The sequence below is a fragment of the Phoca vitulina genome, unplaced genomic scaffold, assembly GCF_004348235.1.
Source record: "Phoca vitulina isolate PV1807 unplaced genomic scaffold, GSC_HSeal_1.0 scaffold6, whole genome shotgun sequence".
In the NCBI taxonomy this organism is placed as follows: Eukaryota; Metazoa; Chordata; class Mammalia; order Carnivora; family Phocidae; genus Phoca; species Phoca vitulina.
Genome location: NW_022589709.1, coordinates 36864170 through 36921637, shown reverse-complemented (window position 1 = coordinate 36921637; position 57468 = coordinate 36864170). Strand labels below are relative to the sequence as shown.

The window sequence follows — 57468 nt, the reverse complement described above, 5'->3', positions numbered from 1 at the left end:
AAGAAAGAAAGAAAGAAAGAAAGAAAGAAAGAAAGAAAGAAAGAAAGGAAAAGAAAGAAAGAAAGAAAGAAAGAAAAGAAAGAAAGCAAGCAAGCAAGCAAAACCTGAAAGACTGCACCAAAAATCTGCTAGAACTGATACATGAATTTAGCAAAGTCACAGGATATAAAATCAATGTATAAAAATCTGCTGCATTCCTATACACCAATAATGAAGCAGCAGAAAGAGAAATCAAGGAATCAATGCCATTTGCAATTACACCAAAACTAAAAGGTAGCCTATAGAATGGGAAAAGATAATGGCAAATGACATATCTGATAAAGAGTTAGTGGGGTGCCTGGGTGGCTCAGTTGGTTAAGCGACTGCCTTCGGCTCAGGTTATGATCCTGGAGTCCCGGGATCAAGTCCCACATCAGGCTCCCTGCTCGGCGGGGAGTCTGCTTCTTCCTCTACCCTCCCCCCTCTCATGCTCTCTCTCTCATTCTCTCTCTCTCTAATAAATAAATAAAATCTTAAAAAAAAAAAAGAGTTAGTATCCAAAATCTATAAGGAACTTATCAAACTCGACCCAAAAAACAAACAATCCAGTTAAGAAATGGGCAGAAGACATGAATAGACATTTTTCCAAAGATGACATCCAGATGGCCAATAGAACATGAAAAAATGCTCAACATCACTCATTATCAGGGAAATACAAATCAAAACCAAGATGAGATACCACCTCACATGGGTCAGAATGGTTAAAATGAAGAATACAAGAAACAACAGGTGTTGGTGAGGATGCTGAGAAAGGGGAAACATCTTGCACTGTTGGTAGTAATGCAAACTGGTGCAGACACTCTGGAAAACAGTATGGAGGTTCTTCAAAAAGTTAAAAATAGAACTACACTATGACCCAACAATTCCACTACTAGGTATTTACCCAAAGGATACAAAAAATACAGATTTGAAGGGGTATATGCACCCCAATGTTTATAGCAGCATTATCAACAAGAGCCAAACTATGGAAAGAGCCCAAGTGTCCCTCGACTGATGAATGGATAAAGAAGATGTGGTATATATATATATATACAATGCAGTATTACTCGCCATCAAAAAGAATTAAATCTTGCCATTTGCAACAACGTGACTGGAACTAGAGGATATTATGCTAAGTGAAATAAGTCAGTCAGAGAAAGACAAATACCATATATTCCACTAATACGTGGAATTTAAGAAACAAAACAGATGAACACAGGGGAAGGGAAGGAAAAATAAGATAAAAACAGAGAGAGAGGCAAACCATAAGAGACTCTTAACTATGGAGAACAAACTGAGGGTTGCTGGAGGGGAGGTGGTGGGGGGATGGGCAAAATAGGTGATGGGCATAAGGGAGGACACTTGTTGTGATGAGCACTGGATGTTATATGTAAGTGATGAATCACTATATTCTACTCCTGAAACCAAGACTACACTATCTATTAAATAACATAAATTAAAATACAAACTTGAGGAAAAAAGATATAAGAAAGTATTAAACAGATTATCACAAAGCTGAAAAATACAATAAACTGAAAAATTCAATACAGGAGTTCAACATCAAACTAGATAAAGTAGAAGAAAGAATCAGTGAACTCAAGGATGGGGTATTCACATTCATCCAATTAGAGGAGCAAAAGGGAAAAAATGAAAAAGAGTAAGAAAGCTTAAGGGACTTGACACCATGAAGTAGACCAAATACACAAACTAACTTTACACCTCAAGAAATGAGAAAAAGAATAAACTAAGTCCAAAGTTAGTAGGAGAAAGAAATAACAAAGATCAGACAGGAAATAAATGAAAGAGGGACTAAAAAGAAAATAGAAAAAATCAGTGAAACCAAGAGCTAATTTCTCGAAAAGATATACAAAATAGACAGATCTTTAGCTAGATTTACCAAGAAAAAAGAGGGCTCAAACAAATAAAATTAGAAAGAGAAGACATTACAACTCAACCACACAAATACAAAAGATCCTAAGAGACTACTATATATAATTATATGCTAACAAATTGAAAAACCTAGAAGAGATGAATAAACTCCTAGAAACATACAGCTGACCAAGAATGAATCACAAAGGAACAGAAAATCTGAACAGACCAATTACTAGTAAGGGGACTGATTCAGTCATCAAAAACAACAACAAATAAAAGTCCAGAACCAGATACCTTCACTGGCAAATTCTAAGTAGGGCACTGGATGTCATACGCAACTGATGAATCACTAAATTCTACTTCTGAAATTAATAATACACCATATGTTAATTAACTTGAATTTAAATAATTTTTTTTTTAAAAAAAGATAAATGGCTTTGTTTCATTGTTCTACAAGGAAAAAATAAATCAGACTTTATGACACACACTGCAAAGTCCCATCTTTCCCATGCCTATGCTCCGTAGTACAATAAAATAATGAAAGCCTGGGTATCACTGTTTATGATCCAAACTGCATGCATTAATCCAGCATCTTTAGTTTCCACTAGGAGTTACTCTAAATTTCCTAATAAAATGTTTTTGCTTTTCCATTTATCTGGGTGATTTCTTTATAACTGCTACTATCACACAAAAGTTCATTCATAGTTAAAATGGTCTATGGCTTATACTTTGTGTTTGGGAATGATTATTTTGTCATTGTTTCACTGTCCCTTGACCCACTTTTTTTCTACCTTCAGAAAATCCAGTGGTGAGGCACACCTGGCAGGCTCAGTCAGAAGAGCATGTGACTCTTGATGTCTGGTTCATGAGTTCAAACCCCACAGTGGGTGTAGAGATTACTTAAAACAAATAAATAAAATTTTAAAAATATGTATCCAGTGCCTACATCTTTATTAACAAACCCAAGAATGAAAATATATCAAAATCGACCAAAACAGAACTTGTAGCCCTGAAGTAGTATATAAACATGAGAAAACAAACTAGTAATGCAGATAAGTATGATAGCCAAAAAACTGAAGAAGGCTCTTCAAGCTAAGCTTTAATGCCAGAGAAAGTAAATCTAACATTCACTTTGGTTTTTGTATTCCTGGAATGCATTCCTACTCTGAGGAAGAATAAAAACAGTAATAAATCTAAAGCAAAGCAAAAAGTTCTGAAGAAGACGAATTATATCTTTTTTCTTCATAATACAGAGCAAATACCACTCAACAGCATAACATATAACAGAAAAAGATCTCATTAATTAAAATATCTCACTAGTATTTAAAGACTGCTCTGGTGGTTTAGGTGGAACAGATATACAGTGCCTTTTTAAAAAGCCTACAACTGCCCCAAGTTTTTCTGCCAGTGTTTTTCATCTTCTTTGTTAGTCTGATATACTTACTCTTTTTCTAAAATGTAATTTGCAATTGATTTTGCAAGTATTTATCATAATATATTCAATTTGTGGACCTCTGTCCCTAAAAAGAAAATTCTAAATTTATTTTATATAAAATATGAAATGATTTGGTTGTTTCATTTATATACTTAGCTTCGGGGCGCCTGGGTGGCTCAGTTGGTTAAGCGACTGCCTTCGGCTCAGGTCATGATCCTGGAGTCCCTGGATCGAGTCCCGCATCAGGGAGCCTGCTTCTCCCTCTGACCCTCCCCCTTCTCATGTGCTCTCTCTCTCATTCTCTCTGTCTCAAATAAATAAATAAAATCTTTAAAAAATATATATATATATATACTTAGCTTCAATAAAATTCCTTGTATTTTCATAAACTTCAGACAGCAGGACACACACAGAAGAGTGTGAAAAAGAGAACAGGATTTTGTAATAGAATCCTGCCTGACCAACTCTCAGTAGTCTTTTGGCAAAAGGCCTCGTGCGAACTATTTCCAAGACCTCAGACTAAGGCAGCCAAAGGTTCCACACAAGAATAGGCCCAAAGTGGCTTATAACCTTTCACATTTGACCTTTTATCCAGGTGCCTCACACTTTGTGAACTTAAAATCCTATGAGAGAATGCTTAGTCGTCCTGTTTACAAACAGCCTATTTATTCTACAGAAACAGTTTGGCAGGACATATCCAGGTCAACTGACCTTGAGTTGTCACAGAAACCATGGGTCTCACGCTCCTTAATTAGGCCAAACAGCAACATTGTGACAGGCTGAAAACAGTGCTGAAATGTGTAGCAATCATCAATTATTTAACTCACTTTTATGTTGTACACTTCAAAGTAGTAACATACAAAATGTGAAAACAATCATACATAAACTACAAGTGGTATAAATCATGCCTACATGGAAGAGAGAAAAAGCATACATTTTCAACCTGAATGTTAAGTTATTCTCAACTATTACACTGCAAAATTTGTAAGTACACAACAAAAATCACACAATCTTTTAGTTATTTATGTGTTTTCAAAACTCCAGTCTGTCTTAGTCAGGCTTTACCTTTATATTAGGCATTTGCCTAAAGAAATTATTTGGTTAGGGGCACCTGGGTGGCTCAATCGGTTAAGCGTCTGACTCTTGGTTTGGGCTCAGGTCATGATCTCAGGGTCATGAGATCAAGCTCTGCAATGGGCTCCATGCTCAGCGCAGTCTGTTTGAGGTTCTCTCCCTCTCCTTTTACCCCTCCCCCAGCCACAGCTCGTGCTCTCTTTAAATAAATAAAATCTTAAAAAAAAAAAAATTACTTGTTTAAATTAATTTTCTCCACAGGCAGTCCAAGATGGTAGCAAAGAAAGATCCTGAACTCACCTCCTCCCACAGACAGACCAAATTTACAGCTACATTTGGAACAATTCCCTCTGAAAAGGACTTGAAAAGTAGTTTAACAGCTCCTTCACAACAAATGGTAAAAGGGCCACATCGAGTTGGCTAAAAAGGTAAAGACACAGTCTCACCAAACCCCTCCTCCACCAAGCAGGTGACCCACAGTCAGGAGAGATCTCACAAATCCTGAGCTTCTCCCTGAGGAGTAAGGGGTTCATCACTCTCCATATAAGGCACCCCAACCTTGAGACCTACAAGAGAGGGATAAGCCTCCAAAATGTCTGCCTTTGAAAACCAACAGGGCTCACATCCAGGAGACCCAAAGAGCTGTAGGGAACTGAGATTCTGCTCTAAAAGGGCTTATGGACAGACCTACTCCCCATGGGGACCAGTAAAAAGCAGCAATTTGAAAAGTGTCTAGACTCTATGTGAAGGAGATTCATTTGCTAATCTTAAAGTGTCTGTCAGAGGAGGAGAGGCCCATTGGGACTATCTCCAAGGACAAAGGTGCTGCAAGTTAGAAGGAGAGCACAAAAATGGTAATTCTAACTTGCTAATGCCAGTGAGTACATCCCAGTCCAGTGCTTCCTGCTGCCCTGCAAAAGCCAGTGGGTGCATGCTGGCCCTACGTTCTCCCAATGCCTTGCTAAAGCCAGCAGGCATATGCAGTACACACAGGGGACACTCCATGATCACCTGGCTCTGGTGGCCAGGATGGGTTACATTTCTGGGCTCCATGGGACTGAAATAGAGACAGTTTTGGCATGCTACCACCCCCAGGACACTGCACAGACAGAATGAAACACACCCCAGTCCTCCTGTGAAAAAGGCCTATTTACCTTTCCTGGAGCTTCAGCCTGAGGGGCAGACTTCAGGTTTGCCACACATTTAGAGGCTACCAAGCAGCTTAGGGAACATACGCAGGGGGATGCCATCCTCACACTCTCCCTCAGCCTTGATATAGCTCCAAAGTACCTCCCGAAAAGGAGCTTACATATTCGTCTGAAGTCCCAATTTTTGCAGCTGTCACCCAGAGGTCACCTCCAGATCACCTTATCTGGAAGCCAGCAAGGTTTAACTTCCACAGGACAGTATATATTTGCATACTTTAAAAGCTGCTGCCTGAGGGTCTGGTTTCCAGTCAGCCTGAAAACAGGTGCTGACTGAGATCCCTCCCTTTGAACACTGACAGGTCTTGGCACACCTTGACCTATCAAGTAAAAATCAAGCTGCTTAGATAATCACAAAGGTCTAAAAGACAACCAGAGCTACAGCAAGGTTAAAAGATAAGGTTTATCTCCAACACGAGGCCACTCCTTCCAGACTAGGAGAGATAGCTGTTTTGCCTAATACACAGAAACAAATCCAGAGTGTTTCCCAGAGGAAACAGAGGATTATCTATCAAATGAAAGAACACGATAAAACCTCAGGGAAAAACCTTAATGAAACAGAGATAAGTAATATATATGATAAAGAATTCAAAGTAATCATCACAAAGATGCTCAACTAAAGGGAGAATAGATGAACAGGGTGAGAACATCCACAAAGAAATACAAAATATAAGAAAGTACCAGAAAGAAGTCATAGAGCTGCAGAATATAATAAATGAACCAAAAAATATAACAGCAGACTAGATCAGAGCAGAAATGATCATTGAGCTTGAAGACAGGCAGTGGAACTCACCCACACAAAGCAACAGAAAGGTAATTTTTAAAAGTGAAGGTAGTTTAAAGGACCAATAGGACAATATCACATGAAATAACATTAACTTTATAGGAGTCCCAGAAGGGAAGGAGAGAGAGAAAAAGACAGAAAATTTATTTGAAGAAATAATGGCTGAAAATTTCCCTATGCCAGGGGAAGGAAACCAATATTCAGATCCAGGAAGCCCAGAAAGTTCCAAATGACAGGAACCAAAAAATATCCACACTGAAACATCATAAAACTGTCAATAATTAAAGAGAGAGAATCTTAAAAGCAGCACAAGAAAACAACTTGTCACATACAAGGGAATCCTCATAAGACTATCAGCAGGTTTTTGAGAGAAATTTTGCAGGCCAGAGGGAGTGACATGATATATTCAAAGTACTAAAAGGAAAAAAATACTTGCAACCAAGAATACTTTACCCAGCAAGCCTTTCATTCAGAATAGAAAAAGAGATAAAGAGTATTCTAGATGAAAAAAAGCTAAAAACTTCATCACCACTAGACCAGCCTTACAAGAAATACTTCTTTAAGCCAGAAAGAAAGGGCATTAATCCAGTATTAAGACTATGAAAGTATAAACCTCACTGGTAAGTAAATATATAGTAAAGGTAGTAGATTACTTACTTATAAAGCTAGTATCAAGGTTAAAAAATGAAAATAATAAAAATAAGTGTAACTACAATTATCAGTTAAAGGTGGGTGGGGGACAAGTAACTGGGTGATGGGCATAAGGAGGGCACTTGATGTAATGAGCACTGGGTGTTATATGTAACTGATGAATCACTAAACTCTACCCCTGAAACCAATAATACCCTATTTGTTAACTAAACTGGATTTAAATTAAAATTTTTTTTAAAATAAAGATATAAAATGTGACATCGAAAACATAAAATGGGGGGGGGGTGGTAAATATAGACTTTTAAAATGCATTCAAACCTAAGCTGCTATCGGGGTGCCTGGGTGACTCAGTTGGTTAAATCCAACTCCATCTCAACTCAGGTCTTGATCTCAGGGTCATGCGTTCAAGCCCTGCACTCGGCTCCTTGCTAGGCATGCAGCCAACTTTAAAAACAAAAACAAAACAAAGCAAAACAAAATAAAACAAAACCCTAAGCTGCTATCAATTTAAAATGTGTTGTGTTGTTATATATATATAAGCTGTTATATGTGAGCCTCATGGTAACCAAAAATCAAAAGTATATATACAAAAGATAGTAAGAAAGGAATCTAAACAAAACACTAAAGTAAGTCATCAAACCACAAGGAAAGACTGCAAAAGAGTAAGAAAGGAACAATTAAAAATAACCAAAAAACAATTAACAAACTGGCAATAAGTACATACCTATAAATAATTATTTTAAATGTAAATGAACTAAATTCTCATATCAAAAGACAGAGTGGTTGAATGAATTAAAAAACAAGACCAATCTATACACTGCCTACAAAAGACTCACTTCAGATGTAAGGACACACACAGACTGAAAGTGAAGGGATGAAAAAAGAAGTTCCACACAAACAGAAATGAAAAAAAAAAGCTGGAGTAGCTATATCAGATAAAATAGACTTTAAAACAAAGACTATATAAAAGGAAAAATAAGGGCATTACATAATGATAAAGGGGTTAATCCCACAAGAGGATATAATATTTGTAAATATGCACCTAAAAAAGGAGCACTAAATATACAAAGCAAAAATTAACAGACCTAAAGGGACATAATGACAGCAATACAATAATAGTAGGGGACTTTAATACCCCACTTACATGAATAGATTGCTCATTAAAACAGAAAATTAGTAAGGAAACATCAACACATTAGATCAGATGGACTTAATATATATATAATATTCCATCCAAAAACAGCAGAATACACATTCTTCTCAAATGCACATAAATATTCTCCAGGATAGATCATATGATCTCATATAAACAATCTAACTTTATACCTATAGGAAATAGAAAAATCTCATACAAACAATCTAACTTTATACCTAAAAAACTAGAAAAAGAATGAATAAAGCCCAAAGTTGGAATAAAACAAACAACAAGTATCCGAAATGAAATAAATGAAATAGAGACTGAAAAGACAATAGAAAAGACCAGTGAAATTAAGAGTTGCTTCTTCAAAATGATAAACAAAATGACAAACCTTTAGCAGATTCACCAAGAAAAAAAAAGAGAAATGGCTCAATAAAATCAGACATGAAAGAGAAATTACAATGATACCACAGAAATACAAAAGATCATAAGAAAACTACTATGAACAGTTATACGCAAACAAACTGTACAACTGAAAAGAAATGTATAGGGGTGCCTGGGTGGCTCAGTCATTAAGCGTCTGCCTTCGGCTCAGGTCATGATCCCAGAGTCCTGGGATCGAGCCCCATGTCGGGCTCCCTGCTCCACAGGGAGTCTGCTTCTCCCTCTGCCTGCCGCTTCCTCTTGCTTGTGTTTTCTGTCTCGCTGTCCCTCTCTCTGTCAAATAAATAAATAAAATCTTTAAAAAAATAAAAATTAAAAAATTAAAAAAAAGAAATGTATAAATTTCAAGAAACATACAATCTTCCACGATTTATGATTTAGAAATAAAAATGTAAATAGACCAATCACTACTAAGCATACTGAATAAATAATCAAAACTTCCCAAAAAGTAAAAGTCCAGGACCAGACAGCTTCACTGATAAATTCTAGGAAACACGTAAAGAAGATTTAATACCTATCCTTTTCAAACTCTTCCAAAAAATTAAAGAGGAGGGAACATTTCCGAACTCATTTCACAAGGCCGGCATTACCCTGATAACAAAACCAGACAAGGACACCACAAAAATATTGCAGGCTAATATCCCTGATCAATACAGATGCAAAAATCTTAAACAAAATATTAACAAACCAAGTTGAAAAATACATTAAAAGAATGATACACCATGATCAACTGGAATTTTTTCCAAGGATGCAAGGATATATCAACATCTGCAAATCAATCAGCATGATACACCACCTTAACAAATTGAAGGATAAAAATCACATGATAATCTCGAGAGATGCAGAAAAAAAACATTTGACAAAATTCAACATCCATTTATGATTTAAAAAAAAAAATTCTCAACAAAGTGAGTATAGAGTAAATGTACCTCAACATAATAAAGGCCATATATTTAAAGTCCACAGCTAACATTATATACTTTTTCTCTAACATCAAGAAGAAGACAAGGATACCCCCTCTCTCCACTTTTATTCAAGATAATATTAGAAATCCTAGCCACAGCAATAAGGCAAGAAAAACAAATAAGAAGCATCCAAATTAAAAAGGAAGAGGTAAAACTGTCACTATTCACAGAAAACATGATTTTAAATATATAAAACCCTAATAAAGACTCCACCAAAAAACTGTTGGAACTAATCAGCAAATTCAGTAAAGCTACAGGGGACAAAATCAACATACAAATATCTGTTGCATACACTAATAACAAACTCTCAGAAAAAGAAATTAAGAAAACAATTACTTTACAATTACATTAAAAAGAATAATACCTGGGAATAAATTTAACCAAGGAAGTGAAAGCCCTATATACTGAAAACTCCAAAACACTGACGAAAGAAATTAAAGAAGACACAAATAAGTGGAAAGATATTCATGCTCATGGACTGAAAGAGTTAATACTGTTAAAATGTCCATATTACCCCAAAACAATCTACAGATTCAATGCAATTCCTATCAAAATCCCAATGGTAAATAATCAACAAACAATCCTAAAATTTGTAGTGAACCAACCAGAAAAGACCCTGAATCCCAATAGCAATCAATCAATGAACAATGCTAAAATTTATATGAAACCCCAAAACACCCCAAAAAACCAAAGCAATCTTGAGAAAGAACAAAGCTGCAGGTATCACAAGCCCTGATTCCAAACTATATTACAAAGTTATAGAAATCAGAACAGTATGGTAATGGCATAAAAACAGACACATAGGGATGCCTAGGTGGCTCAGTCGGTTAAGTGTCTGCCTTCGGCTCGGGTCATGATCCCAGGGCCCTGGGATGGAGTCCAACATCGGGTTCCTTGCTCAGCAGGGAGCCTGCTTCTCCCTCTGCCTGCCACTCCCCCGATTGTGCTCGCTCTCTCTCTGACAAATAAATAAAATAAAATCTTAAAAAAAAAAAAAAAAAACAGACACATAGATGAACAGAACAAAGAACCCAGAAATAAACCCACATATACATGGTCAATGGTCAATTAATCTTCAACAAAGGAACCAAGAATATACAAAGGGTAAAAGATAGACTCTTCAGTAAATGGTGCTGGGAAAATTGGACAGCCACATACAAAAATATAAAACTAGACTACTATCTTACATCACTCACAAAAATTAACTTGAAATGGATTAAAGACTTAAATGTAAGGCCTGAAACCATAAAAGTCCCAGCCTACCATTACTGAAAATCTTTGGCCATAGGCTGGCCTTTATGGGGATTTGCTGACCAGGTGTTCATTACCTTGAGTGACGAGAACAACTCAAGCTGTGATTTTGGTTGAAATGGTCCTAGGTTCTTTGGTAAAAGTAAATGCAAATCCTTTCTATAGAAAGGTAGCTTTACTCTAAGCCACCAGGACTCTCCAAATAATTTTGCAAGGGCAATGAGAAAGATAACCAAGAATACAAGGGAAACAAAGCACCAGGGGACAAAAGCCTACATAAATGAAAAACAACAGCAAGAGACCATTAAGACTTTAAATATTAGAATTACTAGATACAAATTATAAAACTATGCTTACTACATTTAAAAGTAAATGAATGGCATGCTTAAAAATATCCGCAGGTATAGGAAACTACAAGAAGTGAAAAAGCAGATTAGGAAAAGAACCAAATGGAATTTCTAGAAAGGAAAATGAGTGTTTAAAATTCAATATTTGCAAATCATATATCTGATGAGATTATCATCAAAAAAATAAGTAAATAATACACAGCATAAAAACAAATAACCTGGTTTAAAAATGGGCAAAGGATTTAAATAGACATTTTTCCAAATGGCTAACAGGTATATAAAAATACTCATCATCACTAACTGGAAAAAGCAAATCAAAACCATAAGGAAATATCATCTCATACCTGTCAAGATGGCTATTATCAAAAAGATGACAAATAAGTTTTGGCAAGGGTATGGAGAAAAGAGAATATATATTGAAAAATAAATTGATACAGGTATTATGGAAAAAGTATGGAGGTTCCTCAAGAATCAAAAACAGAACTACCACCTGTGGGGTGCCTGACTAGCTTAGATGGTAGAGCATATAACTCCTATTAGGGGTAAAGTTCACTTAAAAAAAAAAAAAAAACTAGCATTGATCCAACAATCCTACATCTGGGTATATACCCAAAGGAAATAAAATCATTATCTCAAAGAGATATCTGCACCCCCATCTTCACTGCAGCATTATTCACAAAAGCCAAGATATAGAAACAACCTAAGTGTCCATCACAGATAAATGGATTAAAAGTGTGGTATGTATATACCATGGAATATTATTTAGCCATCAAAAAGGAAGGAAACTCTGTCATTTGCAACAATATGGATAAACCTGAAGGACACTGTGCTAAGTAAAACAAGTCAGACAGAGAAAGACAAATAAGTCAGACAGAGAAAGACAAATACTATATAATCTCATTGTAACATGGAATCTAAAAAAGTCCAACTCATAGACTAGAGAGTGGTTGCCAGGGGTGGGGATAGGGGAAATGGGGAGATGTTGATCATGGGATATGAACTTTCAGTTATAAGATTAATAAATTCTGGAAATCTAATGTACACTATTAGAGTTAATGATACTGCATTGTATGTCCACAATAACCAACCTGTGGAAGGAGCCAAGATGTCCTTCAACAGATGAATGAATAAAGAAGATGTGGTTCATATATACAATGGAATATTACTCAGCCATCAGAGAGGATGAATACCTACCATTTACATTGACATGGATGGAACTGGAGGGTATTATGCTAACTGAAATAAGTCAATTTAAGAAAGATAATTATCATATGGTTTCACTCATATGTGGAGTATAAGAAATAGTGCAGAGGATCATAGGGGAAGGGAGGGAAACTGAATGGGAAGAAATCAGAGAGGGAGACAAACCATGAGAGACTCTTGATTCCAGGAAACAAACTGAGGGTTGCAGAAGGGGAGGTGGGTGAGGGGATGAGGTAACTGGGTGATGGGCATTAAGGGGAGCATGTGATGTGTTGAGTACTGGGTGTTATATGCAACTAATGAATCATTGAACACTACATCAAAAACTAATGATGTACTATATGTTGGCTAGTTGAATTGAAATAAATAAATATAAAAAATAATATACAATACATATAACACAATATATAATATATATAATACATATAACAGAATATATCACATATATTATAATACATATAATACCTATAATATATAATATATATTATATATATACTATATATACTATATATACTATATATAATACAATATATTATATGTAATATATAATATACAATACATATGCAATATACAAATAATACAATAATAACAATACTGTATTGTATACACGAGATCTGCTATGCTAAGAAAGTAGAGTATTTTTTAAAGATTTTATTTATTTGTCAGAAAGAGAGAGAGCACAAGCAGGGGAAGCTGCAAGCAGAGGGAAGAGCAGGCTCCCAGCTGAGCAAGCAGCCTGATGTGGGGCTTGATCCCAGGACCTTGGGATCATGACCTGAGCCAAAGGCAGATGCTTAACTGACTGAGCCACCCAGGATCCTGCTAAGAGAGTAGATCTTAAGTGTTCTCAACTACAAAAGAAAACTACCTAGGGTGATGGATATGTTAATTAACTTGGCTGTGGTAATCATTTCACAATGTAGGAGTATATTAAATCTTCATGTTGTATTCTTTAAAAAGTAAATTTTAAGCACTACATCAAAAACTAATGATGTACTATACAGTGGCTAACTGGACATAAAAAAAAAAAAAAAAAAAACCTCTGCCTTTGGCTCAGGTCATGATCCCGGGGTCCTGGGATGGAGCCCCACATCGGGCTCCCTGCTCAGCAGGGAGTCTGCTTCTCCCTCTCCTTCTGCCCCTCCCCCTGCTCGTGCTCTCTCTCTAAATAAATAAATAAATAAAATCTTTTTAAAAATAAAATAATAAAATAAAAAAGTAAATTTTTAAAAACTATGATTTTCCCAGGTTTCAGTATCAAAAAACAAAACAAAAGAAAAACTATGATTTGCCATTAAGAAATTATTGCAATGGAGGGGTTCCTGGGTGGCTCAGTCGGTTGAGCCCCCAACTCTTGATTTCAGCTCAGGTCATGATGTCAGGGTCATGAGATTAATCCCTGCATCAGGCTCCCTGCTCAGCAGTGAGTCTGCTTGAGATTCTCTCTTTCCCTCTCCCTCCGCCCCTCCCCCCTACTCTCACTCTCTCTTTCTCTCTCTAATAAATAAATCTTAAAAAAATTATTGTGATGTATAATACACTTCAGAAAAATTGTTTAGAAGCTAATGTGTATACACAGACATACAATCTGACCTTAGTGAAACAAATATTCATAACTGAAACAATGGCCATAAATGAGTAATCATTATATTCTTCTGCTATGGGTTAAATACTTGGGTCCCTTCAAAGTTCATATGTTTAAATCCTAATCTTAATTTGATGGTATTTAGAGGTAGAGCCTTTGGGAGGTAATTAAGTCTTGGGGGTGAAACTCATGAATGGGATTAGTGTCCTTACTAGAAAAGACATGACAGAAATGATCTCTCTCCCCACCATGTGAGGATATAGCAAGAAGGTAACCAACTGCAAATCAGGAACAAGATCCTCACCAGACAACTGAATCTGTCAGCACCTTCATCTAGGTCTTCCCAGACTTCAGAACTGTGAAATGTTTGTCATTGAAGTCACCCAGTTTATAGGATTCTGTTATAGCAGTCAGAACTGACCTGAACATCTTGAAAAAGCAGCAACTAATTATTTACAGGAAGTAAGATACAAATACATGAAATTGTGCTATGCTTTCTTACAGAGATATAGGTAAAAAAATCTATGCACAAAGCAATGCAAATGAAGAAATGTTTGCCAAATCCTTTGGGAAAATGACAAATTTCTAAGCAACGAGGGTATGACCAATTCATACATCACATAATACTATTATTATTTTAAGATTTATTTATTTAAGAGAGAGAGAGGGGTGCATGGGGTGGATCGAGCGAGGATCGAGCCCCGCATCCGGCTCCTTGCTCAGCAGGGAGCCTACTTCTCCCTCTCCCTTGCCACGCCCCCTAGCTTGTGCTCCCTCTCTCGCTCTCCCTCTGTCAAATAAATAAATCTTGAAAAAAAGAGAGAGAGTGAAATCTGGGGGAGGGGCAAAGGGAGAGGGAGAGAATCTCAGACTCCCTGCTGAGCGCAGAACATGACATGGAGCTCCATCTCACCACCCCAAGACCCAACCTGAGCTGAAACCAAGAGTCAGATGCTTAAATGACTGAGCCACCCAGGTGCCCCCACATAATACTACTATTAAGGCATTAGTAACATTTTGTTCTCTTTTGGTGGTGCATAAATGGTGCATGTTTCAATTGATGGTATTTTAGATTTATAAAAACGGTACTTGAAGAGATCAACAAAATTTCCAGAACTGATCAAAGACACCAATTCACATAATCAAGAAGCCAAAAATTCCCAAGCACTATAAATAAAAAGAAATCCACACTTAAAGACATCACATGATTACTTAAATCTAAAAGGAAAGAGTAAGACCTTAAAAGCAACCACAGTGGAAGGGAAAAAAAAGAAAGTTACCTTCAAAAGAAGGTCAGATGCCAGGTTTGTGAAGTAGAAAGTTCAAGAGTGTTGCAATGGCAACTCTCCCCGGATTGATTCATATATTCAACACAAACCCTACCAAAACTTCAGCAGCCTTTTGACAGAAATTGGTAAGATAATCCTAAAATTTATAGAGAATTGCAAATTACATAAAATTGCAAAATTTGTATAGAATTCATAGAGAGGGACGCCTGGATGTCTCAATTGGTCTGTCCCTCTGCCTGCTTCTCCCTCTCCCTCTGCCTGCCACCCTGCCTGCTTGTGCTCCCTCTCTCTCAAATAACTAAATAAAATCTCAGAAAAAAATAAAAATTTTAGCTCTAATATTTAGCTCTGATCTATTTTTTTTAAAGATTTTATTTATTCATTTAAGAGAGATACAGAGACAGAGACAGAGAGAGCACAGCAGGAGGAGGAGTAGAGGGAGAGGGAGAAGCAGACTCCCCACTGAGCTGGGATCCCGACATGGGGCTCAATCCCAGGACCTGGAGATCATGACCTGAGCCGAAGGCAGACACCCAACCATCTGAGCCACCCAGGCACCCTGCCCCGTGCTCTGATCTATTTTCTGTTAATTTTTGTATATAGTATGAGATAAAGGTCTAACTTCATCTTTTGGCATATGGATATCTAGTTTTCCTAGTACCACTCATTAAAAAGGCTATCCTTTCCCTCTGAATTTCCTTTACACCTTTGTTGAAAATCAGTTCACCATAAGTATAAACATTTATTTCTGTACTCTCACTTCTATTCTAGTGATCTACATGTCTATCCTTTGCCAGTACCATATCATGTTGATAAAAACTGAAGTAGTTTTATATTAAATTTTGAAACTGGAAAGTATAAGTTGTCCAGCTTTGCTTTTTTTTGTCAAAATTGCTTTGGTATTCTCTATGAATTCTTTTTTTTTTTTTTTAAAGATTTTATTTATTTATTTGTCAGAGAGAGAGAGGACACACAAGCAGGGGGAGCAGCAGGCTCCCTGCTGAGCAAGAAGCCCAATGTGTGGCTCAATCCTAGGACCCTGGGATCATGACTTGAGCCAAAGGCAGACACTCAACTGAGCCACACAGGCGCCCCATAGAGCTAAAACTTTTAAAGGAAAACACAGTTGATTACCTTCAAGACGCTAGGTTAGGCAAAAATTTCTTAGATATAACACCAAAAAAATCTGATAAACCAGACTTCACCAAAATTCAAGTCTTTTGTACTTCAAAAGACACCATTAAGAAAATTAAAAGACAAGCAACAGAGTGGGAGAAAATATTGCAAAATTTTATCTTATAAGGGACCTATATACAAAATAGTCAAAGAATCCTTTATATATGAGAAAACAAATAATCCAATCTCAAAAATGGGTAAAATTTTCAAAAATAAATTCCCATCAAAGAATATATATGAATGGCTAATAAGTATATAAAAAGATGTTCAATATCACTGGTTTAGGAAATGCAAATTAAAACTACAATAAGAAGCAATTTCACACCTACTAGGTGGCTATGATAATTTTTTTTTAATAGATGATAATAGGGATGTCTGGCTGGCTCAGTCAGTAGAGATGCTCTTGATCTTGGGGTAATGAGTTTGAGCCCCATGTTGAGTAGAGATTACTTAAAAAAAAAAAAGAAAAAGAAAATAGATGATAACAAATGTTGGCTAGGATGTGGAGAAACAGGCATCCTCACACTACTGGTAGGAATATAAAATGATGCAAACACTTTGGACAAAAGTCTAGAAGTCTCTTGTAAAAAGTTAAAAATAAATTTGCCAAATGACTGGGCAATTCTACTCTTAGGTATCTACCCAAAAGAAATGAAAACATATGCAAAGATTTACACATGAATTCTTTTAGCAGCATTATTCATATTCATAGTCAAAACCTGAAAAAAACTGAATGTCCAACAACTGATGAATGGAGAGACAAAATGTGGTATATCCATATAGTGGAATACTATTCATCAACAGAAAGAATAAATTACTAGTACATGCTTCAACATACGTGAACCTCAAAAATATTTTGCTAATTGAAAGAATGCCACCACAAGAAATCACATATTCTATGACTGATTTATATGAAATTTCCAGAAAAGGAAAATCTACGGAGACGGAAAAAATAGATTAATGTTGTCTGGGATAAGGGGGGCAGAATGAGGATTAACAGTTAATGGACATGAGGTTTCTTATTAGGGTGACAGAAATGTTCTAAAACTAATCAGTGGTGATGGCTACACAAAACTAAATTTACTAAAAAAAAAATCACCAAATTATATACTTGAAATGGATGAATTACATGATAAACAAAGTATGCCTCAAAGCTATATATACACATACATACATATATACACACATACATACATATATATGAAAGTCAAATCAGTAAATAACATCACAAAAACAACAGTGAAAACCAGAAAACAGTGAATGAGATCTTAAACATAATGACCAAAATTACTGCTAATCCTGAATTTTATACCCAGCAAAATATGGTTAAAGAATTAACAAAATAAAACAACTTTGTCAAAACAATAAAACAGAGCGTGTCATCAACAGATAGTCTCTAGAAGAAATGGTCAAGAATAAACTACTAGGAGCAGGAATGTATTCCAGATATAAGATCTAACATGGAAGAAGCAACAGCAAATACACTGCCAAATAGGTATTTGTACACAAATATAAAATATAAAAAATAGTAACATTAAAGTCTCAGGGATTAAAAAGTATACAAAACACAATAACAATGTGTCAGGAGGGGAAGAAATGGGGTTAAAAAGTTGTGAAATCTTTATATTATCCAAAAGGAGGTTAAACGTACTGATTAATTTTAGGCTACGATCATTATGTTTATTATTATTTCTAGAATCAATAAATGAACAGAAACAGACTGTAGAACTTCTAAATTAGAGGAAAAATTGAAAAATTTTAAATTATCAATTGTATTACTCAGGAACATCCAGAGAAACAGAACTAAAACCAACAGAATGGATGTATATGTTGATTCATGAAATTATGGAGGCTGACAAGTCCCAAGAGCTGCAGTCAGTAAACTGGAGACCCAGGAGAGAGCTGATGGTGTAGTTCCAATCCAAGCCCACAGGCCTGAGAACCAGAAAAGCCAAAAGTCTATTTCTTGTCTGAAAGCCAGCCGGCTTAAGACCCAGGAAAAGCTAAATGTTTCAGTTCTATGCAGATCTTCAACAGGTTAGACGAGGCTCACCCATATTGGGAGGGCAATCTGTTTTACTCAGTCTACCAATTCAAATGTTAATCTCATCCAGAAACACCCTCATGGACATACTCAGAATGTTTGACCAAAGAATGTTTGACCAAGTAGCTGGGTACCCTTCCAGCCCAGTGAAGTAGACACATAAAATTAATCATGATATCAATCCAAAGAAAGCAAGAAGGGAGAGTAAAATGGAAAACACATGTCAAATAGAAGATGTAAAGTAAAACAGCAAAGTCTACCACGTCAGTAAATACATTAAGTGTAAATAAATTTAAATTCCACTTGGAATCAGCTAGATGTCTAGGAGAAATAGATTAATTCAATCCACTCATTCACTAATATCTACTCTGTGTTATCTACTGTTTTAGGTACTTGGACATATTAATGAACAAAACAATCAGATTATAAAATAATAAATATTTTATATTCATTTTTGTCTATCTAGAATCTTTAAAAGACTGTGGTGATTTATAATTTAAAATATTTTTATACAACAGGTTAATTAAAAACTAAGGGAAGAGTTTAGCAACTAAATGAACAAACACAGGACATAATTACATGAGGAACCACAGATGAGAAAATTACTAAAAGTGAGTATTAATATTAACCATGAGCTTATGGGCAACCAAGACAAAAAGGGAAATGATATATTTTAATCATTTGGCAAAAGTTACATACGCTATGAAAGACAGAAACCTGTATTACATAAGCCCTAAATTACAATGAAAACATGGATCCTTATATATTAAGGAATATATAATTATATAGGTTGTCCCAAAAGATCCAGTAGCCTTGCTAAGTTTCATACAAAGACAAGCTGAGTAGGGTAAGAAAAAACTACTGGCTTCAGATTCAAACAGCATCTGAATAAAGTCTGAATCCTGTTCCATCACTTACTGCTTGTATAACCATGGGAAAGTCACTCTCTGAACAAGGGTTTCCTGATCTCTGAACATGGGTTTCCTGATCTCTAAAACAGAACTATGATTGAAGGAATTAGACATTTCATAAAGTATCTAGCATAAGTAAGTTCTTAACTTTAAAAGAATTTTTATTTATTATAATGACACATAATCAATAAACAAAAGGTCAATGTAAACTATGTTAACAATGATAGACTAGAGTCTCTACTTCTAGATTAAAGGACATGGTGCTTTATTTTTTTTTTATTACCATATAATTATTTTTAATGTCCAGCATTTGTAATACAAGGCCAGAGCTTTCTCCCCAACTCAAGTTTATAGATTTTTGATTGGCTTGTGAGGCCAATAGGGATATTTCTTCTTGTTTAATTAGGTTTCTGGGAAGATTTCATTCAGGTCCTCAATGATCATCTGATCAAATGGAATTATGTTCTTCATCTTCTCCAGCTCGTTCTTCATATTCCTCAATCCTGGCCTTTGAGAGAGACAAAAACTCAACACAACTTTTCACATCATCTTTTTGTTCAGCATGTACCTGAACAGTATATTTATCCTCTGGCACAGAAACTTCCGGGCATTAAACTTTTTCTCAAAGTCATCTACCAAGCCAGGCTTCACCACACTGGCTTTGTAGTAAGTCCAGTCAATAACAAGTGGATTCTCAGGGAGAGCAGCCAATATGGAGGTTAGGGTCTCATTATGGGATTTCAGGGAGTTAGGAAGGCCCTTCTGGTTGTGGGGTATGATCTCCCCAAAAGCTACCCAATCAATGGCCTTTAGAGCAAGTTTTCGCCCAGCTATCTTGAGATCCTTCACCAACCCTGGTGGCCCAGCAGGACATGGTGCCTTAAAAATAGTCAATTCCACAGTACCAATGAACTAAAATATGAAAAATTTCCAAAACTGTTCTTGGAAATCTCTAAAGAACAATATCAAAGTAATATGAATTATTTAATTAAAGAGAAAGTTGACAATTTTAGACCTTGAGATAGAAGGTTTATGTAATAAAAGTTTACATAAGGCAAACCAGTAAAATTGGGCTCTTATTAAATGGGTTTGTCTTTGGGTTAAAAACCACTTTTTGTCTCTTTCCTAAGCATTAACAATAATCAGTATACATGAAAGTAGAGTCCATTTGTAGTTTTGCATGCTGTTCTTTTCCAATACTAGCACTTAAAGAACATTCAATTAATAATTCTTAATAAGCAAATGGCTATCAGCTACTATCTCTGGAATTGAAAGTTTTCACTTCAAGGAAGTTGCCTAATATGTTCTGTGGCAACAGTCTGATAGCTTGACCCCAGGCATTTTTGTGACTTATGACATAAATATTTTTTTAAAAGGCCAACTGTGATGTTTAATTTTATATGTCAACTTGGTTATATTTTATATAGTACCCAGTTATTTAACAAAACACTAATCCATGTGTTGTTATGAAAGTATTCTGTAGATGTTGCTACCATCTACCATCAGTTGACTTTAAAGAACAGACATTATCTTCAAAAATATGGGTGTGCCTCATCTCATAATTTGAAGGCTTTAAGAGCAAAACCTGATGGTTGTGGACAAGAAGATATTCTGCCTCCAGCCTGCAGCATTATCTCCTAGGTTTCCAGCCTGCCCTGCAGAATTTAGACTTGCCAGTCCGCACAAGTGGGTGAGCCACTTTCTTAAAATAGATCATAAATATACATGTGTATATGTATATGGTATATGTATCTTATTGGTTCTGTTTCTCTGGGGAACCCTGACTGATCCGCCAACAAAAGTGAATGTTTTTTGAGGCTTTAAAGTACTAAGAAGACATCAAAAGTAGAACACACCAAATGATACTATATATTGCTTTCAACCTTTAGTTTTAACTAAAACAAAATGCTTTTTCTTTGATATCAATCCTAGATTACAGATCCCAACCAACATATATCACATTTAACATTCATGTCCTTTGAGCCTTTTTGCATAATAACATAGAGATTTCTCAGAATCAAAACTATGTATCATTAGGGCGCCTGGGTGGCTCAGTTGGTTAAGCGACTGCCTTCAGCTCAGGTCATGATCCTGGAGTCCCGGGATCGAGTCCCGCATCGGGCTCCCTGCTCGGCGGGGAGTCTGCTTCTCCCTCTGACCTTCCCCCCTCTAATGTGCTCTCTCTCTCTCACTCTCTCAAATAAATGAATAAATAAAATCTTTAAAAAAAAAAAAAAACTATGTATCATTAAATCCAATTAAAAAGAGATTCTAAAACAGAATTCTTTAAAGATTATCCATAACATCAACAACACAGACAACTGAAATCATATAGAATGTACTTATGCCATATTAGTAATAAAAACTAAGATAGCATAATTGTGTACTCCATACCTATAAATCTGTAGTTCCACCTGTTAGCATATGCCTAAGGAAGAGAAATAGCTTATCAAATCCAGGCAAATGAAGGATTTAACCAAAAATACCCAATACTTTTTACTTATTTATTTATCTTTAGAGTTTATTTTTAAGTAATCTCTACACCCAACACGGGGCTTGAACTCACAATCCCGAGATCAAGAGTTGCATGCTCTATCAACTGAGCCAGCCAGGTGCACCTCTAATACTATTTAAAAACTCACTTCGTGGGGCGCCTGGGTGGCTCAGTCGTTAAGCGTCTGCCTTCGGCTCATGTCATGATCCCAGGGTCCTGGGATCGAGCCCCGCATCGGGCTCCCTGCTCTGCGGGAAGCCTGCTTCTCCCTCTCCCACTCCCCCTGCTTGTGTTCCCTCTCTCGCTGTGTCTCTCTCTGTCAAATAAATAAAATCTTTTTTAAAAATAAATAAATAAATAAATAAATAATAAAAACTCACTTCATATCACCAAAATAGAAAATATCATTTTTAGCATAAAAACTAGAATAGGTACACCAATGTAATGTTGATATTGAGAAATGCAGTATATTTATGTAACCTGAGACACGTGGACCATGTTACAAAAGTGCTCATTTTATTGTCATGTATATTTTGCGGGGTAAGGGAGGGAGAATAAATATCAAGTGTCAAAGTATAAACTGTGGAACACAAGCCTTTGGCTGATTTTATTTATCCTGGACATTTTAACCCCTTTATACACTTACTGAGAAAGACAAATACCAGAAATTCCTTCTTGAATATTTTCCTTCAGTTTTTCCATAATCTCCAGATACTCCCATTCCCTCTCACAATGATTATCCTAATGCTAAATTGTTCAAAGGAAGCAATTAAGGGAAGCAATCAGGTTGTACATCACAAAATGGAGACAATCTAGCAATTTCTTTTATTTAAACATAAAAAAATGATCAAAAAAATTCAGTACATTTCTGTGGCCTGAAAACCTATTTTTTGTCTCCTCCTTTCTACCCTTGTCTTCTTCTATTCCCAAGTCCTATTGCCCGGTCACAGCAACAAAAGCCCATTTTATCATATATTACCACCTCAATCCATGTGAAGAAATAATGCTGCTCCAAATGTACAGCTATGTCGAAGAAGTAAAAAGCATCAAGCCAGCCTGGAAAATGGCAGCATTTTATGACCCCAGTTTAGTTTATGGTCATTTCACAAAATCTACTGAAGTTATAAAAGACTTAAAGTTTTTTCTGTAATTAATAAATTGATCCTCTGTCTCTCCATTTCTAATTCCTTAATTCCAATTCTACCAGGATGGTTTATATTGCTAAAAACATCTATGGAGGATTAATATTTTGGTCATAATTGTTAAATGGATGTAATAATTGATTATATATATAATTCACTGCCTAATCAGAAATAAAATTTTAATCCCATAAAAGATGTTTAATAGCAATTTTATAGTTAAAATAATTAATGGTTAGGGGATTAAAAATTAAATTTCAAGGTGGCTAAAGCATAAATTCAAAAACTTTAGACAATTTTAAAGAGAACAAAACAGTAAAAAGCTTATAATCGTGTTTCTAAAATTATGTGTAATTACACATTGCTATTCTACATTTTCATATAAATTAATATAGTAGATCGATATCATTCAAAAAAATTTTTGTAAAACATTTTTAAAGACAATGTAAGGGCAATAAAACAATTTTTACAACTGAATAGCCATAAAACAATTTTTAGTTATAATATAAAGAAATCTTATTCATAAAAGAAAACAAAGAAAGTAAGTTAAAGCCACTGGAATGCTGAAATACTAAGTACTCTCCTTTTACATAGGGAAAAAGTATGGCAGTACAATTCTGTGACTGTTATGAAAGCTTCCACTAACTTTGATGATTTTGTCTTCATAAGAAACAAAGAATTGCTTTTACCTATGTAAAAAATTACATATGTAATTTTTATTATTAGTAAGAGGACCTCATAACACTGTTAAACAAATGGCTCTACATTCCCATGCCTGACAATTTTCAACGAAGGAACCTCACTTTTGCTAAGGCAATGACTGAATTCTGCACAGGATTCTCAAATTTTGAATATATCACATTAAGAAACACCCATTTTATTTTCAATTGCTTGAGTGGATGGGATTAAAGCAAATGCAGTTGTACTACAGGAATTTTCTGCCACTCAACTGCCAGTGAAGTAATGCATAAAGGATTATTATTAAGTCAAAAGAGAAGAGAATGCATTTGAAAGCAGAATTTACCCCCCTGATTAAGTTTTACGAATGGAAAGATCAAGATTCAGGTCACTATGGACCCTTTTCCCAACTCAAAAAGAGACCCTCTTTATTAATAACCATTAAAATGTTCCACATTTTAAAGTATGCAACATCATGGCCTCATTACAAATTAGGTATTTAGGAAAAACTACATTCCCTTCAAAGAAAAATGTTAAAAATATACAATTCCTTCATCACTCATTTTTAAATACTAAGGAAAGATATGCAACTGTTTTTGTAACCTAGGCTCAAGCAACTGCCCAAGAAGCCTACAGAACTGATATCAATAGGAGTTTTATGCCTAACGGAAAATCAGTCTACAGATTTATCTTAATCTGAAAAATAATGTCATCACTGTGAATTCCACCTTGAGATACAAAAGTAGGGATTACATTGTGTTGTTAAAATGTTAGCAACTGCATTTCATTTTTTGAAAAGACAGTATAGTTTTCTTAAAGAGTTGATTATATCTCTTATCACTGTTATAAGAATTTGATATATCACAAAGCATAAGAGTTACAGCATGTGCCAACTATCAACCAGAAAAAAGGAATCTGATTCATAATTCACTTTGAGAATGTCTAGTTAGTCAATCAAGTGATTTGTAATCATGAAGAATGCCAGAAATGTAGTGAATAATGAGCTAGTGTAAAATCCCTGGATTTTTTTAGTATTCTTATTTCATTAAGTGACTTTTATTGCCATTTTTGATCACTGTTTCTCAGCAGCACACATATTTACTTACAAGTTTCTGACTACTAAATAGGCTTAAAGGATATACAACTTGAATGACCAGAGTATTTAATGTCTTCCTACAAAATTAAAAGTCTTACTGTTTAGAGCTTGAGCAAAGAAATTTAATTCTGTTCAAACCCCCTGACACTCCCCTAATAATATAAATTATTTAGTGACTATGCTATTTCAACATAGCAAATTTTAATTCAGTATATTTTCTTAAGTTGTTTCTATATAGCCTAAAACAAAGAAACTCACTTAACAGAATATAGTTAATATCAGAAGCCTTAAGCTTCCTTTTACTATCTTCATAGTATAATATTTCCTTAGTTAAAACTAATGTAAGCTGATGGCCAAAGAACATTTGACCTCAAATAAACAAAATATAAACCAACTTGAAGTTTGGCATATTACTAAAGGAGCAATATGATACATGAGTGTTTTTCTTTGTTTTTAAGATTTTATTTATTTATTTGTCAGAGAGAGAGCACAAGCAGGGGGAGTGGCAGGCAGAGCAGGGCAACGGGAGAAGCAGCCTCCCTCCCGACCAAGGAGCCCGACACAGGACCTAATCCCAGGACCCTGGGATCATGACCCAAGCCGAAGGTAAAGGCTTAATAGACTGAGCCACCCAGGCGTCCCCATTAGTGTTTTTCTAAATGTAAAACCACTAACCTATGTTAGAATTTGTCATTCTGATAATACTGGCCATTATAACCTTTTTAATCAGGATTCCATAATGTAAGAGTTACAGTTGCAAAGCAAATGGAACTTTAAGTGTAATAACAAGTAGGCTCATTCCTTGATGTATTTTTCACTATTTTTTAAGCAGAAAGGTCCTTTTCCAACTTTAGACTGATTATAACACCAAAGCACATGTGGATCTCCTTAAAGGAAGTGATAGAGTCTTTAAGTCAAGACCTATATTATTAAAATATATTATTCATGAAAAAATTCAACCATTGAAATTTTGTGGGTAAATTTTCAATAATAAATGGTTAGTTGTCCAAGATAACAGAACTCCAGACATACACTACACTGACTGTAAGAAGCTAGTATGACTACCATCAGACCTCAGGAAAGATACTGTTTTTAACACTGAATTTTCCCTAATAAGTGTAGTAGCACTCCACCTTGGAAGGCACATTATCACCATTATCATACCAACTGTGAGGATAATCTTTTCTTTCCTTTATAATTTAACCATTTGTTTATTCATCCATTTAGCAAATGCTTATTAAGCATCTATATGTACCAGGTATTATGCTAAAAACTGGGGACATAAAAATGAATTAGACACATAGCCTTTGTACTTGCCATTAAGAAATCTACAGTCTATCTACAGTCTAGTTAGAAAAAGACATATAAATACATAAGTGCAATAAAATATAAAGGTATATAAATATAAAATATAAGGTTCTAGAATAGAAGTATACACTAGAAAGGCTCAAAGAAGATAAGGTTCAATGTCAGTAGTTAGGAAAGGTCAGTAGTTAGGAAAGCCTTAAAGAGAAACAAACCTGAATCTTTAATGAAAAGTTGGTACTCAACAGGAACAGAGAAAAGATCATAATGGTAAGAAGAAAAGTATTAATGAAGACAAAAGTGCTGAATACCTAATCATGATAGGATAACTACAAGGTATTCAGGGTTTTTTTGGAGGGAGGGGGATAAGATTTAATTATTAAGAGAGAGAAAGAGAGAGAGCAAGCATGAGAGCATGAGGGGGTGTGGGAGAGGGAGAGAGAGAATCTCAAGCAGACTCCCTGCTGAGTGTGGAATACCAGCCCCGATCTCACAACCCTGAGATCATGACCTGAGCCAAAATCAAGAGTCAGCCCCTTAAACAACTGAGCTATCCAAGCACCCCCAAGCTATTCATTTTAACTGAGGTAGACATGTAAGGAGTACACAAGACACTGGTTGGTAAGGAAGAGGACTGCTGGAGGTAAGCTTGAAGCAATATGCAATGGCCCACTAACAAAAGACCTTGCATGTATGCTAAAGACAACACCATCTGCATCCTAAAGTCCTTCAATGGTTTCTGTCTGTAAAAAAAAAAAAGAAAAGAAAAGAAAAAAAATCCATAATGTCTACACAATTTAGGCATTTAGCTTTCCTCAACAACGGTCAAACTAACATTTCACAACTTATTACACATCTGTGAGAGAACTAATATCATTTTAGCCTACCTGTTTTATATGCATACGTAAATAATCCCCCAGAACAAGGGTCTCAGCCTCTAGCAAACTTATATATTAAACAGCAATTCTACCACCTGAAGAGTGGGGCAGACACTAAAGATTCACCAAGTTTTCCCAAGGAAGCATCATGCAGCATACACACACAATATTAAGTATACGTAATATACTGACAGATTGTCAAAAGTTATGTCCACATAGGGGCACCTGGGTGGTACAGTGGGATGAGCACCCGACTCTTGGTTTCAGCTCAGATTGTGATCTCAGGGTTGTGAGATCAAGCCCCATGTGGAGCTCTACCTTTAGCACGGAGTAGGCCTGAGACTATCTCTGCCCCTCCCCCTGCCCTGCCCCAGCAAGCACATGCTCTAACATAAATCAATAAATCTTTTTTTAAAATGTTATGTTCACATAAAGTCACAAAAGCAAATGTTTCAGTCAGATACATTTTGGTGTACCTCAGTCAGTAGTACAAAATCACTGTGAACTAGGCTGACTGCCCCAAAAGTGAAGCAGCCCATTCTCAAGTTGCACATGTAAACCTTTCATGCAGCTTAACACCACACTTACAAACAGGAGCTTTGAACAGAAGCTCTGAGGTCACATAGTTGAAATCCTGGGTCAGTCACTGGTCAGTGCAAATTATTGAACTCTGAGTCTTAGTTTCCTTGTCTATAAACCTGGGATAATCATTCCTACCCCACATAACTGTTACAAAGACATAACGATATAAAAAGCACTCAGAATAGAGCTGAGCAAATTATTAATTTTAACTAATTTTACTAATTTAATTAATAACAATTATATATAATAATTATAATTATTAAATATTTAACAAGTAGTATTTATAACTACAATATAAATTATTCTAGTTAAGACAAATTCAAGTTTGGACACTAAATAACTTTGACTTGCACTATAATGTTAAATTTCCAAAGTCTAATCCAACTGAAAATGTTTGAGGTAGGCTTAACGTGAAAATAATAATACTGAGACAAATCATCTTAAAATGTTTTCAAGAAATAAGATTTTTAAAAACACACTGAGTTATGGGGTGCTTGGGTGGATCAGTTGGTTAAGCGTCTGCCTTCAGCTCAGGTCATGATCCCAGAGTCCCAGGATCAAGCCCCGCATTGGGCTCCGGGCTCAATGGGGAGTCTGCTTCTCCCTCTGTCCCTCCCCCTGCTTGTGCTCTCTCACTCTCTCTCTCTCAAATAAATAAAATCCTTAAAAAAAAAAAAAACCCACACTGAGTTATACTTAATAATTACTTATGAGGCATGGGAAGGGAAAGCCCAATCTTACTACAGAAATATTTGAGCCTTTTTGAGGAAAAAAAAATTGTACAATCAAACTTTTTCATTGAATATAGTGCCATCTTATTCCTTTTTTTTATTTCATGGCCTCTTACAAGCCATTTAGTATAGATGGTAAGGCTGGTTATAATGGAACATCATACCTGTAAAGATCCTCTCCCTACAGTTAGACCTTTCTTTTGAAGTCAGTGAGCATCAGCCCCACCAGTCTTTGACCTTGGGATTTGTTTATGCCTCAAAAGAAGAAAAATTAAAAGATAATGATAACATTGAAAAAAGAGGGTTACTAGTAAAGCAAGACTGTAAAAGAAAATGGACTTTGACAACCTGACAATGGAGATAATTCAAGTGAAAACAACTTGAATAAAGAGGGCCAAAGCAACATCAGCAACTGTATCAAGTTACTTATATGTAATGTTATACAAACACACACACATATATATACACATATTTCATGGTTAGGTAGGGCTGGGTCAAGTCACAAATGTAATGAGTAAAGTAAAATGAAGTGATGATTAATAAATATGCACTAAATGATATTGAACTGAACTACGGATTGCTATTAGATACCCTACTACTTCTTGTAATAATATTAAACATGTATAGTCATCCACTATATCTCTGGGACAGCAAGCCTGTGGCAAGCATTAACATTGGCTACCATTTCAAAGACCAAATAATGTATTTGAAAACAGAAGAATATCTTTACATTGACACTGCAGTTATATGAAATTTCCTGAAATTCGTAATATATTTTAAAATAAATATGTAACATGTGATTCTGATCTAGCCAATACTCAAATAAAAGTCATGAATTATAACTTAGCTAGCATGTATTATATGGAAATAATAACAGAGGTGAGAAAGAATAACTAAATTGGGGTGTGTGGCTGGCTCATTCGGGAGAGCATGTGACTCTTGACCTCGGGGTCATGAGTTCGAGCCCCACATTGGGTGTAGTGATTACTTAAAAATAAATAAACATTTAAAAGAAAGGAAGGGAGAGACCCAAACTACTTTTAGGTATATTCATTAACACCAATTTATTACTTCCATCTCTTTTCATTGTCAGGTTGATTTCTGTGTGGATCTTTACACTCAAATAATAAAGCATGACAGCTCAACATCCCATAAAACAAAGTTCAAACCAAACTGTTGTTTGATAACCCTGAAAACATCAAATAACACTAGCATGATCTTCCCTGTGTGAAGATGACACTAACTCACCTTCAACAGAGATGAGCTTCAAGTTGTTTTTCCACAATGGAGATGAACTTGTTCATCTGGCCAACTCTCTTGCCAAAGCTCCCTGGTGAACAACATCTTACATCTGCAAGATGAGTGTTACCAGTGGTCACAGAAAATAAAAAATAAAATAATTAATATACAAATGAAACCTATGCCTTGGTCCCAAATCACTGTTTTAATGAACTAAAAATAAGGTCAAAGAAATACATAAATGTTATAATACTTACATACAAAACTGTACGTGTATTTACTGATAGATCACTATATTCTATATATCACTGACCTAAAAAAACAAATAGAGCCTGACCTCTATCCCTAAGTAAAAATGTTCTCAGCTATCTTACCTAAAACAAAGATTGCTTCTGACATATAAAATCAAAAGTGTATAATGAAAATGCTCAAAACATGAAAGCATGCCAACTTTACATCCCTCATCAACAGTAGCAATAACTGAGGAAATTAAGGAATATTTTTGTTAATGTTAGCAACATTCTCAATAACATTAAATGCAGCATGACTACAGCCAAAATTACTTTGACATTTCCCAGAATTCTGAAAAATACTTCTATTTTTTTATGAAAAAAATACTTTCGTTACTAGCTACAGTGTTTATTCATGTTAATACAGACAGAGGTTTGTAATTAAATATTCCTGATATGGAATTTTATCGATTGCCAGTTGAATCTGGTTAAACATTACCTGAAGATACAGTTTTTAAGTAGAAGTAAAGTTGATGTTATGTGCTTCTTTATCATTTAAGGAAATAAAAATTAGATTAATATCTATTAAAAATCAGTAAGGAACTATTCACAACTAGATACAATTCAAACAAAATCACAATGCTAAGTATCTATGATAAGTAAGGCATTCACTATTCAGGGGTTCTGTGAGCAGGTATAAGAATAACAAGGCATTATCAACAATCTCAAAGAAATCACAATATCAGTTTAATTGAAACATTCCACTTCCAGTTCTACATAATTGTTTACTCTAAGAAACAGTTAAATTCTAACCTAGACCTCTGCTAGAACAGGAAGGATGAAGTAGAAAAGCATAGCATCATACCAGAGCATGGTAGCTACCACAGGGATGAGGCTCTGGGGCTCCTCTTTCAAGGGAATATAAAGAAGTTCCAAGAGAAATGTTGAGAACATCTGCTACAACCCATGATGTAGGCCCACTGCCACCTGTAAACAAATAAACTTTGTTAATTTAAAGGCACTATACAAATGTTTCCAGTCACAATTCTGTTTTAATGGGTTATTCTTCTTAACAACTCTTCACTATATTTCTTACCATAATTCCCTAACAACTCACCAAAATTGGAAGTCCTCCATTAGGCTGCAAACTCTTAAAGGTCCTCTTCATTTTAGTTTCCCAATTCCACAATGCCCAGCAGAATAACTTACAAATTGTAAATGCTTAGTAACTGTTTGATAAGTTGAAATGAACTAGTCAACTTACTCCCTTACCTGTCACTCCAAAAATTATCACTTATTCTAGCTATATTCACTATTACTGGCAGAATAGTATTAGATGAAAAGACAAGATTATTTATTCAGCAAACATTTTCCTCAAACATCGACTAGGTACCATGCTAAGTGCTACAGATACTAGTATAAATAACACATGATCCTTGCCCATTCATAACTCAGTCTATTAAGAAAGATAAAGATGCTGGAATATGACTATACATTAGAAAAAATTAGGAATTATTAATTTTTTAAGTGTGCTCATGGTATTGTGATTATGTAAGAGAACATAAGATTATGTTCTTATTGGGAGATGTGTGTTATAATATTTATGGATGAAGTAGCACAAGATCTGTACCTTACTTTCAAGTGGATCAAACTAAATCTGTGTGTGTGTATATATACGTAAATATACATATACATATATATTTATAACTGTTGACTCTAAATGGTGGAAATATGGGTGTTCATGTTACTTTTTCTGGTATTTAAAATTTTTCACAATAAAAGTGTAGACAAATGAAAAAAAAAGAAAGATAAAGACGGTGAACTCTGAAAACTAAAACACTGATGAAAGTAATTGAAGATGACACAAAGAAATGGAAAGACATTCTATGCTCATGGATTGGAAGAACAAATATTGATAAATGTCTGTATTACTCAAAGGAATCTACACATTTAATGCAATCCCTATCAAAATACCATCAGCATTTTTCACCGAGCTCGAACAAACATTCCTAAAATTTGTACAGAACCACAAAAGACCCCAGATAGCCAAAGGAATCTTGAAAAAGAAAAGCAAAGTTGGAGGCATCACAATTCAAGTTATATTACAAAGCTGTAGTGATCAAGACACTTTGGTACTGGCACAAAAACAGACACATTGATCAATGGATCAGAATAGAGAACCCAGAAATGGACCCTCAACTCTATGGTCAACTAATCTTCAACAAAGCAGAAAAGAATATCCAATGGGAAAAAGACAGTCTCTTCAACAAATGGTTGGACAGCAACATGCAGAAGAATGAAACTGGACCACTTTCATACACCATACACAAAAATAAATTCAAAATGGATTAAAGACCTAAATGTGAGACAGGAAACCATCAAAATCCTATAGAACACAGGCAGCAACCTCTTTGACATTGGCTGTAGCAACTTCTTACTAGATACATCTTCTGAGGCAAGGGAAACAAAAGCAAAAGTGAACTATTGGGACTTCATTAAGATAAAAAAAACTTTTGCACAGTGAAGAAAACAACCAACAGAACTAAAAGGCAACCTTTGGAATGGGAGAAGATATTTGCAAATGACATATCTAATAAAGGGTTAGTAAACAAAATCTATAAAGAACTTATCAAACTCGGGGCGCCTGGGTGGCTCAGTTGGTTAAGCATCTGCCTTCGGCTCACGTCATGATCTCAGGATCTTGGGATCAAGCCCCGCTTCGGGCTCCCTGCTCGGAGCGGGGAGTCTGCTTCTCCCTCCGCCTGCCACAGCCCCTGCTTGTGTGCTCTCTCTCTGTCAAATAAATAAATAAAATCTTCAAAGAAAAAAAAAAAGAGCTTACCAAATTCAATACCCAAAGAACAAATAATCCAGTTAAGAAATGGGTAGAAGACATGAACAGACATTTCTCCAAAGAAGACATACAGATGGCTAACAGACACATGAAAGGATGCTCAACATCACTCATCATCAGGGAAATACAAATCAAAACTACAAAGAGATACCACCTCACACCTGTCAGAATGGCTAAAATGAACAACATAGGAAACAACAGACACTGGCGAGATGCAGAAAGGGGAACTGTCTTACACTGTTGGTGGGAATACAAACTGGTGCAGCCACTCTGGAAAACAGTATGGAGGTTCCTCAAAAAGTTAAAAATAGAACTATCCTACAACCCAACAATTGCATTACTAGGTATTTACCCAAAGGATATAAAAATACTGATTTGAAGAAACAAATCTACCCCAATGTTTACAGCAGTATTATCAACAACAGCCAGATTATGGAAAGAACCCAACTGTCCACTGACTGATAAATGGATAAAAAAGTTGTGGCATATGTATACAATGGAGTATTACTCAGCCATCAAAAAGAATGAAATCTTACCATTTGCAACAATGTGGATGGAACTAGAATGTATTATGCTAAGTAAAATAAGTCAGAGAAAGACAAATACAATATGATTTTACTCATGTGGAATTTAAGAAACGAAACAGATGAAGATAAGGAGGGAAAAAGAGAGGCAAACCATAAAACAGACTCTTAACCATAAAGAATAAACAGAGTTGCTGGAGAGAAGGTGGGTAGGGGATGAGTTAAATGGGTGATGGGTATTAAGGAGGGTACTTGTTGTGATAAGTGCTCGGTGTTATAGGTAAGTGATGAATCACTAAATTCTACTCCTGAAACTAATATTACACTCTATGTTAACAACTAAAATTTAAATAAAAACTTTAAAAAAAAAACAAGAAAGATAAAGATGGAAATTAGTCACTAGGATACCCTGTAATCAATTTATAGCAAGTTTTCCAGAAAGTGCTACAGGTAGTAAAAGAAAGGGAAAACTGGCTTAGAATAATAAAGGCTTTAGAGAGGAAATGTCATGTGAAATAAATTAGCAGCTGCTGGACAGACAGACAAAAAGAAAAAAAGGCATTCTTAAAGGAGGGGAGAGGTAAAAATTATAGAGGTTCAAAAGGGTACACAATATTCTGAGAACTTCAGGAAGCTTTTTGGAGAGTAGCAAATGAGAAGAAAGAGGCATGAGAAAGTTCACAAAGATGCCTATTATGCTAAAAAGCTGGACCTCTGTCTGACTGAAGGAGGTAAGCCAGGAGAGTGATGTAATCATTAAAAAGATCCTGGCAGTAGTGTGAAAGACGGAAGGACAAGACTAAGGCAAAGGACCTAAATCGCATGAAACAAAACTGTCTTGACCTAATGGTTTATGGAATTATGGTGACCCAATTCATCATCAATGATCATTAGGTCTATTACTCCATGGGTCTCAAATTCAGATAGATATTTAGAGACTCCAGGTGCTGATTTATTTTAGAAAACTGTTTATGTGGTATAATCTCAATCAAAAATCATGGCAGGAATTTCGTAAGAATTATATCAAGATGTCAAAATATTAATAACAAGTAGCTCTGGGTAGTGGGGATATAGGTCATATTTTTCTTCTTGTTAATTACATATTTCAAATTTTGTACAGGGTAAAATTAAAAATAAATCCTACAGCAATTGCTTGAAACTTAAAAGTTAAAACTGGCATTAACCCTACAGGGCCAGAGATTCCTTCACAACATAACTGACCCAAAGCCTCCCTTCACCACCATGGCCCACTATACATAAAATACTCATTCCTACATCAGAACCTAAACCTATGTCCTCTGTTTCTGTAGCATCCTCTTGTTCTGAACGTCTATCTAAATCCCAACTTCATACCACAAGATATACTGATTTTGTATATTATCAAAAGCTCATTATCTGCCCCATACATTGTGACACTCGATCATATCATTTATTGAAAGCCTTTCTAAATAGTTCTCCAGTCTGTTCTTCCAACAGTTTTTTTACAAGAGTACTAGAGCAAAATGAGTCCTATTCCAAAACAAATATTCAGACATTACTCATTTATGGGTATCCGTGCATGTAATTACACCAATGAATTGATCAACTGCAAATTTATGTATATAACCACTACCAGAGTTTTCAAATCTATCATCTCAGAAAAAAACTGCCTACTGTTAATGAGTTGAATTGTGTCCCCTCAAAAATATACCAAAGTCCTAACTTTCAGTACCTGCAAATGTGACCTTACTTGGAAAGAGGGTCATTGCAGATGTTCAAGTTAAGATGAGGTCATTAGGGTAGGCTCTAATCCAATATGACTGGTGTGTTTATAAAGGAAAATTTGGACATAGAGAGGTCAGCACACACAGAGGGAGGTCACCACATGAAGATGAAGGCAGGGATCAGAATGATGCATCTATAAGCCAAGGTACACCAAAGATTCCAATAAACCACCATAAGCTAAGAGAGAGGCATGTAATAGATTATATTCCTCACAGCCACTGGAAGGAACCAACCATGATGACACCGTGATCTTGGACTTCCAGCCTCAGAACTAGGCAACAATAAATGTCTGTTGCTTAAGCTACCCCTTTTGTAGTACTTTGGTACAGCAGCCCTAGCAAAATAATATACCTACTAAGGGAAACCATGATTTTTTTTCCCCCTGGAAGTCACTAAAGACAAAAACATTCTGAAAAAAGACTGCAAATCAGAAATAATAAACTTTCTTGCTATTCACTTTTCAATCTGCTAGCAAAGGTGGTATTTAATAGCTAAGCCAACCTAGTGCCAAAAAATTCTAAGGATAGAGTTTCATCTAGATAGTACCATTTACACATACAACAGCACATAATCAAACAGAGAGAATATTATCCTATAGCTACTGGGACATGAAAATAACATGAAATTATATAGATTTCTTTTGTTTTGTATAAGAGTTGCTCTATGCTTTTTTACGTGCCTGTGAGAATACAATTTGACCCTATAACCAAAAGGTAATATAATCAGTTACTTGGTAAGAAGCAGTGAAATCAGCATAGATCAGGAGTGGGCTCTGGAGTGACACATACTTTATGTCAAATCCTTGCTGTGTTACTCACCTTCTATGTGACTTGACTGAGCAAGTTACTTAACCACATTTGAGCCTCAAATTCTTCACCAGTAAAATGAGAATTTTATATCCTATATAAACTGATTAAATAATATATGAAATATGCTTAGCATATAATAAGAAGGTTTTACTATTTATATAAAAAGTAAAATTCATAAATTAAGGATTTTTTACACTTCTCTTGGGTAGGATAACTATTAGGCAAGTTTATATAAGAACAAAACTCTCCATCATACACACTATATATAAAAATATAGCCTTTGGCTAGTTCCTTACTATAAAATGCAGGACCTTTTGGAATTTTAAAACTATTTGTCAAAATTCAAAACACAGGGACGCCTGGGTGGCTCAGTCGGTTAAGCATCTCACCAGCTCAGGTCATGATCCCAAGGTCTTGGGATTGAGTCCCACATCAGGCTCCTTGCTCAGCAGGGAGCCTGCTTCTCTCTCTCCCATTCCCCCTGCTTGTGCTTGCACACTCTCTCTCTCTCTCTGACAAATAAATAAATAAAATCTTTAAAAAAATAAAAAATTCAAAACACATCTAAATTTATTAATATTGGAACTAAAATATAAATAGGATCTTGGTGACTTTTGGCTCTGTCACAGACATCGGTCAGTATGTTGCTTTCAAAGCTCTATAATACCACTCCCTTATTCTAGTTCTAGCCAGTCCAAAACAACTACCTTTACAACTTAGACTGACATGAGACTGAGTCTAATAGTATAGCATAATACAATGTAATCCTCTACCAGATATTACTGATATGTTTTTGTCTTTTTTTAAATATAAATCTTATAAAATACACATCTCAAAAATGTAACTAAATAAAAAGGGACTTATTTTGGAATTTGTAATTTGTTTTGAGAAATGTATAAATAATGCAAAACCCAATCAATCCTCCAAATTCAAAAGGACCTTGTTACCTCATGAGAACACTCTACACAAAATACAAATTATACTTTGTTTATTGCAATACTTATAAACTGAAACTTATACCTATATAAAGAGATAGAAGAAACTACATAATTAAGTCCAAAAAGACTGTAACTATTATACAGAGAATAGGAGTATTTTTGTTAACCTTTTTATCAAAAACCGCTATCTACATTGGTCAAATTTGTTAGCAAATATATCAACAACCCACTTCTCCTTGTGTGACAGGCAAATGGTAATTATTTTCAGCATCTTTTAATAAACTTTGGTGAGCTATAAAAACATGTTCATGTGTAATGCTATAAAAACAGGTTCAATGCTAAAATTCAATGATAATTACCATCAAAGCTAATGGGGAGTCAAGACCAAACACAGGTATTTTTCTAAATATTTATGAAAACATGTTTTGCCTTCATACTTAGTGTAGTTCCTAATTTTAACTTAAATGTACTTTGTTAGTTCAGTTTTTAAAGCACTAAGGCTGCTTTTCAGAAACACTGTTACACAATTATTTTTTATTTACAGAGAGGTAATTAGATTGGCATACTTAAACAAGATAGAGTACTAGGAAAAATTCTTACATCTTATATTCTTTTTTTAAAAAACTGATTAAGGGGCATGTGGGTGGCTCAATCCATTAAGCGTCTGCCTTCGGCTCAGGTCACGATCCCAGGGTCCTGGGATCGAGCCCAGCATTGGGCTCCTTGCTCAGTGGAGAGTCTGCTTCACCCTCTCCTACTGCCCCTCCCCCACACACCTCGTGCTCTCTCTCTCTCTCTCTCTTACTCCCTCTCTCTCAAATAAATAAATCTTTAAAAAAAAAACTGATTTAAAGTTAGTAAATGCCACATCCTATTTATTCAAGATGCTACATTAATATCATTTTGGCTGATCCTAAATTATAATTTTTTAAAGATTTTATTTATTTGTTTGAGAGAGTGTGAGAATGAAAGAGCACAAGCAAGGGGAGCAGCAGATGGAGTGGCAGAGGGAGTGGGAGAGGGAGCAGGGAGCCTGACACGGGGCTCTATGCCAGGACCCTGGGATCATGACCTAAGCCAAAGGCAGACACTTAACTGACTGAGCCACCCAGGCACCCCAATCCCAAGTTATAATTCTAAGAAGTTTTTCAAAAGGTAAATAACTGCAATGGAAAACTAAATATATTTTATTTTTCTCTTGAAGTCTTCATGTAGGAATATTTTAAAAATCATAAATATATTAGGAAAATACAATCTGTTAAATTATTGGCAAAAGACCATATCAGTAATTATCCCATAGCAATGACTATGCTTTTATCTATCTCATATTCAGTAAGCATGACAAGAACTCAGTAAGTGTTAACTATACCTCAAGAACAATATGCACAACAGTAACAAAATTCACATAAGAATCAAATAATGAGAAAATCGTAAACAGCTGGGATTTCAAAACAGGCCATGAACAAAATTTTACAACATGCAAATCTAACATTAGTAGAAGAAAATTCTACCCTTTTACACACAGAAAAATTCCGAGATCACATCAGGAAATTATGTATCGGCTCTGTCAATAGAAAATACATAGCCAACGTTAGTTTTGAAATAATCTCAACATGGTCTAAAGTGAAGTCATTAAGGACTGAGTAGAAACAGTGCAGATATTTAAGCACCTATAATCCTGGTAAAATATATGGCAAAAATACACTATATACATATATACATACACACACACACCTTTTTTTTTAACCATATTCAGATATTTCTGTAAACAACACATCACCTTTCTTAAAAGAGCTATATAACTAAGAGAGTAAAATAATATACATGGGCTATAGATTGTTGTGTCTCACTGGGGTCTCTCTGGTTTTAGCATTGCTGGTCTGGTGGTTAAGATTCCATATTCTCACCACTACTGACCAGATTCATATTATGGCCAGAGAGAAAATAAGTTAGCCAGGGGCTAGTTTCCCCTACCCACACCTTTTCTGTTGAGTTCCACCTACCTGCTAGAGCAACAAGGGGAAATTTAACCAGTGTAGAAAATTCCTTATATTACACATTACAGATGTTCACCAGAACCTTCAACTAGACAAGAAATGCCTTTGAAATATTTACAAAGGCAGGCAGGCAGGCAGACAGACACACAGACACACACACAGCTTTCTCTCCAGACAGAAATGCTACAGAAATGAAAGAAATCATATTTAGTGAGTGTGAGCAAATAAAGCAATGCTAAATAAAAGGTGTACTGAATGTTGATATCTGATCACACTGGGTCTCTCCTCCCCAAACTAATATGCTAGGGAAAAATTCCTACTAGAAGCTGCTGAATACATAAGATAATTGACCTAAAATAGAGAAAAATGTGTTACCTGGTTTGCTTGTTAAAACACAACTACCTTGAGAATATTTATAGCACTGACAAAGCTACTATTAGCAGCTTCATCTTCCCTTAAAAAAATGATTACTACTATCACAAGTTTCTTAGTATGTATTTATAGAAGGAAGCAAATAATTTATTAAACAAAGTTTTTGGTCTTGAGGCAACACATTTGGGAAAAGACAGTTTTACAATAGGATACATTAACTCCATCTCTAGTTATATTGGTATTTTTTCATAGGAGAGGCATGGCACTGTGTGAATATTATGACTCAAGCTTACTCATCTCAACTAAGAATGAATTAAATTTGTTAGAGTAAAAACCTGAAAGAGAACGTACATGCATGTAATTCTAGGTTGCCATTTTTAGAATAGGGTTTTTCTCCAAAGAGATTTTAAAAACGTGTTTCCACATTATTCTATTTGTGCTATTCTCACTTTAGTGTTCTGGTAAGTTGGTTGCTAAATAGAAACAAGAAACAAACTCATTTTCAAATACAAAATTATTTGTGATTTGACCATGGTATAAGCTACAAAAAAAAAAAGCAATTTGTCAAAATCTTGACTGCCAAAATATATTGAAAAATAGATACATGTACATGTAAAGAGACACTTAAATTTATGCCCATCCCTATTGTCCTGATCCAGTTATCATTAGAGATCAGAAAACTGACTACGTGGTAAGAAACCTATAGAAAGCTTCATTGTACCCAAACTATCATTTTTTCCAGGGAAGCCCAGAAAATAAAGAAGAAAACTACAGGCTCTGCAGGACACATAGTCTCCTCATTCTATAAGTAGCTTTCAGGCTGATAAGGCTTCAATGTTTTTCCCTACAGAAAAAAAAAAAAAAAAAAAAAAATTCTAAAAGTCTCTCCTGCACACAACAATCACAAAGTTAAACAAGCCTGTAAATGGTCTTTAATCACAGGCTACCAAAGTGGTCAGTCAGCCAGTACTCAAAGATGACAATGTGTACTGAAGAAAAGAGTGCTTTGAATCGAAGTCAGAACTGAGCTTTATTCCTGGCTCTGGATTTACTATATGGTCTTGGGTAAGTTACTTAAACTTCTCTGAGCCTTTGTCTTTTGTTATATTTTATCTCATATGGAAAATAAGAGGTAATCAAAAAACTTTAATTATGGCTAGATGGACATCAAAGAACATGTGGATCTATACACAACTTACAGATGAGGACAGTAAATCAGAGAAACATGACCATTCACAGGTGATTAGACTAAAAAGGTTCCAACAGCCTTCATAGGTCCAACATTTTAAATTTATTTAAAAGGACAAATCACTACATCAAGTTTTTTGACATGTTAAAGAAAATACGTAAAAGAAAAATACACAAAAAAGATAATCATCAAATTTAGGATGCTGATCATCTCTTCAAGAAGCCTTAAGGGAGGGTGCCTGGGCAGCTCAATCAGTTAAGCGTCTGCCTTCGGCTCAGGTCATGATCCCGGGGGCCTGGGATCGAGCCCCATGTCAAGCCCCACGTCGGGCTCCCTGCTCAGCGGGGAGCCTGCTTCTCCCTCTCCTCTGCCATGCCTCCCACCCCACTTGTGCTCTGTGGCTCTGTCTCTCTGTCAAATAAATAAATAAAATCTTTAAAAAAAAAAAAAAGAAGTCTTAAGGGAATATGATCACAGGAAGAGGTTCAATTGCACTGGTAACATTTTATTTCTCAAATTGAGTCTGGAGTACAGGGCTGTTTATTTTTCTTTATATACCACATTTTGTCTGAAATACTTTCTAATCATTTTTTTAAGTAACCACTAAAACATCTTTAACCAAAAGCTGAATGAAATAAATGAAAACATTTCTCTGGAATATTAAAGGTCAATGGAAATAGTGCATGGGTTTCAAACATTCTCCTGCTGAGCTTAAAAGGTAAATATGACTATGCTCCCCTAATATACACACACAAAAAAAGAGCACTAGGCTGTAAATATATTTATATATGCGTGAGTATACACACACACACACATACACACATATAAAACTATTTCCAATTTCCGGCTTAGTAAAATATTAAAAGTACACAAACAGCACAAAACACAAAATGAACTCTATTATTAGTAGCATGATTAAGCCACTTAAGAATATTGAGGTACCTAATAATTTGTACTCTAAACATCTGCCTAAGAAAAATACTTTCAAGAGTCACATCTCATAGCCTAGAGTTTAATCTTCAGGGTTCTTTGTTTGTTTATACTGAAACTACAGTGATTTACCTAAAGTAACCAAAGGCCTTTCTAAACCTCTACATGGAACCTACCTGTAAAAACTAAGTGCCTCTGAAATCTCTGAAATTTTCCAACAAGAAAGTATAGGTCATTCAGCAAAATATATTTACTGTATACTACCATAAAAGCTATTTAATTGTTATCATTATGATGCAGATGTATAATGGAAACAGATGTTCCTTTTTCCTTTCAGCAAAGCACAGGAAGAGCATAAACTTGCTGATATTGCATGGACTACTATCATAGCACAATAGAGGAAAAAAAGACATTAACACATGACAATATTAGTTTTTACTACACAACTAATTGCATAAAAAGTATAACTTGAGATCATTAAATCAATATAATTTTCAGCACTACAGAAGGGAAACAAATAGATTTGTATAACCAGCCTATTTCACATCTGCAGTTGAGAAAATACTTCTGAGAGACTAAGTATATGCAAAATGCTGCCACTACTTTCAGAAGACAAGGAAAGAGTGTTGTTCTGTTTTCTTTGCTTGTGTAACATAAATGAGAATGCTGCTGCCTCTACAGAGACATTTTTTAAACAGTACCAGTATAAACTGGAAAAACCTTTCTGGAAAACAATCTGGCAATCGATATCAAGAACCTTAAAAAAACAGTCTATACCCTCATCCAAGCAAATTCTTTTGTAATAATGTATTGTAAGGAAATAACCACAGGGATGAGTAAGATTTATTTAAAATGTCATTCATCATAACTTTATTTACAATAATGGAAAGTTAGAAATCTAACTCTCCAATAGAACAATGATTAATTAAAATATACATGTTAAAACATTAAACAGTCAATATAAATGACTTTAATAATAATTTCAATTATACAGGAAATTTTTCACTGTATAATGCCAACTGAAAAAGCAGGATACAAAGTGGTATCTATATATGTATAAATAAAACATGTAAATGCTTGGAGGAAAAAGGCTTAGAGAAAATGTACAAAATGTCATTTTTAATTTTGGAAATTATTATGAGCAAATACCAGTCCTTTAGTCACAAAGTTATATTTTCTTCAAACAATTAAACAATTCTCTTTCTATCCTCTAATACTCTATGTCCTTGTCCAAAGTTTCTAAAAATTCTTTGCATCAAATAATCCTATAAATATTTATAAGTAAATTGACTTAAAGTTATGTTGCCATATTATTTGATCCTAAAATCTGGCATATAAAGAAGTGTTTGTCAATCACATAAACAACACATTTTTTCCTGAGTTAAATAAGATACTTACAAATTTGAGAAAATGTTTATGGTACAAATATTATAAATGCTTACTTAGGAACTATTAATATGATATGTTTTAAGTCACCAAGCCAAAGAAATTTTTCAATTCAAACTACTTCTAAACCAGATAAAGTAGCCTATTAATTGCTCTTCCCAATATGCCAATAAAAAGTTTGCCAAAGCTCTTATTAGGATTCCTGGCTTCATGATTCTATTTTTACAAAAAGGAGCTGATTTGTCTTAGGCTATTACTGTCTATTACTTCTAGAAGACTTGAGGAAAGGTGGGAAGCAGCAAATTCTGGCAATCTGCCTAAAGAGAAATCAATGAAACAAATTAATCCTTCGCAGGCTGCAATGACACAGTAATCCATCATTCAGAGCTGCTTTTATATACCAAATCAGAGAGCAGAGGAAAGAGCCCTGGGGGACATCACAGACAACAACTTACACCAACACTGGGAAAATACTGAGGAATCAGTTTATTTAAAGAGGATAGATTTCAGTTGATTGCCTATTTCATCAAATAAATATTTTTTCTTTCACAGTGTAGTGAACCCAAGGCCCAATGACTTTATATTCAGAATTCAGTACCACAAATATGCTAGCTGACATCAAAAGGGGATGAATGTTTTTAAATAATTAGCATCATTAATCAGTATAAACAAATACCTGGCTAGAGTAATATTACTTTTTCCATTGAAATTCCAGCTCTTAAACACATTCCTTGTTTTCAGTAGGGACTAACTTTAAAATTCAGCCACTAATCTACAACTTAATTGACCAATTCCTGGCAAACTGCATATGAACTATTTTTTTCACACATAAAATGTAACCATTCACAATATGCGTAACTTTCTAAGTAGTCTGTTAGGTTTAAAGACTTGAAAATTTTAATTTCATCTCTAGCCACATAAGTTTCAACAGCAAATGAGATTATAAATAACTTGTTTTGAAATAATAAATAGTTCTTTAGCTTTTAATTATCATCGACAATGCTGAAAGATAAAATCAAAAGTGGTTTCTTTTTAAAAAATAAATGTATATCAATGTACAGCAATACAGTCACACTGAGTATATTTTTTTACACATACAAAAGAACATCTAAATTTATTCATGCCAAGGAGAAACTTATGCACCTGAGTATGTCTTACTAGAGTAATGTATTCTGAGTGGAATTATACTTCCTAGATGAAAACTAAGGACAAGAAAAATAAAGCCACAGTATATTACTATTGTTAAACATGTATCATTTTTGTGGTTAAACGTGAGATGTGAAACTGATATGAGGAATTCTTAATCTCAGGAAACAAACTGAGGGTTGCTGGAGTGGTGGGAGGTGGGAGGGATGGGGTGGCGGGGTGATAGACATTGGGGAGGGTATGTGCTATGGTGAGCGCTGTGAATTGTGTAAGACTGTTGAATCACAGACCTGTACCTCTGAAACAAATAATTCATTATATGTTAAAAAAAAGAAGATAGTAGGAAGGGAAAAATGAAGGGGGGGATCAGAGGGGGAGACGAACCATGAGAGACTATGGACTCTGAGAAACAAACTGAGGGTTCTAGAGGGGAGGGGGGTAGGGGGAGGGGTTAGCCTGGTGATGGGTATTAAAGAGGGCACGTATTGAATGGAGCACTGGGTGTTATACCCAAACAATGAATCATGGAACACTACATCAAAAACTAATGATGTAATGTATGGTGATTAACATAACATAATAAAAAAAATGTGAGAGGTGAAAGAAAAGAATTTCCAAGAAATAAACAAAACAAAACAAAAAACCTGTCACAATGGTCCCTGAAATGTTAAAACCCAGAATATCTAATCACAGATGCAAAATAGAAAAAGGTTAAATAAATGCTACCTTGTCAATTTTTGAGTGGCATCTTTGATTCTGCAGTCCACAGCCATATAATTGCAATTCCTGGCCATGCTGATACATTTTTAATTCAATACATGGATCTAGTATTTATTGATTTAATAAGGTTAGGATATTACATTGTTGCTGCTACTGATGAACTGTCAGCAATTCAATCTAGTAAAATCTTACAGAGGAATATATATTTTAGGGGAGAGAGAGACAATGGCTATGTAAATGTAATCCCTTCACTACATATGATAGTGCAAAGAGCAAAGCCCCTTCTTTCCCAGACTGCTTTGAGCTCCAGACATTTGCTTTTACTAAAGATGTTGGCCACCAACTGATTGAGGTTACAGTGAAGAGACTGCAGCAAAGTCTTGCAGATACACCTTCAAAATTAAGGAAAGCAATGATTTATCTCCCAATTTCCAACCAGTGGCCTCTCCTCAAAGGTTCTGAGGCATGTACCCATGCAAAAACATACACATGCACACACACACACAGCCCCAAAGACCTGAGCCCTGACCTTGTCACCTAACAGACTTTAAAAGAGCCTTCAGTGATTTCCCTCTCTGGACCCTAACACTGTCCACAGCTTCATTAGCATGCAGGTGTACATAAAAGAAGGGAGAGAACTCAAAAGCAACTCTGCCAAAATACAACCAAAGGAGACAGGCTTTAAAGGCTATGTGAAAGTAAGGAGGTATTATAGGATCCAGAATCAGAAAAGGGGAGAAAAATCCCACCAAAGTTGCTGAAACACTTGGGGACTATTAGAAAGCTTTTTGCACAGCTGTGCTACCCTGTTTGTGGGCTTATTTTCCCCCGGTAGACACCTGGGAAGCATGTTGTCCTCCAGCTTTTCCCTGACTTTGAAGAAATGGATAATCTAAGGAGTGGTGCTGCTGCTGGGGTCAGTAAAAGTATGCTAATTGGTGAACCTAATTGCTTCAAGCAGTCCTGCCTCTAAACAGGGAGAGCAGAGTTGATGGAGTCAGTCTGTTCCTAATAAAATGAAGAAGCACTGAATTAAATTCCCAAGGAAGGCACTATAAAAGTTTCCACAGTGTAACCAAATGACTTCACCTATGCTATTACCCCTAAGATGACATCTTTGAAAGAAAGCAGAGCCCAGTCAGGCTCCATATTCATAAATTGGCTGAGCTTAGGCCAGTGAATCTGGATTGATTTAAAAAGGCTTTTTCATCCTTCCAATCAAATGAAGTCACTGTTAATTAGATACTTTCTGTTAACAATGTCACTCTTCTCCATATTACCTGCTCACACTCGCAGCGCCTCTAGTGCAACATCTGGAGCACCAGTTCCCCTGCAATCAGTCCTCACAAGTTTGGCTGGAGGGTGGTGGTATTTCCGTTTCTCAATCCCTGTCTGAAGGAACATACTATTCAGTGTACTGATGGCAAGATACATACCAACTCTCTAATTTGCGAGATTATAAAACAATCTCTGGGAAAGCTCTCCAGATACGGTCCCCCAAAAAAATTTTTTAAGAACTACACAACGGTTTTTCTGTGTAGTTCCCGCCTTGTAGATAGATGTTTTCAAAAATGCCGAAGGCCACAAAGTTAACTCCCACTGACTTTTCAGCTTCTTAAGAACGAGCTCCTCCTTAAACTAGAAAACCGGGTTTGAGGTTTCCTAGCCTCGCCCCAAGCCTTGCTCCTTACCCCCTCTCAGCCCAACACCTGAAGAGGACTAGGTGCCCAAGGGAGGGCCAACTGTCAGCTCCGGAGCACGGGAACACCGCAAAGGCTCAGAGCGCTCTAGCCAGGGAGGGCAAAAAGCGTAATGGGGACGACTGCCAAGGCGGTCTCTTTCGACCGTGAGTCTCTGAACTTTACAAAGCTGGGCCAAAAGCCGGCTCACACTCCCTCCGGCCCACACCAAGGAAGTTTGCTGCACCGACCCTGGGACGCAAACTGCCAGCGCCGACCGAGGGCGTGGGCCTAGGGTTCCGCAGCGTGCGCCACTCGCCGGTCGAGCCTGGTTTCCTTCTTAAATCTTACCCCGCACCGGCCCAGGACTTTATCACCCCGGCCAGCTCCCGGGGTAGGGACCTTCAGCACCGGCGAGAGCGCGATCCCCCGGCCCGGGACCCTCGCCGCGCGAAGCGACTCACTTGCGTCGAGCGCCCGGAAGCCAACCCTGCGAGCGAGGCTTCGTGCCCGGATGTGGGCCTCGCTTCCGGGAACTGCTCCCGCCGGGGCCGTTATCAGGACTAGGGATCCCCGGCTTCGAGAGAAGCAGTGGGAGGGACCCCGGGGCCCTCCAAGGGAGCCTGGTTCGCAGAGTGCAGGATTCGTTCGCAAGGGAGCGCCCTTGTGGGGTGAGAAATGTGAGGAGACACACGGGTGTAAAGGCCCTTGACTGGGACGCGGATGGCGCGGACTTGGGCCAAATGCCTCCTGGCCGCCCCTCAGGGCCCACACCGCTCAGGGCCCACGCTGATCCGAGGGCTTGGGCGGACAAGAGGCCGCCTCAGGCAGTTCAGGACCCTGGCAGTCCTGAGGCAGCAGGCCTTCAGGAAAGCCTCAGGGACCTGCCGCCAGGTCACAGACTTCATCCTGGGCAGGGCGTGAACCTGCACCTGGGACCCTGTCCCTGACTCCGAAACGCCCAAGGATCTTGGAGACCACGGCCTTGGAGTACTCCCCTGCTAGGGAAGACGGAGGGGCAAGGGTGGGGGGTCGACAGCCAAGTGACAGTGAGCCTTGATTTCCTCGACATCACAGAGGGCAGAACCACACTAGATGAGGTTAGACAGTCACAGTGGAAGGACAGAACCATACCGAGACGGGCACACTCTGGGAGTTGGGACTCTTAATTACACTTCTTCAAATCTTTGACCTCAAAGCTTCGCCCGTGACAACGTATGCCTTCTCCGCAAGAGGGTTTGGGGAAATTAACTTTCCTGGGACTCTTTCATCCCTGGTATGTGGGCTCAGGGAGGAAGGCAGACAATAGCAGCCGCCGAAACACCTGCGATCTCTCAATATAATAAAATCTGGACAAGGATTGGAGTTCTTTCTCCTTCCGATTCCAGAGGGAGCTCAAACCTGAAGCATCGAGGTTATCCTTCTCCAAAGAGTAAAACAGGATACTCGCAAAATCTGCTAGGGACACAACCGCCCGCACCTGAAGGGCGTTCCCCCTCACAAACGGAAAAGGCGATCTGGATTTTTTGTTTTTTCATTTTAGTGCCTGAGGCAACCTAAGTTGGGGGCTTGCTCAGTGTAATACAATCCTGACCCTCTGGAGACTAAACCAGAACTGAGCAAAGAGAAAACAGGCGAGAGAAGGTGTTGGGGAGAAAGTGGTGGGCAGAAGTCTGGGAAAGGTGGTGCGCAAGAGCTGCTCTGACCCGGCGGCGGGACCCAGGGCTGCTAAATCCCCGGGACGCCCGGCTCCAGGACTCTGGGCAAACCCGGCAAAATATAGCCACGTGCTTTGGCGCTGCGGTTTGGGGCGACACACACACAGCAGCACTTGTCTTTCTTTCCTGGTCCTGGGGTCCCTCTGAGGCTCTTCAGACAGCTGAACCCCGCGAGTTCCCGCCGAGGTCGGCCACTTGACCACTTCGCTCATGCTGGACGAGGGGTAACTCTAAAGAGCGCAGAACAAACTGCTTGCCGTATGGGGACCCAGTCCCGCGCAGAGGAAGGGCTGATAGAGTGACAGAGCCCAGGGAATAGCGGCCAAGGCTCCCCACCCCCACCCCCAAGCCCCCCTTCGATCCGGTCACTTGTCATCCCGAGCTCTCCCGGGTCCTTGTCACGCCCCGCTCTCCGGGGCCACACGACAACCCCTTGACAGCCCGAGCTGCGCGCCCTGGTGGCTCCCAGGTGCCCCAGCCCTGAGAGCCAGGGCTCAGCCCTTACTGAAGCCTCTAAATACAAACGGCACAAGTGCCGCTTTTCCTGTATCCAGATCTGCGTCTTCTACTCCCACCTAGCAATGTCTCGCCGACGTTTGGGGTGGTGGTTGTTCTTTTTAAAGTATGTTAAAGGATCATTGGCGTCTCCCCGTCAAGTGATTGCGCCTTTATCTCCATCAATTAACCACACCTCCGACGGCTGCTTTTAAGAACTAAATTGAGCTGCAAAAGTAGGTATACACTTTCAGGCAGATGTTGTCATCTCCCGCAGAGATAAACGGCCGGCGGGGCCAGCCCCGCAGCTCAGCAGCTGCCCAAGCAGCGCTGGACCAGGCTAAGCACTTGCAGCTACGGGACTGAAAGGGAGGTCCCCAGCCTACGTTGCGCTAGTGCGCCTGGAGCCTGGAAGAGCCGGGAGGGCCCTAGCTCTCGGACCTCAACCGTTGTGCACGTCAGGGGGAAGTGTGTCCAGAGTTGTGCCAGGGAAAACGCCCAAAAACCGAGCCATGCGTTTTTGCGCAGAGAAGTAGAGTGGAGAATGTTCGCAAAGCCCGAGCTCCCCGCCAGAAGAGGGGCGTGGAAGACAAGGGGACAGAATAATGAGTTTGGCTGGCAGCCCTCCTCCGGCAAACCTCACCTCCTCTTCCCGCCACTGTAGCCTCCTTCCTCCTTGCGGTAGCAGACCCCCGGAATCCCAGACCCCCTTGTGGAGGAAAGCGCAGTGTTGTATAGGGATGCTGGATACGGAACTAGGGAATCCGGGACAGAAACGTCGCATTTAGGACAAAGAGGTTCACTAGGGACCGCCGCGGGCTTCCGCAAGACGCGTCTTTCCACTCTTTCTCACCCCCAATCACTCCCTAGGACTTGGGGCAAGGCTGTCGCACGCAGCTGGGAGGCCCCGAGGGCTAAAGTTAGGAGGGAATAGGGGACGTGGCCCTCACTGCAGTTACAGGGCTTTCCTCCCGACAGTGACCACAATAAGTTTAGCCAAGGCTAAAGGAGATTAATTTCCTAGCATAATCCAATTAAAAGATTTCTAAAGTAATCTTTTGCGAAAATGAAAAAAAGAAGTGCAGAGCGAAAGAGGGGACTGGTTTTGATGACAGTGATTTATAACCTCGGCACAGCTGCGCTGGTCCCGCGCTCTCATGCACGCGATTTGACCAGAGCATTCAGTCGGTGCCTCCATTCCAAAACCCTAGCCTTTCTGAAAGACAGCCATCCATCACCCCAACCTGGGCTGAGGTTGCTTACAAGCACCATAGACTTTTTTAAGTGCTATTAGATTTATGGTCTCTTTTTCAACGCCCATCCAGAGTAATTAGCACATATGTTCTAAATAGATGATAGTTTTGTGAGCAATAAAGCAATTACCCATCGTTGGAGCTGACAGTTCCTCCAACTAAACTCCAACCAGCAGCTAATTGGAAAAGTCATTTCAGCTCCATTGTCTGCAATTAGTCCTGCTAAACTACTACACCCCAACTAGCTGGTTTGAGGTTAATTTATTCAGTGTTGTATTTGCAGGAACGAGGCATTGGCACGAAGGGACTTGCCTTTTGCCCCTCCAGACTGCGCCCTGGAACTAGAGAAGCAGGTGGGAGTGAGAGGCCAACATTTTGGGGCCGGAATGATTCCCAGGGGAGGGAGTGCCTGACTGCCTCAGCTTCAAGGTCAGTGTCCACCTCGCTGAATGCGGCAGACAGAAAAAGCCAGTGTTTCTCCTACTGGGCAGTAACTGAAAGAAATTGCTCAGTGCGTGCTACCAAAACCTTGGTTAAAAGTAAGCATAGAAGAGGTGACTAGGTCCTGAGCTCACCTTTCCTCCCGCATGCCCAGTCCTGACCCTAAGCCACCAAACTGTCCCTAACGGATAAATGTGGACTCAAACCCACCAAAATAGCAAAATTCTGAGCCCTCACTGCGGAGAGGGAGCCTCCAATTCTTGGAGGAGTTCGGAGAAAGAAAAGACTAGAAAAGTCAGGAAGCCCTGCTCCTGCTTTCAGCCTCTCTGAACACAAAGTCACTTCACCCTTGATACTGGGGTTTCTCCTTGACTTTTTCCTTTCTTTCTTTTTTTTCTTTTCTTTTCTTTCCTTCTTATTTTTTTTCTTCTTTCCTTTCTAAAGTTAAGCCCAATGAATCCAATACTTGTGCACAGTGAGTGGAAAAAATGTGTTAAACGTCGGTTTGACGCCCCACCGGAGCTTCCAAATATCCAGCGGCTGGGATTCTTCTACTTAATTTAATCTTTATTAGACAGGGCGGCTCCTACCCTCCTATTCACCAGGAAACACCAGGAAACACCAGGAAACGGATCCGTTGGGGTTCAGAATTGAGAAGAGGAGTTAAAGAGGGATTAATCCTCTCCCTCCTAACCTCAAACTTTGGAACATCGATCTCCTGTAGGCTGGGGTAGAGAGGAGGGGTTCAAGGTCCTGGCCCTGACAGCCAAGGGTCTCTGCAGTCTGGAGCAGGGGGCAGGGAGGCTGGCAGGTTGAGATGGGAACTTGTAGCCCCGGTAACCGTGTATTCCTCTACGGGAATTTACAGCAAAGTGACCCAGGCTCTGGGAGAGATGCGAATCTTACTTAAAAGAACATGGGGGTGGGGGGGAGTGCGGAGAGCTTCTTAGGAGGTAAAGCCCAGTGCTTTCAGTCCTGGAAATCAAATGTTCTTTTCTGGATAGCCATTTATACTTCAGCTGTGGACTGTTTCTCCTTTTTAAAATAACTGTAATGCTTAAGGAAGACAACTTAAGTGGTATTTTAGTTAGCATATGAGACTTAACTAGAATAATTCTAATTTCAAAACAAATTGTAATCAGTTGCTCAGCTTCAAAGGTTTGGAGGTATGTATCTATAGCAAGAAAACCTTTTAAGTTGCCTAATGTCAGGCTCTTGTTTTCCACTTATTTATTGTATTTTAACCAATTTAATTCCAAGAAAGACCGAAAAGAAAAAATACTGGGGAGAAATTGCAAGTAATGATCTCGCTTTACCCCATCACCTCTCACTTGTCACACAACCTTTACCCTCTGAAAAGAAATCCTCCCGTTAGTGTGACTTCCAGTTGAAAACAGAAAGGAAATAAGATGTTTGCACTAAAAAGCTGTCCATCGTGCTCTCAATTATTTGCTTTCTTTGGGGGGACTTAAATATGACATCTCAGAGAGCAAGGGCAAGAAAAAGCTGAAGGAAGAGTCAGCTGAAAGTATCACCAGGACCTGGTAGGGAATCCTCAAGTGGGTGTGTGTGTGTGAAGGCAAAATAACCCACCCCAACCCTGCCCCCAGAGTGTAGAAGAAACTTTTATGTATATATCCATGCACTCTGAAAAATCTTTAAGCACACGAGTGCAGAAATGTAGTCCTACGCAAGCTCAGCTAGCTATCCACACACATGTATTCACTTCTGGAGTAAAGGCATTTCATTGCTCCCATAGTTTCTTTCCATTAAGAGCGATTAGATGATGTCTATTCAAAGTTGCTGATCCAGAGAGAAAATAAGAGCAGATAAAAGGAGATTTCAAGTGACCTCCTCGTCCCTTTCACACCAACCTGAGCCCTAGAATAGCCAAGGATCAACTAACACAAAAGCCCTTTCCTTTTTCTTTTCAGCTTCAGAAGATTTCCTGCAAAGGGTTAACAATAAAACAGAACTATCCTCAAGTTTTGTTAGATCATGCTTTTGGAATACTTTATTAACTCCTCCCATAGTTGGGCTAGGTTTATTATTCACCTCTGAAACAGGTAAATAAAATATACATAGCGTAACAGAGGGCATAATTATTTACTACTCCATGTAGTTTGTATCAGTGGTGTGTACTATGCTCATACTTTTTCATTTAAACTTTACCTAACCCCCCCCCCCACTGATGGAGGACATTGTAATAAACATATCTTTCCACTGACAATTTAAAAGGAAATGTTAGCTTTATTATTTAGATCAACCTTCTGATAGGTAAATACTATTGTAATATGACCATAGTTACCAACAGATCTGCTGGCTTTGTGAGTCAATACTTTTTCACTAATTTATTTTATAGGCCGTTAAGAAAGTGACATTAAAGAATTAAACATATTTGAGCAGACTTTAATCAGTTAATGTCCAACTCAGATCTACTCTGATGGGCTAATCCTGCAGTAAAAGAAATTGGCGCCCTGACAGGTAACTATTACGAGAAATTATTCTATGGTTTAGTAGATTGTATTGTCAGGGAACTTTAACAAGCTTCAAAGTCATTTCAGAATTCCAACTTTTCATCCAAACCCAACCCATTTTCCCCCAGGAAAAAGAACCATGCAGTTATTCTTCATTCTAGTCCAGCATTTAAAATAAAGAAGTACTCTGCAGCATAAAAGTCTCCAGTTCTTTCCTTCTTTTGCATAAATGCATTTAGATAGCTAAGGTTTGATTTTTACAAAAAGTAAATATTTGGCCTTGGCTTCTCTAGTGTGCTAGGAATGATTGTCACTTTTCCTCCGATAAAAGGCTTGGATTTGCATCCAAAGGTCAGCACTTGCTCTCCTGCCATCCTCCCGTGGCTACTCGGGGCCCTCTAACTAGAGGCCCAAGCAGAATGAGGAACTGCTGCCCTTATCTCTCGTTCCAAAACACATGCTTTGAATGGCTGGTTTGTGATAGAAAACTAAACCGCTTTCTAAGGTAAAGCACTTATCTCTGGGCGTTTTGACCCAAAGGTGACAAAGAAAAAATGCCTACTAGAGTGATAGTGAATATGGAAGCCTACTGATCTGTGGTTCAACTCCATGGGCAGGCTAAAAGCAGGCAGTCCAGCAGAAGCCCAGCTCCCAATTTGGCCTTTCCATCCTTGTTTTCATTTTAACAAAGGCAGAACTTTTTACAACTGGGCAGCCACAATACAGACTGAGTTCAGTCTTGTGAGGAGGGATTTCTGACATAGGCAGAGTCTTTTGTTTGTTTGTTTGGGTTTTCATTTTGACTTCTTAATGATCATGAAACACTGGGCAGGCATTCCTGTGCCTCTCTCCATCCTCTTCTTCAAAGTATCATTCTAAAGACCATTTTCAACATATCTTCTTCTTCAACTGTGTTCTTCCTGGCCTTAATCTCATGCCAAGGGAAACTAATTGATTCGGCACCTTTAAAACAAGCTCTTTGGGAAAGGTCTGCAGTAAGAGCATAAGAACTGACCTTTCTCCCAATGATTGCAGGCATGTTCATCTCTCCAGATGGGTGTGATAAAACAGGGTTATTTCTGTTCTCTCTCTAAACAGAAAAATATCACTTTTAACAATTTAGGGGGTAGGGAAAAGGTAGAGGAGATAACTTTCTACACATACCCTATACATGGTCATTTGTAGGGTCTCATCACCCTTGAACTAGATGTAGAAAATGTTTTCGCAAGGTCACCTTTGTTTAGTGTAATTTACCAAAACGCCAAAATGAATGATCTGGTGAGTTTTGGAAGAGCAAAATACCAACATCGAAAAGGTAATAGGATTAATGAAGACTGATTGGGCCTTCTGGAAAGAAAGATTTGGGGTAGGAGGATGTTAATCAACTAGAAAGTCTGCTTAGATCTGGACTCTGGGGCCAGGAATGCGAGTCAATGCAGTATATGCAGCCACCAATCTCTGCTTCTCTCCTTTTCCCACTAGGTCATAACTGTTTACTGGCTCTCCAGTTAGGAGAGATCAAGTGTTGTGTGGAAGATCCTTCAAAAAGTAATTAAGGCTGAGCCATGATGCTAACAAACCACAAAGGAAAGTAAGCCTACAGCCCGATTCCTCTTTCCCAAGCAGAGGGGTAAATTCCCATCATCCCTTAGGAGAACCACACTGGAGACTGTTTGCACTGAATGGGGCTATGGGGACCAGACTGTCAGAGGAAGACTTCAGAAAGGAAGTTGGGGAGTCCAGACCCTGGTGAGCATTTTCCCATCCCTGGATGGGCCTCACCAGGAGAGAGAGAGACCTTGGAGAGGACCCAGTATATATGGCTACTGGGCTGGCAGTCTCAAGTAGGGTATTGAGGCAAGGGCCGCAGTGGGTCTAGGTCCAAGAGCCACATGCACACGCTTAGACCTAAAGGCAACCGAGGTAAAGGGCTGGGGTGAGAAAGGAGGGAAAGAGATCTGGAGAAGAGGGGTGAAATAAGGGTGGATATTGCAACTGTGTTTTCTTCTCCTGCAGCTGAGTGTGCCTGGACACTTGGGTGGAATGTAAGTTGGGGGACCTACATGCTCCCACAAAATATGATCATTTTTCTGTTCTACCCAATAAAAACAGGTATCTTATGTCGGGCTTGAGTGTGGGGTGCATAAGGCCCCAGGACCAGTGTGCCAAGTTGAACCAGTAACAAAGAACAGCCTCACAGAGAGAAAGCAGAGCTGCCCAGGACCTGAGCTGACCCCCCCCCCCCAAGTCGCTCCATGGAAGCCATTTTGCTAGGGCTGAGGCTGCGAGCACAAGTGGAGGCACACCCACAGAGTGTGCAAACGCGGTAGGGAACACAAGGTCCGTAAGAACAGAGCCCTGAGTGCCGCTTGGGCTAGACGAGTCCTGGAGGAGGACAGCACTCTTCCTCGAAAAACCTCGGTTTCCACCTGCCTGCCCGCTCCTGAGACAGAAATGTAGCACACAGGACCGGCGGAAGGGCGATCTGTCCCCTGCTCCGAAAAGCCGCGAGTTTCCACTGCTACGGGCACCACCACCAACAGCCCCCATCTTCGGGACTAGGGCCGGGTACTGCACCCCTTCTTCCCTTCCTTCTGGAGGAGCGGGTGGCATCGCCTGAAGCCTCGAGGGCCCCAATTGTCGCCACCCCCAGGGTCTCTTTCAAATTTGGAAGCTCAGGGTAGGGGCTAGCGGAAAGAGCCCACAGTGAGGGCGAATAGGTTCCGCCGCTCCCGGGAAGTCTCGGCTCGTCCTCGCGCCCTGCCTTCCCTCTTGCCTGCGTGGCGGGACCGAGGCCAACCTTGCCCGGCCGGCTGAATCTCGAGACCATCTAGCCCCGGGGCGCGGCCCCCGGCGTCGACTACCCCCGCCCCCTGCGCCAGCCCTGCGCGCCCTCTGACGCAAACGCGCGCCCCTGCCCAGCGCAGAGGAAAGCGCTCTTGTAGGTTTTAATTGAGGCTCTTCCTTTCACACACACCCCCTCCGTCCCCACCCCTGGGAGATGACCCCTCCCCGCCCCAGCCCTCGTGCTGCAGCGCGAGGAGTATGGCTGGGCTGCGGAGCTGGGGATCTGATGTTCTGTCACCGCCGCCGCCGCCGCGGGCTCTCCACTGGGGAGAGCGGCTTGGTGTCCCTTTTAATCCGCTGACATTATCGCCCATATCAAAGAGGCAGCCATCGATCGTGTTACATTAGGGGATCCGTTACACACGGCGCCCGCAGGTGGGCGGCAGGAGCCGAGCTCGTCAGGCTCTGGCCGGAGCCAGGCAAGGCGCGGGCAACAGGGCCAGCCCGGCGAGACTCGGCAGCCGCTTCCACCGCGGTTCCCGCTCTGCACCAGCGGGACGGCGGCGCGGGTGTTAAACGCCGCCCTCCTCCTCTGCCACAGGGCTGGAGGCCCGGCATCCGTCGCCCACTGGTTGGGGGGAGGGCGGGGGTAGGGGGTAGAGGATGGGGGTGGGGAGACCTGTTTCGAATTTGGACTGACGCTTGGCTGGCATGATCCTCAGCTCCAGGAGGGGGGCGGCCGCGGTCCCTGCCTCTGCGCCGCGGCGGGACAGAGGCCGGGTGAGGGTAGCTCCTGAGCAGGCCCCGCGGAAAGTTCTCCTCATCCCGCCCTGGTTGCCTGGACTCCGGCCCTGGCCTGCAGAGGCCAAGAGAGCCAACCTCCCGACCTGTCCGCATTGCCAGCCCCGAGTTCAAAAGAAACGATAATCAATTGCGTTACTTGCCTGGTGGGGAAGGACTTGGCCAAGTCTCGCTTCTGGTGCCCACGACTCACGGTCCAGGGTCCAAGGGTGGCTGGACCCGCAGACTCGGCGTCCAGCGGGCCTCCGGTTCCCTGGCGCTCGCTTTTGCCTCCTCTTCCACTCGCTCCGTCTCTCCGCGTTCTCTTTCCTTCTCCTTGTCTCCCTCTCTCTGCCTGCTTCCTCTGCCCTCGACTGCCTGCCTCTGTACTATATGGGGAGTAAAATTTAGAATTTATATATAGAAAGCTTGTTCTCTTTTTTCTTTCTCTTTTTAATCTTTTCTTCTCTTTTTTCTTTCTTTTTTTTTTTTTTTTTTTTTTTTGTCTTTTAATCGTGTTCCTTTCCCCTTTTAATTGACCAGGAGATGTGAGAGCGTTTATTTGGGGAGGGGGCCGAGGGCAAGGAGCCCCTGCCTGCCCCAGTCGCCTCCTCTCCGTCAGCTGCGTACAATGGGCCGCCGCTTGCAGAGTGCATTGACTGTCTCTCCATTACTCGAGCTGGAGGGGCTGTGGGGCAGGCACGGAAAAGGCTTTATTCTGCTCTTTAAAGTCGTCCCTAGTCACTAAGCGGTCGCTGACTCCCGACTTGTAGGCTGGAGAGACCGGGAAGCGCAAAACGCACCCCAAACACGCAGCGCTTCCCAAACCCCTCCCTGGTGAAATTTAAAGTGAGAACGAGTATTAAAAAACAAACCCTACCTCTGTCAATACAGCGTGGCCATTTACACCCACCTTTACCTGAGGGCGTGTTGAGGATCGGGATGCTGGAGCTGAGACAAACTTTTACGCTCTCCCGAGTCGAGGGGCGGGCGGGCGAGCGCGGCTCCCACCCCCAGCGGCTGCCGCGGCGGCTTTGTCACTCCGCAGAGCTCCGCACCCGCCTGAGCCTGCCTAGGGAGCGATCTCAAAACGAGGGGGGTGCGAGTGTGCTATTGGAGAATATGTAACTAATAGAAGTATCATTTTCCCCAGTACGATCTTTCAAGGAAAAAAATCCATTGAAAGAATTTTCAAAGTGCTGTCTCCGTTTGGAGAAAAGGCGCAGGCTGCCTGCAGGGAGGGGAGGAGAGACCCGGCTGTGCGCCTCCCGGGCGCGGCTCCCGTCCGCTAGGTGGCAGCCGGAGCCAGCGATTCCTGCAGGCCCCGCGGCGGGACCGCTCCTCCTGCCCGCCCCTCCTCCCACGACCAATCGCCTTCGGGAATCGGGGTCTCTCTCTCTCTCTCTCTCTCTCTCTCTCTCTCTCTCTCTCTCTCTCTCTCTCTC

At 38.7% G+C, this 57468-nt stretch overlaps 1 long non-coding RNA gene and 1 pseudogene across 1 annotated transcript; both read right to left on the bottom strand.

Moving 5' to 3' along the window:
- Window positions 1-16916: 16916 nt before the first annotated feature.
- Window positions 16917-22607, bottom strand: LOC116632011 (annotated as a pseudogene).
- Window positions 22608-28187: 5580 nt separating this feature from the next.
- On the bottom strand, window positions 28188-45785 carry LOC116632242. Its single transcript, XR_004299371.1, has 4 exons — window positions 45674-45785; window positions 30630-30751; window positions 29544-29646; window positions 28188-28550 (listed from the first exon to the last, which is right to left on the bottom strand). It is a non-coding gene; the product is annotated as an uncharacterized LOC116632242 (long non-coding RNA).
- Window positions 45786-57468: the final 11683 nt, after the last annotated feature.